This window comes from Neopelma chrysocephalum, unplaced genomic scaffold (assembly GCF_003984885.1).
Source record: "Neopelma chrysocephalum unplaced genomic scaffold, ASM398488v2 Primary Assembly neopelma1_24, whole genome shotgun sequence".
Classification (NCBI taxonomy): Eukaryota; Metazoa; Chordata; class Aves; order Passeriformes; family Pipridae; genus Neopelma; species Neopelma chrysocephalum.
Genome location: NW_020897693.1, coordinates 4,834,465 through 4,895,582, shown reverse-complemented (window position 1 = coordinate 4,895,582; position 61,118 = coordinate 4,834,465). Strand labels below are relative to the sequence as shown.

The window sequence follows — 61,118 nt, the reverse complement described above, 5'->3', positions numbered from 1 at the left end:
AAGGGACGGCTGGGGAAGCGATGAAGGGGGAGGAACGCTGAGCTGGCGCGACTTTGTGTTTTATCTTGTCCTTTTGCTTTGAGATGCCGAGGAAAAGTTGCTCGTACGGACTGTAAAGCACACGCAGAGTATCGAAGTGTTTCCCCTCTGAGGACCATCCCTTTTTCCTTTTTTTTTTTTTTTTTTTTAAGCACGCGAGAAGTAAGTATGGATTAGAGTAATTGTCTGCACTCTTTTTTTTTCAGTCTTTGTTAGTTATGTTGCAGATTAGACCGCGTTGCGCGACCAGGTTTATTTGCCCAGCTAATCCCTTTGGAATGGATCAAAATAATCATTTTGGAACAGACTGTTTGGAAGTGTTTAGACTGCTGTAAGGGCAAATACTAATGGCATTTTTGAGTAACGCCCTTGCTCATTCATTCTGTTTGTTTCTGAAAAACGATTTAGCACTTTGAAAATTTATTATAACTGTGCATCTTTACCTTGTTACTTGAAACAAACGTCTTTTGAGCCATGTTTCCACATAATAATGTGCTGCTTCACTGAAATTGGTTCAGAAATCAGTTCAGGTAGATCAGTGACTGCACTTTTTGCTTGTTTATTGAAACAAGGAACTCTTGAAATGATTTGGTGTCGTGCTTGTGATTCGCTTCTTTTGGACAGCCTCCGAGTAGCAGCTAGTTTGGGGAAGCTGTGGGGCGGCAGGAAGTGCTGCTGCAGGACACGGGCCTGAAAGTCGAGTATGATTGCTGGTAGAAAATGCAATATGCAGTGGTAAACGAAGTAACTTGTGTACCTAAGATGGAAATAAGTAATGATTTGTTTTTCGAAAGGCAAATCAAACTGATGGAATTTGAGTACTGCAGTACACCTTCTTCTGTTGGAAATACTCCTAGACTCCTAAAAAAGAATACAGTTTTGTCCCGACTTGGTACAATTAACACAGATTCTGTACCATTCTACTGGTACGAAGAAGTTTTTGAAAAGGGGAAAATGTGAAGTTCCTTTGGGGATTATATCCGTACATTTACTTGTATTCATGCGTTAATGATCTCGACTGGACCACAATCAAGTGTATATGTAAATGCTTTCATGGCTGAGATGTATCTTCTGTTATGCATATCCTTTATTTTTCAGTTCCTTTGAATTTAGCTATAAATAAATGCATTCCAGAAATAATTAGCTGGTGCAGTCTTCATTGAACTATATTTGAGGATATCTGATTGTAGCAGTGGGCACTAGAAAGTGCCTAAGGAAGACGACAGAGATAGGATGTCATATGATCCCGTATAGCACGAATGCAACCATCTGTGGCTTTAGCACTTTCTGAATCAGAAGTGGTGTTTTATTCTTAACAGTTCTCAGTAGGTTTTTATTCCACAAATTTGCCCCGTCTTTTTTCTTTTGAGTCCACCTAGGTTTTTAACATCTGCAGAGTAGTGCAAGAAAAAAATCTTTACTCAATTCCTATCTGTCTTAATTTATATTCTTCTCATTTTGACAGAAACAATGAACAGTTTCTGTTTAGTCACTTTCTCTCTTCATTATTTTATATCTTTCCTCAGTCTTGTGTTTATTTCCTAAGCTGAAGAATTTTGGTATACTTGATTTTTTTTATGTTAGTACTATTTTCTTTTTTTGAGCACTACTATATGCTTTTGGAGAAGAGGAGATCAGGAGTTACACCCAGTATTCAAGACACAAGCGCAGTTGAAATAATAATTTTCATGTCATTATCTAGTTCTTTGCTTATAATTCCTGTCACTCATTTGTTTTGCTTTGCTAGGGAAGTGAGAAAGCAGATAAACTAAGCATTGTCGAAAGTTGTTCTGTTGAACATTGAACATTGTTTTCACAACATTAACTATGTATATCCCAGGCTCTATTTTCTGATTGTTAATACCTACATCCAGTAGATAATTTTGTAGGTAAGATTAGGATTTTTTCTGTGTTTACATTACAGTTACCTGCAGTAAATTTCACCTGCCTTTGAACTCAGGATTGTGAAAATTTAGGCAGACTCCTTTAGCCAGCTCTAGCTTTACTACCCTCAGTAACTTTGCATTAACAGCATGTTTCACCGCCTTACTATTTGTTTTCAGATCATTTGTCATGAATTAATTAGCTTTTATTTAGCGGTATGTGTGTGCAAAAACACCCTGAAGAAACTAATACACCAAACAACAAACGAGAAATATTATGCCTCCAGAAAACCCTTACAAGTGTGGTCCACTTAGGGGAATCAAAAGTCTTAACCAAATTTGAGTGAATGTTTGGAGAAACACCAGCACTGTGCCTTCTCTTTCTAAGCTTGTATTGTGGCAAACACCATGTCTGCTCTGTAGAAACACGTGCTGCAGCCAGCAGCTGGAGCTGCTTGGATGGTCCTATGCTTGTCTGTGTGCAATGTGCTCTCCTTTAAATGCAGGCTACGATATCAACTGCTAAGGTGTTTGTCTGCAGGACTGAAGGCCTAGAGAAACCTGTGTTGGTTTATAGGCAACCAGATGTAACGGGAACAAGTGACTGAAGGATATACCAAAGTGCAGTTAGTAAGGGAATTACAAATGCTCAGGTGAAAGAGGCTTCCTGTGCGAGTGTATTCACTATGCACGATGTCAGTATACTTGCAATGAGGTGTCGTTAATCCATTTGTCACGTCTAAGGCTGGGAAAGAGAGATCCAGTTGCCTTCCACATAAAGCAATGTTAAGTCACAACATTTTGATCGTTGTTTGGCAGCAAAGACCAAGTTGCTACGAATTACATCTTTTACTTTAATTGGTCAAAAACAGGCCGGCCCATGGCAAAGAAAACTGGAAAGGAGTAACGAAAAGTAACTTGTTTCTTGTATGGTAAGGTGTTTCTAGTGGATGCAACGCTTGTCAGTTTAAAAAGCATGGGCGATAGCACTGGAAAGATGGAGCTGCTGTGATAGGCCACAGTTAGATGAGATTTCCCATTTCTGGTGCAGAAAGATACCACTGCAATGATCTTTGAAAAACTATAAGTGAATGGCAGAAATATCGTATCAAGCTAATGAAACACTAACTGTTTAGAAAAGACAAGGACACAAAGGTTTTCCGCTGCCCATAATTTTGTTTTTATGGAGAGAAGCAGCAGCTTGCTGGCTTCTGGTATTGTATCTAGATGCTTCTACTATTGTATTTTTTAAATCTAGGAGATCAGCCTCCTTATTTGGACAAGCTTGGACTCTTCAGCAATGGACTAACACCTGCATCTCCAGATAAGCACATAATGATGTGGACTTTTACAGCTGAAAAGTGTTTTGATCATACCCAGGCTTACTTTAGAGGTGAAATTGTCAATGATTTTTAATGATTTACAAACAGAATTTAATGATGTGGATGTGATTTCAGTAGTCAGGCCACGTATAATTTGCATATTCCTTCATGTAAAATTAATGGTCTAATGCTTCTTATTGGCTTTATGGAAAGTTTTAATGGAATTGCATAACTTTTTAAAACACATTTTAATGTAATATATGATGTATAAATTTTAAAAATGTTTGAGAAGTTGATCAGAAATTACACATTTAAATAAATTAGGATGTCTTTGGCTATTTTTTCCCCTGAGTTTGAATGTTTATTTCCTAATAAAAATAAAGATGATGGGCTATCAAGTTCAACAAATAAGTGTCAAAGTTCTGGCTTTAAGATATTTGAGAATTGTGTAATTATATATGATACGTATTTTTTTACATGAGCTTATTTGGAGAATAGTGGTATAGTTTGGGGGAGGGGGAGAAAATAAAACTGCAGTAATTCATCAAATGTCAGATTTCATTTTTTCACAGCTAATTATTCAAGTACAATTTGTCATCCTATATTATAAGCAAAACTGGTGGTTAATAATAAAACAGAAGATAAGAGACTTTCTTCATATGTAGCATCTCTATAAAACGTTTATTTTATGCTGAATCATGTTTTATCATAAAAGCTACACCTTCAGTGAAATAGCATTAAACTTCAGAATACATACTAATATTTCAATGGCAATTCAGTCCTTAACTTGCTAATTGAAATTTCTGTCTTGAATTGAAATAGAGGCATTTTATGGACTCTGCTTATTAATAGAGCTAAAGATTAAAATCTAACTAGGTTAAATCTAACCATGGTTTGGTTTTTCAGAGAAGTCTGACTTAATGCATGAGCGTTAGATGCTTAAATATATTCTGAAAAAAAAAGACCAAAATTAGTCCAAGTCAAGTCATTTGTTGGGAAGGAGAGGGGAGAGAAAAATGAGCTGAATCATTTAGTCAGCTTCTCTCATTTCCAGGTCTTTCAGATACCCATTTTACTGACCCTAAATCATTAAGACAGGTCCTTGTTAATAAACATTCATTTAAATTCTGTTAAATTGCTAAAATTACATTATATTGTCAGCAGGCATAAAATAACCCAGTAAAGAAATTGTGCTGAGTTATACCTCTTCAGTGTCTGGCCTGTTTCAGCACATGCTTGAGTATAATCTCAACAGTTGTGTTTGGCTGTATTATTCCATTCAGTTTTGTGTATGAAGCTCTTATAGGCCTTAATGCATTCAGAAATTCATCATACTTAATTCTTTCTTATGTTAAGTGTTGGAAAAACTTGGACCTTGAAGAAAATAGTATAAACATAGTCACTAATTGTTCTGTTGATTGTTAAATAAAACTGAAAACTTTGACTTGAAATATCAGGCTGCAGATATCTGAATAATAGTGGAAATACGTAAAATATCTTACCTCCTAAATAAAAAAAGAAATCTGGACTCTTAAGCCTTCTTGTCTTCTGTGATGTTTGGATATGAATTTTGTTTTATCATTCAAAGTAATAGTCTCATAAGACAGTCTGTGTAAGCAAATCTCCAGACCAAAACATCTAATTCCCTCACTACAAAGAAGGAGAAATGTAACATAATCTTGTAACTGGTGATTTAGTAACTATTTCTGCTGGACATTCAGCATGAGATTAAAAAAACAGCAAAATTATGCAATTAAGCTGATTAGCTCATTAATGTGGAAGTGTTTTGTCATTCTAACCACAGAAGGAATTCATCCGAGTGGAAAAGTAGACAGGAATAAATTTTGGTGGGAGCCAGAAATTGTCTGGGTTTTATATGATAAATTAATGTGGTTTATGTCTGTCCTCTAAAACCTAAGCACAGCACCAGCATTTCTCAGGTTAATTTTATTTTTATTGCTTATTAAGACCAAGTTCATCATGCCTTACTTGAGCTGTTCATGTTTCTCAGGAAGACATGACATGCAGTGAAAGTGTTCCAGTTTCAAACAACTTACCTCAATAATCTTTCCTTTTTAAGTCTACTTTTGTGGCTAAAAATTACTTTTATTCCTCATATAGTGCAATGGGACTGTTTACCATCTGTAATCAATACTGTGTACAATTGCAGTAATTTATCAGCCTGTCTTTAACATGTTAGCTGAAGATCCTGTTTGCCATTCATTCACAAAGTTGTGTTGGGCAAGGATTAGGTTGGATATTAGAAAAAAGTCCTCCACCCTGAGCGTGGTTGGGCACTGGAACAGGCTCCCCAGGGAAATGATCACAGCATCAAGCCTGACAGAATTCAAGAAGCATTTGGACCGTGTTCTCAGGCACATGGTGTGATTCTTGGGGCTGTCCTGTGCAGGGCCAGGAGTTGGACTTTGATAATCCTTGTAGGTCTCTTCTAACTCAAGGTATTCTATGATTCTGTGAATCACAGTTTATTGAAAGCAGTACCCATTAAGACAAACCAGAGCCTGAATTTACCATGTGAGAAACTGCACACCAACTGAAGCGAAATGTGTTTGTAATTCTGATGGGTTTGCTGCTTTTGTCTCCTCTGTATGGTACAATGACGCATCAGGATTATTTACAAACGTTGAGGGATAGTATTTAGTTGTCAAAGGCAAACAAATGCAGGTAAAGCAGACAGCAGTGTCACAAGGTCAGGTAACGTGACTTGATCATTTACCTCAGCTATTTTTGTGCTCAAAACTAGCACTTGTTACCCTGAGGCATGATGTTACAGTAAGAGGAGGAACAGTTGGATGTGAAAATGCGTTTAAATATTTCCAAGATGTGTATTTTTGTCAGGTGATATTCTTTACAAGTAAGAATAAACAGGATATTTTAGAAAATATTGCTAACCTCTTTGGTGTTGCCCAAGTAGCAAACATCATAAAAAAACCCTGTCTCCATATTGTTAACAACATGTCTGAATTGACTACCTAAGCCAAAATAAGGGTACGCTATGGAAATTTTACAAATTCTGAATCTAGATAATTTGAGCTTATTTAATTTCAGTTGATTAGATTTTATGTGCTTATTTATAGCTGAAATGCACCCAGCATAGAGGTGTGCAAAGTAAGGATGCAGAAACAATCAGCCATGCGCACCTGTTGGATCTTTCTTGCAATGAAAGAATAATAATTGACCCACAATAGCAAAAGCAACACATTTAAAAGGGTTCTTCCATTGCTTTGGAGTTTTTGTGTTTGAATCAACAAAAGCCTTAGAGGAAAGGACCTTGAAAGGGAGCAAACTGGACACAGCAACAGGTTTTAACAAAGCTGATTAGGGAAACCCAGAAGCTGACATTATGATATCTTTGCGTTTATGCTCAATTAGTAATAACTAGCTGGCAATGACTGATGCTTAATATAACAAACTCAAACACTGTATCAGCAGAGAACTGTGTTTCGGTCATTAACGGAGTTATTATTTATCATGTATTTGCAATGTCATTTATACCATTCTGTAATGTTTCCTGTTGTGATTGTTTAAACTATGGGTGACCTAATTACCCTCTACAACTACTTGAAAGGAGGTTGTACTAGGTTTGGGTTGGCCTAGTCTCCCAGGCAACTAGTGACAGGATGAGAGGACGTAGCCTCAAGCTGTGCCAGGGGAGGTTCAGAAGGGACATCAGGAAGAATTTCTTCACAGAAAAGGTGATTATACATTGGAAGGGGCTGCCCAGGGAGGTGGTGGAGTCACCATCCCCAAAGGTGTTCAGGAAATGACTGGACTTGGCACTTAGTGCCATGGTCTAGTTGACAAGCTGGTGATCAGTCAAAGGTTAGACTTGGTGGTCTCAGAGGTCTTTTCCAACCTAAATGATTCTGTGCTTATGCAAGAATTTATGAAAGCATGGGAAAAATCTCAAGGGTTTTTTGTGACCTGAAATCTATCTAGTTCAACCTTGATGGAATTTTGATTACATTTGGAAAAAAATTTATATCAATTGCAAGTTATATGAAACACGTGTATCTTATTTTCTTATAACTAGTAGCATAACATGGACTACGAACTGACTTACAGAGGTTTTTATTTAGTTTACATTCAAATATTTTTTCCAGAGCAATAGACATTGCATAATAAATTTCACTGATACGGTATTCACTAGCACTGACCTACAACAAACTGCAGTGCTACGTTTACTTGATTATTTTTTATTACTATATTAAAAATGTCATCTTTACTGGAATTGGCATGTTTATTAAATGTGAATATTATATTATGCCAATATATTGCTAGAGAAAAAGCAGAGTGAACAAACAGTACAATTAGTAAATGAAGTGAACACGTACCTGTATTACCCTTTATTATTGTTTAATTACGTACTGATTTGTAAAAGCTGCTGGTTTGTAATCCATTTCTCTGTGACTGCTGTTAGTTACAAGGACCCTAAAATTCATAATAATTACTGTTTAGTACCAACATGTGCTTGGTAATGGTTTGAAAGTTTGTGATTCCTGGCCACTTTAGTTTTTAGTACTTAATTATTGTAAGGCTTATTGTAATGTAGTAGTTTCCTAAATGTTGGTCTCCTAGATGCATGCAACCTTTGGGATTTAAAACACTGCACACTGTTTTCATTAACTGATGTATTAAAATTGCAAAAAAGCTACGTACCAGGAGGTTATGCAGATACCAAAGAAGCTGAGTGACACACTTCAGCTGAAGTTATTTACATCATGTACTCAAACTGTTAATTCTGAGGCACTTCTATATTAAAAAGTGAACATCAGATGTCAGTTGGTATTGTTAAAGTTGGATTTATACAAGATTTTATGACATTCCGTTTTGGCCTTGATTTCTTACTGTGAAGTTACTTAAATAGCTCTGATCATTAAAATATTACAAACTTGGCATGTTTGCTTCCATTAATGTTGAAAGTGAAGAATATATCTTTTACATATAAATTTAGTTTTGCTTTTATTTATTGTTGTCTCCCCTTCTCATGAGTGATGAGTTTTTCATGCAAGTTCTGAAAGGACTGGAGGGAAGAAGGAAAACAGCATTCCAGTTTTAAGGAAAAGTTTACTTAAATGATCGGTGCCTTCTGATATATTAGGGTCAAAAAAGATCACAATTTTCTAGGCTCAATTTATATATGTCATACTTGAGGAATTGTTAAAAGGTACATGGGGCAGTTGTAGTATTAATTGAAATCCTGGAATGTATCCTGTCTAGTTACCTGCCCAGCCATGTCTCCTACACAAATAGGTTTGTACTAAATCTAATTATGTACTAAATGCCAGGAATTAACATATTTCTGAACAGAAAAATGTTGAATTGCTGTAAAATATGTTAATCTGGCATGTAAATGAAAATAACAAAGTAATTTTCAGGTTTTGAGTTGAGAGGCCTGGTTCTGTCCCTTGCCTGGCAAAGTAAAAAGGCGTTAGAGAGGATAGGCAGGAGTGCTGCTTTAGTACATATATTTTTTAATACCAAGGCTTTAGACAATAATGATCTATAAACATGCTTCTGAGATGTCTAGCTAAAACCCTTTGGTTTTATAGTAGATACAGGAACATATTGAATTGGGACATAAGTGGAATGAGTATATAATAGATTATTTTACATATGCAAGTTAATAAGGCTGCCAGAGCAGTATGCACATGTACACTTTTTTTCTGTTTGCATTAACCTGAAACACAGATAATTATTTTTATAAATGGACATGATGTTTTAGAAGACGTTTGTGAAGTCATGCCAAAATTTTCAAGTTACTTGAAAAGTTTGTATTAAGTGACAAAATGACCTGCAGAAGTTTAACTTATGTGAACCATAACCAATAGAACGGGGTACTTTCCATGTGTTGTTAATTGCTTAATCACCTAACATAGTTCACAAATGAAAGTGTAAAATTTTTAGATATGGAATGCAAACAATATGTTCCAAGAATCAAAAGTTGTTTCTTCTGATAAGAAATCTATCATCTGTTTTTCTTCCTTCTCTACAATTTTCCCCTTTTTCACCTTGTTTTCCCATAGAGACAGACTATGGGAACTCTAAGAACTCACTTCTTAGAAAGCTTCCTTGATGATTAATAGTAAGCCAAGCACGCTTTGTTTGAATTAGGCAAGGAATCTGTATTCTCTTTTCAGCTGATCTATACTTCCTTTCTCCCTTAGGGCATTACCTGTACCTAGTGCCAGATAATCTCATTGATGGCAGCAGAGTGTGCAAAAGTATCAGCCCCCTGCATAAGGACAGTGGGACAATAAGCACAGACCTCTTTCTGCTCAATTGTTCTTAAATGTTGACTGAAAATGATTCCTTGTTTCATACAGCACCTGTGGGTTGTGGAATTCTGACTCCCAATCTTGAAACTTTTTCATTTTTTTTACAGCTAAGAGGGGTTTAGCTACTGCTGGCATTTTAATCTACTTTGTTTGGGTTCTCCTTTGGGGCTCTGAAAGGTGTATTGATCTTGGCAACTGTTTCATCATCTCAGACAATCATTCCCATTGCACTGGTAGCCAGTATTCCTGAGCAACTTTCTCTTTATACCCACTGAGATCATTAGCACCAGCTTCAGGAGCATTTGTTAACTAGGCTTTTGGGTTCTTAAGGATGAAGTATGATCAAAATAGCTTACTATCCCACTAAAGAATTGCTTTTGAGCATTCCGTTTCAGTCAGAATGGGAAAGAACAGTATTCCAGACAAAGACAAAACCCCGTTCCTGGGACCCTCTGATTCCCGAATAAGACCTTAGTAGTGGGTGAGCTCCATGACTATTGTGGCAACTGGAGAACCTTGTCAGACCTGCAGCATCATGTTACCTGTTTTCCAGAGCCATAACACAAACTATCGCCGTATTACCATGTACTTTAGGAAAAGATCTCCCTGTGGTCAACATATTCACCTCCACTCACTGCATCATAAGTACTTTCCAAGGCTACTTTTCTAAGAACTCATGACTTACTTGTGCTCCATAAAAGACCAGACTTTTCAGTCTCATTTCAATTCCACATTAGGAACTACCTTGTGTGCTTCTCAAACTGTATCCAGAAGGTCTTTGGCCATCTGGTGACCTTTATCAGATTACTGTCTAAAGATTTTTGCCAGAAGTTTGACACTCCAATTATTGAGGGTCATATATCATCTAGAACAATCCTGCAAGCCTCACTTGACACAGCAGGGACAGCAGTCTGTGGTTTCACCCCCTTCTTATTTCTTAGGCAATTTTCTTGGCTTTTGTGTTTCCAGGGAGAATAAAGCAATTATAAAGAAAGAGATTCCTTAGCATCCTTTCCAAAGAAGCTTTATGGCCCACAAAGGGGTGCGACCTGGGACATCATACCAGAAAAAAGCAGAAGTGATAGGAAATAACTTACACCTCTACTAGTTGTTTAGTGAAGTTTTGCCCTTCTTTTAAAGTATGGACTTTTTCATGGATGAGCCTGAGCAACATTATTATTAAAATGTTCTTCTAACTACCCATTCTCCCAGGTCTTTGTAACAGGCATTTGCTTTCTTGGCTAGGAGTTGTGTCTGGGTGACTCGAGATCGGAAGAAGGTATGCTGTCTACTCCAGAAGTAAATATATCAGGTATCAGACACTTCTGAAATCTGCCTGGTTCTTGAATGAGCTGGAAAACAGATTAGGTCATTGAAGCATCCATATCACATGCAGAAAGCCCATGTCAATGTACTTGAGACTTTTCTACAGGAATGTGGTTAACCAAGTCTTATTCTTCCCATGGATGTGAATAGGAAATGTCAGTCTTTTTACTACTGAATGGATTCCAAACTCTTTTGTGATCAATCATTAAAGGAGACAAATGCATTCATGTCCTTTTTTTTTTTACTGCCCAGAGAGTTTTTTCCCCCTTCAGAGAAATACCCTAATTAAAAGAAGAACAAATAGTAGACTTAATTTTCCATGTGACACACGGCAAAGTCTGTTTTCTTTTCCTTGTCTTCACTGTCTGGACTTCTGCTCTATTTCCTGGATGGCACTGGGTTCCTCTCACAGCTCAAACTATTTGACTGCTTTTTCAGCACTGCACTTCCAGGTTAGTACCTTCTTTGGGTTTTTTTGATACTATAGTAATTGTATCTTGAAGGGTTTGATAATATTTTTTCACCTTTATCTACCAGTTTTCAAGTAGGTTTTGAATATTATAGTTGTTTTCTCTGTTTCTGAACACTTTTAGTGGTCAGAAATTGTAATTGAAGTGCTTGTGAATGTTCATCACAGGTCCTTCATAACTTAGGCTAATCTTGGAAAGAGTATACATTAAGACAGAAAAAGCATGGAAGAACACATGCAAAGCCAGATATACATTAAAACTGAGATGCATTTTATGAAATTCACATTCGCTTCACTTTGCAGAAGTGATTGTATAATGAGTTCATCCATGGCTAGAAACCAGAGAAAGTTGGGCAATTTGATACCAGTGCTCAAAAGTCTCTTAAAGGAGAGGTAAATCCCTCCTCTGCCATGAAGTACTGCTGTCATTTTACTTGTAAACTACTGTTGCAAAATGTTGTATTATTAAAAAACTTTGTAAAAATACAAAAGTGCATAATGACGTTGTTACACTGCCAATTCCTGTTATAGTTTTAAATTTCTTTTCTTCTTTGTGGCTAATCAAATTTGGGCCAAAACCCAGAAGACCATTCACAAATACGTTGCTGGAGGGGGGTACTCAGTATCTAGAGTAATCCTTAAAATTCATGAGGCAAATGCTATGGTATGAAATTTGGAGATATAATCACATAACCACCAGCTTTCAATAAAAGCAGAAATCAAATACAATTTATATACCTTCGTAATTTGATTTAAATTTGACAATACCTACTACATGTTCAAGATCTAAGTAAAACTGAAATCAGTCAAAAAAAATCATTGATAATGTTGTAAAGATTATTACTCAGAAACTGGATTTTAAAACTCAGGTTGAATATATTCTGAAGAAATGTTTAATGAATCTGATTTGCATTAGAAATATATAGTGATGTCACTTTAGTAAAAGCTATGCTATGAAAGGGAAAGCCATATACTGAGGTGAGGCTTGGTAATTATTGATAGGCAAGCAGCATCAGGAAATACTTCAAATTGCACTGTATAAGTGATTTTTTGGATAAGATCCTAAACAAATTAACTTAATGTTTTGCTTTAGTGGTAAGAAGAGTATTTTTGTCTGAAGCTAATCTAAATAACATTTGCTAAGTGTTGTGTAAAGTTAATAGTGAGAATACAGAATTTGATAAAAGGAACATTCTGTTTGAGAGTTACTTATTTTGTAACTTTCAGCCACATGATTTTACACAATATTAAAAGAAATACAAATCCATCCATATTCGCTGCTCACTGGGAGACAAGAAGGTACCCAGGGCTTTCTGGTAATTATATTGCCTTAATGCATTTCAAATTGCACAATAAAAATGGACAGTCTCTGCCACTGGTCACTTCAAAATCCTAAGGTACATATTCAGTTTCCAACCTGGAAAATGTCGTCCTGTGTTTATCAAGTGTTAGAACACAGTTGAAAGGGTCTATACAAATGCAGAAATAATCTTCTGATTTCACAGTCTGTTCTTTTTTTTTTTTTCTTTTAAATTTCCCTATTCCAAGTATGAAATCTTCCATTTGATAATAACTTTTGTCTGAAGAATTATTATTCCCATTCATTTAACGATGTGATAAACACGTCTTTAAAATATTTTGGTACTACAGAATCTCTTGTGAACGAGACATCTGCAGTCACAAATCTATTTGATACATACTTCTTAAAATCAAAACCAGATGTGCAGATGTGTGACCACATATTGATATGCTAATTACTAAGGCAAAGGTTTTTAGATGCTCACTAGCCGGATTCAAGGCAGGGTTATATCGAGGTGGTCTGGAATTAATTTAGAGCCCTTCAGGCCCGTCTTTTCCTAGACCGGGCGTAGGAGCCAAGGGTTGCGCCGAATACTCTGGATTTAGAATTATCCCTAGATCAATGGAATTTGTTCATAATTTAAGCATGTATGATGCAGTGTCTGAGCTCCGTGATCCGTCAGAACGATCGCAGACAATGGACACTGCAGTGCCAGAAGCTCTCTCACATTTGTCAGGACAGGCTTAGATTTCTGCTTGCATTGTTGTTAGTTTAGGAATACATGCAATAAATATGGCAGTGCCAAATAAAATTTGTACTGTGAAAACAAGGATGTGCATGACAGCAAAGCTGTTAAAATCCATGTAGCAAAATTAGAAGCTTGGCAAACAGGAAAAAAAAACAACTGGCTGACGACAGCAAGACTTTTTAAGACTAAAGCCTACTCAAACATCTATTTTTCCTGCTTATTAATTCTGTGTTGTAGTCTTTCCAAATCAAAAACTGAATCCTTGTTAAGAATAGGCTGAGGCACTTTTTGAAAAGTGTGGTCTACGAATACCAGAACTGTTGCCTAAACAGTAACTGACTATTACAATAAGTTTAACTCTCCCATAGAACTTGAAAATGCCTATAAAGAGAAGTGTCACGTAAATCCTTAATGTTTTGCCATGAATAGTAAGTAATTTCCAGGGCCTTTTCTCTCCTTTTTTTTTCCCTTTTAGTTTAATATCCTCTGGCAAATCTGTTTCTCTGTATGAATGTATTTCCATTTTTCAAGCAGAAACTTTTGGCAAAAACATTGAGAACATTTTACTGTGTAATCTTCATATAAGTAGTCATTGTAAAATATTTATGGAACATAAATACATTATAAGAAGGTAATACTTTGTCTAGCCATTAATTTAATATGACAATAATATCTGTCACAAGGAAATGGCATCCATTAATGGTCTCACGGCTTACAAAGGCTTTATTTCTGTACCACTCCGTTATTTCCTATCTGTGCTGACAACTACACTTAATTGCTTCATGGGTAGAAATTTTGAAAAATTTCATTACTAACATAGCTGATATAGTATTTATTCATGAATCTGTGCATTGTTCATGGTTGTCTGTCTCAAAATGTTACATATCCACTGCTGAAGTTTGATGACACTTTGGTTTTAATTCAGTTATACTCAGTCAAAAATAATTACAATATGAACCAACAGAGCAATTAATATATTTGAAAGAGCTTATGCAGCTATATGTACACTGAAATGAATCTTTTGTCCTCAGAAACTTAATAACTGCCATTCTTTTTCATTGAAATAAAAAGCTTAACAGATTTTCCTATAACTGCAATAATGTATTTCATAATTCTCCATAAATTATTATAATAGTTCTTCAGTTATATTTTGGTGACTCAGACAATACTATGTACACTGTTTAAACCATAACTTCTAGGCTAGCAAGCAATTTACAGCTCAAAATATATTTTTCTTGTGCAGTGAAATTATTTTTTACAGAAACCCTTCCTCAGAATGAAGAAATAAATTTCAGGTCCAAGAAATAACTAGCAATAACATCCATGTACATTTATCTATAAATATATTTTTGTTTTATTCAGACAAGAACTTAAAAACTATTTCCATGACCAGGATATGCTACAACAGCTCTACTGTGTTGAACTTTGTGCCCCTTGTTTGTTCCAGGGCTGGACAGAAAGAGCCAGACCCTTTTCTTCAGTTCTCTTTCCACAGGGATTATTTTAGCCTGCTTTCAGCATTGCCTGATCTTTGCCAGCCAGCTCTGACGATCAAGCAAGGTTAGTTGCCCTATAGGCCTGTCCTGAAAAGGTCAAATGATGTCAGTTCACAAAAGCTATGGATTAAAAAAAAATTAGGAATAGACTTTAAAATGTATTTAGTTAACATTTTTCCGGACAAAATATTCCAGTGGTTTTAATTGGTCAGTAGTTTAAAAATGGTAAAAAATGCCTTTGACAACCTGAATACAAGGCTTTCATGGAGAAAAAATATCTTCACCTCCACTGAAGTAAAAGAACCAGCAAAAGAATAGGAAAGAAATCTGGCATAATTTATAGAGAGAGGTTATTTTTTCCTATTTACAGTACTAAATATAAAATGATAGATTTTTTTACTTTGTGAGAACTTCTGAGATTGTCTTTAAATAATTCTAACGACAAGTAAGTACATTTATAGCAGCTGTCAAATTTTTATTCTTAGCCTTAATGTCGTCAATGAGAATGTCATCAAATATGACCAGTGCCATACGCAAAGGCTTACAATTAAGTAGTCTTTTTATTAATGAAGTAAACTTATTACCTGTATTAAATCCAAATATGGACTGTTCACATTGACGAGGGAGGAAGACAATTTTTAGAATAACTCAATCAAAATGTTCAGTGCTGAATGTATTATGACAGCAGTGCTATTTGTGGGTAACCACTTGTCCATCTGACAGGAGTGGCTCCCTGATCTCTCTGGGATCTGTCCTTTCCCTTATCCAAGGGGATGCAGCCACTGCTTTCATTTAGTCTGTCTCTTACTCTAGCACAAAAGGTTTCTTTCTTCATCTTTTGCAGTCTGCTGTGCCCAAGTAGCACAACATGCAGCCCCTGGGAGTGCTACCAATGACCTCAGTGTGGCCAATCTTTTACCGAAAGCTCCACGTAACTGCAGGAGTGTAGCACACAGCAGTTAATGCAGGCTGACGGTGAGTGGCATCCCAAAAGGGGACTTGATGGAATGTTGTTTCCTCTAGTGAATCAGCAGGAGAGGAGGCATAATGGCCTTGCCTTTCAGTTGCTGTACATCAATCTCTGCAGAGCAATGCCTGTCATCACTCAGATGTCAGATGCTGTTTATAACTTTGCTGGAAACATAACATGGAACAAAATAGTATCATTAGTTTCTCTTGAGATTGTATATGCATGTTTTAGGTTAACTGCTTTCACCGCTGCACGCCATTCAAACATTGTTTTAGCAGTATTAGTGGCTTGGAAAGTTGTTTTATCTGTGAATTTGGCCAGTTGCTCTTTTAGTACATGAACAAAAGACCATGATGTGTTCAGGTGCACAGGTTTCCACAGCACAGGTATGATATGCCTCAGAAGTACCCCCTTGTCTTTGCTTGAACCTGCTGTTTTTAATGACACCAGTGCTGCAGGACAGAGAAGCATCACATCTATTCAGCACCCCTGTGCCAGTTGTGATTTCACAAATGTCATTTAGACTGAAGACTTCTGCTCTTTACTGTCATTCTTAATATGAAGCTATTCCATAATTCGAATCCTTCTTTCTGCTTTTCCCAGTGCCTTCATTCCTGCCACATTGTTTCAAGGTGGGAAATGAGTCACAGCCAGTGTTCAAGTCGGAATGGTGTCAGATCCAGTGTGGATTTATAGCACTTTTTTTCTCCTTCCTAATCATTCCTAACATTTAAACTGGCCATTACTGAACACTGAAGATGTTTTCCTACATCTGTCAATTGTGTATTCATTGCTCTGAAGTGATCCTGATTATCAGGTTGCCAACTGTGAAACTAAAAGTAAGAAAATACTGTTTTCTCCTAACATAGATGTTTTATAAGTAGTTTATTTAAATGTGAGGGTAGTTTTAGTCTTACTTTTCACTCCTGTAGACTTTTATATTGTGATTTCCTGTTGAAATATGTTGATTGCTGTTCACCATTCACTTTTTTTCTCTATGATTAAATTTGTATTTTTTAAATCTTCTTTTTCTATTAATTCAAACCCGCTATAGAACATATTAAGATTGGTGTTAGGACTATTACCAAAGAAAACATCTGATGCTTTTAGTATTATAAAATTAATACCTGTGATATGGATAATGGGGATATCTTTGCAGTTGTTTAGTAATGGATCAGGTAACAGCAGTGACAAAATCATTGTGAAGTTGTGATTCACATTGCCTCATCAATGTGTCTCATAACATGGCTTGGAGAAAAGGGCATTTTAACCATCTTGGTTACTCAGCACTGCTTCTTCTGCCGTGTCTACCAACTGCATCCCTGTAGCCTTTTGTCATGTGGATTTTTTTATCTCCTATGAAGCTGTCCAAACCTGTCAGATCATTTCATTCTGGCCATTGTACCACCATTAAATATAGCAAGGGTGACATTTTCTCAGGTGCAGAGGTCAACACAGTGCTTATGCATCACTTAAATTTTAGTGAGCTTCTCGTTTAAGGCCTTCATTGAAATTTTCTTACAACTTTGGGTGATTGACAAACCACTAACATCACTAACTTCAGTAACTGCCACATTAGGGTAAAATGCCTTTTTTATCTGAAAAAGAGCTACTTGATTTTGCCTTGTTGATTTTGCCTTTCTGTCATTTTGTATTTAAATATTGGTTCAAATACATCAATGGGGAATAGGCTGGGTGCTCTTTAACACCAGCAAACAGAGACGTGATCAGAAATACATTTCAAACCCTCTGGCTTTAGCCCTGCCTTTAGAGGTCTCATACTGAGACTAAAGGGCAAGCAGGAGCATCCAGAAGGAAGTGAATTACTTCCTTCCACGATAAGCATTTCCCCTTTCTAGAGATTATTCCTGCCTCTGACATCCTCTTGTGCTGCTGCCTTGGGAATACAGTAACAGTTGTGCTGCCTGCAGCACTGGAGAGCAGCTGGGGCTCCATCCCATGCCACCCTTCCTGCTGCCACGTGACCTGAATCCGTTTGCTTTAGAATAAATTTTTAATAGGTGGACATCTGGTTAGTTTGGTTTTGAATATGTTTGGGTTTTTTCTATGCATGTACTAAAGGGAAAAAGATTACTCTGGAAAATACTTCAGTTTTCATTTAATAAACCATTTAATAGTTCATATAGCTTCCACAAGTTCTTCAGTTATGCAGCTATTACCAATATTCTCTGTGAAATTTTACAAATCCTGCCTTTTTATCACTAAAATCATGGCTCCTAACATTACTTAGTGTATAAATACAGCACAATACCGAGACTTGGCGTGGTTTAGTGCTCTATCAAAATTAACACGGTTTTGCCAAAATAAGAGGAAATGTCTGTCTATTGTTCTGTGGCTGTGGGTGGAGTAAAGGGATCTTTAGGGAGTCTCTTATTGCTGTAGGAAGTTATTCCAGAATGGCATTGAGCACAGACTGCAGGAATATTTACTGAGGGCTCGGTGAAACTTGAAAGCTCTTCAGCTCACTTAAAATGTTTATATATCCTGTTTCAGCGCCCACCAAACAATGCCAAAGACAGGAAGTTATTTCAGATCAAATGAACTTTTATTATTAATCAGAAAGCTTAAAATTAATAAGCTAGATAACTTAAGTCAGTCTGTTTAGTTTGGGGGGTTTTTTTGTTTGTTTTTGTTTTGTTTGTTTTTTTGTTTGTTTTTGGTTTTGTTTTTGTTTTGTTTTGGTTTTGGTTTGTTGTTTGGTTTTTTTAAATTTTTATTTCCTAGACAACACTGTAGCCCTTTCCAGGGAAAAGAAAGGAGAAAATTCTCCACTGGCAGGAAAATTTTGCCTGCAGTAATCAAAAGGTTATATATACTGGTTATATACCAGTTATATATATATATATAGTGTATATATTGTATATGTGTATATATATGTGTATATATATAAAACCACTGTATTACTAGTTATATATATATATGTAATTAGTATATATATATAAAACTAGAATATAAATAGTTTTACATATATATACTAGTTATATTAGTTATATTAGTTAGGCTTCCAATCGGGAGGCCTGGAGACACACCATCTATATTAGTTATACACTTTTTATATATATATATATACACTATATATATATATATATATAAAACTACCATAGAACTAGTTATATATACATAAAACTAGTATAGAACTAGTTATATATATATACTAGTTATACCAGGGATATACTAGTTCGACTTTACTGTGACTTCACCAGCTGGACACTTGTTTTAAAGAAATAAAAACACACGAGTACAGTATTAAATTGATTCTCTTTTATGTCAATGCTTGGCTCACTTGATCGCGTGGAGGAGTTCCCGTAGCACTTTTTAACTCACTTGTCAGTTACAACTACACAAAAACACTTCACATCGTCCAAAGCAAGAGCTCCAGTACATAACTAATTTTCACCGAGCACTTGTAGCACTTCATCCTTGACAGCAAAAAGACCCATTTAGAAATTTAATTAAGAAACACCCGGCAGTACTTTCATAATGTACCGTGGGGGCGCCACTGCGCATGCGCTCGCCATCGATGACTCGGAGGAGCGGCTGGTGCTGCCTGCGCGCTCCCGCCCCGCTGCCCCGTCGCTTCCAGGAGCCGCCGGTGCCGGGAGAAGCGGGAGGATGGTGAGGGACGGCGCGGTGGGGCGGGATAGCGGGAGAGCGAGATAGCGGGGTGGGGAGAGGGGTAGGGAACCCCCCGGCCGGGCTGCGGGATCGGCGCGGGGGAGGCGGGAGAGCGGGCGGGAGGAGTAGTGAGTAAGCAGTTCCCGGGCCACGCGGGGCCGCGGGCGCGACCGGGCCTGGAAACGAGTGTGGCTGGAGAGCGGGGCCTGCTGCGGTCCGGGGACAGATACAGCAAGGACCCTGTGGGGATGCGTGCAGATATCTCTGCAGCGGGCTGGAGCACCTCTCCTACGAGGAGGGACTGCGGGAGCTGGGCCTGTTCAGTCTGGAGAAGGCTGAGAGGGGATGTCAACAATACACACAAGTATCTCAAAGACCGGTGCCAAGAGGATGGTGCCACACTCCTCGGTGGTACCCAGAGGCAGGGCGAGGAGCATTAACCGTAAACTAAAACACAAGAAGCTGCATGTCAACACAAGGAAAAACTCTGCACTGAGGGTGGCAGAGCTCTGGAATAGGCTGCCCAGGGAGGTCATGGAGTCTCCCTCTTTGGAGGCGTTCAGAACCCACCAGGACATGTTCCTGTATCACCTGCTCTAAGTGAGCCTGCCTTGGCAGGGAGGTTGGTCTGGATGATCTCCAGAGGTCCCTTCCAACCGTAACAATTTGACGAAAGGAATTGAACAGAATGAAGAATTTTTTTTGCCGAAAGGGTGATTAGATGTTGCAATGGGCTGCCCAGGGAGTTGGTAGACTCACTGATCCTGGAGGTGCTTAAGGGAAGACTAGATGTGGTGCTTTGTTGACACAGTGGTGTTTGGTCATGGATTAGACTCAATGATATCAGAGGTCTTATCCAAACTAACTAATACTGTGATTCTGTGAAAACAAACAGGACTCCCCTCAGGAACACTCCTCCTGGCCGCTCATTAGTGGCACTAATGAGTTTTGTTTTCTCCATTCCAGTTTCGCAACCAGTATGACAATGATGTCACCGTGTGGAGCCCGCAGGTAAAGCCTTTATGTGCTTTGTCACTGGGTTTTTAACTTGCTTCTTGGGTTTTCGCCACCTCACAGCAGCGGTATCACGGCTGTGTAGGTTGTTGCCAGGTGCCTGAAGTTCCTGCAGGCTGTTCCCGTCTCCCTTTGTAGGCTGTGGGTGTCCGGAAAGCCACTGGCACATCTCAGGACTTCTGGTGTATGAACCTGAGTGGTGCTGAGGTGGGCCCCTTCACCTCAAAGTGCTTAAGGCAGTTGCTTTGTGTGAGGTACAAGATAGATGCTGTCACCTTGGGAGTTGGACTAGATGATCCTTAAAGGTCCCTTCCAACCCAAACCATTCCATGGTTCTATGATCCGTTTACAGATCTGTAATAAGAAGTTGGTAAGTGAGGTACAAAAAGCATGAAAGTAAGCTTAAATCTTCCCACTGTTAGGCCACTGCTAGGTCATTCTCTCTTTTGTCCACTAGATAATATTGGAAAGGAACTATTTAGTCTATAATTGGGAATATTTTTTTCCATCAATCACTTTTTCAAGTTGTTTGGAAAAAAAAAGCAAATTGTTAAGAATTAGTATTTTGTGCTTGAGTAAGAATATGCCACTTCTTCAAATGGAATATAACAGCAGCTATTTCTCTTTCTGTGCACAATTTTAACTGCCTTGTAAGCCCCTGGTTGGATGCCTGTGTCCACAGGGTAATCTGGAGCATGGAATTTGAGGTACTGACTTCTGTGGTACGAATTCACAGATCTTCATGTTCTGTATTGAAGTGGTCACAAACATTCATGTTGAACAAATTCCATGTATAAAGCTTATAACCTTGAGAGCTAGAACTTGAAAGTGGTTAAATGCCATATCACTTTGTGCTGCAGTTTGTGCTTCAATTCTGAAGTCTGTGCAGATGTGTGTCCCTAGTTTCCCATGTTGTGGACTGTCAGGGAGGCTTCCTACTGTCTCTGTAGTTAAGATTATATTGAGCTTTGCACTTGAATTTGAAATTTTCTTACCTCTGAGTGAGTTCCCCACTGTGTATTGTTACTAGAAACATACACTGGGTGTTCTGAAACTTACGCAGGTTGTGTTGACTTGAAAATAAACATTCTGGAATTCTAGAAGCAAGTGTCAGCTCAGGTGTTTAATGTTGCCTCTTCTCTCAGTATGGACATTTTAAGAAGGGATACTTTTGGAAAATCAGAGCCTTGGAAAATGACTCATTTCTATATTTAGCAAAACCAGAGATTTTAAATCCAAATAACAGATTTTGTTCCTATAAAGCTAGTGTATCGTTAGTTTGTGGGTTTGTATTGCTACTGAAAATCTTCATCATGTACTACTATTGCATCTGATACTTATTTTCCCTACATTGCAATGGAGAGTGTTTCATGTTTTCAGTCCTACATGAGGACAACCTTGAATATTTGCCTGGTTTTTTTAGTCAATACCATGATAGGTGTAGATGCCTTTGAACTGTTTTCATCCTTAATGATTGTGTTTCTCTGGCAGGTTCTGTATCAGAAACTTTAGTTTTAATTTTTTTCATCTTATCTGTTACTTAAAAAGTTACTTTTAAAACTATAACATTCTCTTGAGACTTTTAATAGATATAGCAAAATCATCCAGCTGTGGGCTGTGCTTGCAGGGCAGCTCTGCCCTGTCTGTCATGGGCTGGAGGGCAGAAAATGGGACACTTTGCCCTCAGTGGTGCCATTAAATGGACATTGTTACATTTTCCTACAAAGCTTCTGGACACCTCTACAGAACTTGTGGGGACTTGATTTCCTTTGAGACCTCTACTCCTCTTTCAGACTTCACTGCAGTTGGCCAATAACTTGTTCAGAAGTTATTGGGGAATGGATGGTGAGACACAACAATTGCATAAGACTCGTTTCTTCAGGAAACTCGATTAAAAGTTAAGTGTCCAACTTCAGCTGGAAGTTCTGTCTTTGAATCACATTGGGTCAAATACTGATTCTTCTAAAGACAGTGACAAAAGTCTCGTGATTCTTATGTCAAAATTAGTGTCAAGATTCTAGTGTCAAGATTATTCACCCTTTCTTTTTAGTTTTCCCATTCCTTTGTGTGCAGTAGTGAGTGACTTAGAGATGGCCCAGTTTCTGTGGGTTAGTGGTGAGGCGTTGCAGAAGATAATGGTGGAGATCTGTTGGTTGTAGGTTTAAACTGTGACGCAGAAAGTGCCCCAGTTGGGGTGGGGAATCAAAGGTCTGAGAGTCCAAACCCATTGAAAGTTGATTCAGAGGATTAACTTGAGAATGATCACCTTTGATTTGTTTTTGTAGGGCCGAATTCATCAAATAGAATATGCCATGGAAGCCGTGAAACAAGGCTCAGCTACGGTGGGGCTGAAGTCCAAAACACACGCTGTTCTGGTTGCTCTCAAGGTAACTTCAAAACTGTGTTCTTGGGACAGTAATGTTCGTAGAAAAGTTTTGGGTTGGCAGATTAGCTTTGTGCAGTCAGAACTTCTATGTGTAATGTAAATACAATCCCAGTTTCCTTTTGCTTGAGTACCAGTATAGAACTGAAATATTTTCAGTACTCCTGCAAAGCAGATTTTCACAAATTGGTGAAGGAAATGAATGGAAGATTTTTTTTCCCTTTAAAAGATGGTGTCCTCGTTTTCTTTTCATTAGTTATTAAGTAGTAAATATATTCCTTTCTTTTCCCAAAGCTTGAGTGAGTGTCTGTTTTTTCTTCCATTCTGACAGGTTCCTACCAAAGTGAAATTAGGTTTTTCTTGTCTTCTGTTGCAAGTTTATAAATTTAATTTTTTTTCATTGTTTCATGATCACATTTAGTTCTTGCTATAAATGTTAGCAGATTTCTCCACAGTGCTTGGCAGACTGTTCAGTTTGCCACAAAGCTTTCTCCTTTTATGCATAGAGAGCACAGTCTGAGCTGGCAGCTCATCAGAAAAAAATCCTGTACGTTGACAACCATATTGGTATCTCAATTGCGGGACTTACTGCCGATGCAAGACTCTTGTGGTGAGTATCCTGGTTGTTGACATAACACAGTTCTGCAATAACAAGTGAAAGTTCATTCAAACTATTGCAAATGAGATTTTCTGCTTGGCTAAGGATTAGTCTTGAGCTGCTGCTTTGTTGCACTATGCCAAAGACCTCAGCGTGAAATTCTGGCAGATTTTTAACTGGTTGGCAGAAATCTCATTTGTTTGGCCCAAAATTTTGCTCCTTGGTTTTGTTGCTAGTGAGACAGTCCTGTCTGGTTTCCTCAGCGTGATGGGGTTTCCAAGCAGTCTGAGAAAGTGCATCACTTCTTTCCCTCTGGCAGCTGCTTCTGTGTACACACACTTTAAAAAGTTACTGAACACACAGAGTGCTGTATGTGTGGGCTTCAGAGGGCCTTGCTTTTACCTGCTGACCACAGAGTTTGATCAGGTGAGGTAGATGTACACGGAAGGAGGAGTGTTCGTCAGTTTGAAAGGACAAAGAAGGGATAGGAAGACTTTCTAAAATAAATTTTAATTGCCGTAATGTTACCATTTGACTGTGGCTTTTTTCCATCTGTTGCCTGCGTGAACTTCTACCTTCTTTGCATTTGTATGGCTGAAATATTTTTACGCTTTTTTCAAACCTGTGGTCAACTTTCTAAATAACAATTATAGGTCATGGTGAAATGAAATTATGTAAAGCCTTTGACCCTTTTTCTCAACAAGCAGAGCTGAAACAAAAATGTTTACCTTAACAGACAAGTATTAAGACAAAACTTCATTGTGTCTTTGATCTATGCATTGGTTTAATTTTTTTGTTTTTTTATTTTTTGCTTTCTAGCAATTTCATGCGTCAGGAGTGTTTGGATTCTAGGTTTGTGTTTGATAGACCTCTTCCAGTTTCTCGCCTAGTGTCACTAATTGGAAGCAGTATCCTTTTTTTTTACACTTGTAATACTTTCGTAGCTTTTTACTTGTTCATAAAATGATTTTCATATGTCACAGCTTAAAACTCAAGTTGGAAAATCTGATTGGAAAATTTTTCTTCATTCACACTGCTCATGGATTCATTCAGAGAATACCCCATAAGGATGCACTTTGGTGCATCTCTGTTTGGCTTAGGAAAATGTTTTGGGTAATGAACATGTAATTTTGACATGGTTTCCTTAGCTTACTTCAGAAACCCAGATCCCGACGCAGCGTTACGGCAGGAGGCCGTATGGGGTGGGACTGCTCATCGCAGGCTATGATGTGAGTAAGCTGCTCTGGTCCCTTGTGATCTGCAAGAAAATGTGATTAGTGAAACTTTATACAACAAGTAGATGTTAAGAGGGAAAGACAGAAGATGCAAACTCATCAAAATGCTCGGAATAAGGAAATAATTGTCTGTATCTTAGCCTAAAACGTAGCTTCTAGAAGTGTTAATTAATAGCTAATCCTACCTACACTTATTAGGTATTTTAAGGTGCAATATGAGATACTGCAAAAATCGGGGTTTTTTTCTGTAAATGTTTTGCTATTGATTTTGGATGTTTACGAACTATTCTGAACACTTTCTATTAAAAAATGGATGTGGAAATCATCACTGGCCTCTCTCTTACTTGTTTAGCAGCAAGAGTTTGCATATGCAGGATCTCTGCTCTCAGGATTCTTGAAATTTTGAATGGCATGGTTTAGTCTACAGCCAGTTTTTACTTTTGTGCAGATAAGACAGAATGTGTTTAAAAAACCTGCTGCAAGTCATGAAGCAGGGAGCTTATATACATAAGCACAGTGTAGAAGAGAGAAAGAAATGTTTTTTGTGCCAGCCATCCTGTCTGCCTAAAAGCTGCATCTTAATGAACAAAGTATGGAGAAAGAGTTGGTTTTGGTTTTTTTTATTTATTGGTGGGGTATTTTTTTAGAATAAGTTTTGAAGGAATTATATAAGAACAGTGATATGATCAGCAATATGAAATATGTTTCTGTGCATACATGCAGGCCATGCGATATACCATGAAGCAAAATATTTCAGAAAATCTCGTGTTCAAGCAACAGACTTGGTATGAATTTATACATTTGTTTCACATTCTGTTGTTTTTTTCCTCTCTCTTTGTAGGATATGGGCCCTCACATCTTCCAGACTTGTCCCTCTGCAAACTATTTTGACTGCAAAGCAATGTCCATTGGTGCTCGTTCACAATCGGCACGGACTTACTTGGAGAGGCACATGACTGAGTTCACTGACTGTGAGTAGTGGAACCCTCTAGCTAATGGCATTCATCAGCTCTGCAGTTTATTTTCTGCTACTGCTCTGCTCTTTTGCATTTAGTGAGATGAAGATAAATTTTGGGAGACAAGTCCGGCATAACTGTAAATCTGCGTGAGAATGTTACAGATTTTCATGTCTTAACACATAGATGCTTTTATTGCATCTAGTGAAAAGAGAAGCTATGCTCAGGAAAGCAGGGAAAAAAGTGAAAGGCCTCTGCCCTGTTTAGCTCAGGGGAAATGTAATTCTTTCCATAGCAGTGTATGTCAGTGCAAGTATTTAGGTGGTGCATTTAAAGTGTTGAGTTTATTTTTGTATGGAATGATGAGGAGGAGCCTACTGAATAGCTTCTTGGGGGAAAAAAAATCAAAGCTGGAATATCAGTGCAGTGGAGGCACTGGAGGCAAGGCAAGTGTCAAAACCAGATGCACTTGACCTCAAATGTAGGGGAGGGATGATTTCTCAAGGAATGCTATTATAACCAACCCTGTGCTCAGTACCACAAGGGAGAGGAGGTCTAGAAGACAAGTTGGCCAAGCTGATTTTGTAGTTCTCAAATAGGAATAGGAAGAAGGTGAAATGAATGTCCAGAGATAATACCATATAGTCCATAACTGTCTTTCTGATTCCATTTTAAGGCAATCTAAATGAGCTAGTTAAACATGGACTGCGTGCCCTGAGAGAGACTCTTCCTGCTGAACAGGATCTGACCACCAAGGTAAGTACTAGGTTTTAGGTTTTCTTAAGGAATTTTACTGCCATTGTTTCTAGAAATTACTGTGACACAATTCTTGTGAAGTTTGTCTGACAAAGCACTGAAACTTGAAAGCTGAATACTGGTAGATAATATCATCTCCGTTTAATGTCACTAGTTTATCTACCATTTCTTGATTATCTCAGATTTAAGTTTCTTAACAAAAATTATGCTTCCACTAAATAAGACATTATTTCTCTGGTTGCTTCATTCTATTTTAAGCTTTGATCAATGTTAATAAACATTACATGGAACTAGAATCACAGCTTTGCTTTGTGAACACAGTCATTCACTGGGAGGTGAGGGAAGGTAGTGCACCAACAGTTGATTGAGTATCTGGCATCAGAAAAGTGTACAAACTTCTGACAGTGAATTGAGGAACTGTTGACCGAGACAATTCTAAGGATATCCATTAGTTGGTGTTCTGTTTGTGGCCCTTTTCCATCACCTTGTTTTTTAGAACTCTTAAATTATTGAAAATGCAAAATGAGATTAAAATAAGGGATTTTGAGAAATTGTGTGTATTCAGAGGCAAACAAAATGAAAAAAGTTGAAACCCTTGAATGATTTTTACTTGCACGATTTTGAAACATGATAGCTTTTGTAAGTGAAAGCTTACAAAAAAGTTTAATTGCAGAAAAACACTTCTCCATGCTTTCAAAACTTTGTTTGACAGAATGTTTCCATTGGAATTGTGGGCAAAGACATGGAGTTTACCATCTATGATGATGACGACGTAGCACCATTCCTGGAAGGTCTTGAGGAGAGACCACAGAGAAAGGTGTGTGGCTTGGATACAAATGAATAGGCTTTGTTGAAAGATGACATTTAGATATGATCTATTATGTTTAAAATAAATTTACTACTCTAGTGGAGTTTTAGAAAGGCAGTTTTTAAAATTTGAAGTTACCGTATGAACACTGTATAATCTCAGCTGGAAACTCGGAGGCTTTTTAAATCAGTTTATGCTGAATTTATGCCAGGCTGTTCCAATGTCATCTTCTTTCCTCAACTTTGATCAAGTACAAGTTTTCCCTGTTTTGCAGCAGAAGTGGCTGTTTATGTTTCTCATGCCCTTCACACGATACCTCCATAGTCTCTTAATTACCAGCTCTGTCCTGCTCATGCTTAATTTGGGTAACACTGCTTTTTAAGCTGTTTGCTGACATGAGCAGCATTTGCCACTTGTGATGCTCAAATCAGGATAAAGCTGGTTTGTCAAGTGTTGTCTTCTGCCTTCCTAAAATATTTGTTTTTTCTCTCTTTTAGCCGGTTCCGCCTGTAGAAGAAACTGTGGAAAAGGCTGAGGAGCCAATGGAGCACTAGTTGGTGGATGAGTTCCTTTGTGTTAATGTATAATAATACAGGAACATTTATCCATTTGCTGGTAACTTTATCCTCACCTATATACATTTTCTGATGCTACATTCTGAGGATTGCTCTTAAAGACACCAACCCACCTATCCTTAAAAGGTAGACAGGAGGTCATACTTGGGTGTAACTGCTTGGACAAGAAAGGTGTAATCATTTTCTAAATAGTACATGATACTGTTTTTTAAAGAAGAGATACTGTCTTTAACTCGTAAGGACAAGTGGAAATAAATCACTTTCTTGGACTCTGCTGTGGGTTTGTTTTTATTTTAATCTGAACAAACAGCAATTAAAATACTTGTGTCATATCAAGGTGCCATCATGTGTCTGACCGTTTGTCAGAGTGAGTGTTTACTTGCTGTACAGAGATGTGGTGCTCTTGGAAACTGTTGAACTGAGAGGACCTTAAAATGCCTAAAAAACTGTAAAATAGTTGTGGAACAAACAGGAGACTGCGTGTTTCCCTGTGTCAGCTTGTCTCAAACTGAACATGAAAAGACATTTGTGACTGTGAGTGTTAACCAAGAACGTTGCAGGCTGAAGAAGTGTGAAGCTGCCAACCAGGTTTTGTTTGAGTTTTCGGGGGGAGGTGACTTAGTCAACCCCAGCTCATTTGGAACTGTTTCTTTAGATCCATGAGCCAGCCAAGGGCAGCAAAGGGCTTTTAGCTCACTAAAGGCTGAAATTGAAGTAAAAAGAAAGCACAAAAAATTCCCATTTCAGGTCCCCTGGGCTGTGGAGTCTCTGCATTCCTCCTGAATGAATAGGTTCTCCAGGGTTTTGTCCCTTCACCTTGTTCTGCACCTGGTGCTGTTTGGATTTAAGCTGAGTGCCACAATATTTGGGTCTAACAGTGTCTTCCTCAGAGAATCCCAGAGAGTTAGTGCTTCCTAGGTACAAAATAGGTGCAATGCCATATTTTAAGCAAAATGAGCTCACTGTTATTTTTTTCATTTTCCATGTCAGAAATATAATTATTCTCGCTAATGATTGCATTGAAAATTACAAGAAACAGCATTTTGGAGTGGACCCACATAGGGACCTGATAGCCTGCTCACTGTACTTTAAACAAGATGCAACTTTTTTTTTTAATTAATAAATATAAATTAATAAAAATTAATAAAGCATGGTGCTGTTTTGAATAGGCTTTAAATACTATCTTGAATCTATGTAAATAGTTCAGTCATGAAAACAGCTAAATAATAATGTCGGGGCTATGTGTTTGGTTTTTAAGCAGTGGACAAAGCTACTTTTATTTTTTGTAAATTTAGTTTTATTCTAGTTTTCCCCTATTATTCTTCTATTTTTTCCCATTATTTTTCTATTTATTTCCCCCTTTATTAATTTTTCTCCCCCTTACTCATTTTTTCCCCTCCCTTATTCATTTTTTCCCTCCCTTATTCATTTTTCCCCCCCTTAATTACTTTTTTCACCATTATTTATTTTTTCCCCTTAATATTTACTTTTTTTTCCCCTTGGGTTTTTTTCCCCCTTGGATTTTCCCCCCCCCGTTTTTTTTCCCCTTATTTATTTCCCCTATCTATTTTTCCAATTACTTAGTTACTTTCCCTAATTATTTGCTTTCCTCAATTATTTGTTTTCCTAATTATTTATTTCCCCTATATATTTTCCCCAATTATTTATTTATTTCCCCTATATATTTCCCCGATTCTTTATATTCCCCGATTATTTATTTTCCCCAATTATGTTTTCCTCGATTATTTGTTTTCCCAATTATTTCCCCTATATATTTTCCCAAATCATTTATTTTGCCCAATTATGTATTTTCCCCGATTATTTATTTTCCCCGATTGTTTCCCGCAATTATTTATCGTCCCAATTACTTACTTAGTTTCCACCTTATTTTATTTTTTCCCCTTACTATTTCCCACCCTCCTTTTTTTTTTCCCCTCCCTTATTATTTAATCGCTTTCCCCTTATTTATATAACTATTTCCCCCTTATTTGTTTATCCGCGCGGGGGTTTTAACCTTAATTTTAGCTGCTGTTTTCGGGTGTCCCGGGAGACCCTCACGCCGCGCGGGGGGAAATCCCGCGGCCGTGACGTCAGGGGGGAAGCCCCTCCTCGCGCGGGCAGGGCGGCACCGCCCCTTTCGCGCGTGTGCGCGGGGCGTGTCCCTGCGCGGCCGCCGTAGGCTCGATGTGGCGGGGCGGGCGCGGCTCCACGTCACCATCGGCGGAGCGGCCGCGCCGGGCTCGGCTCAGCTCCGCTCCGGCACTGCCCGGCGCCGCGCTCGGTACGGGCCGCAGGACCCGCCGCAAAGGCCGCCCGGGCACCGAGGGAGCGCCGGGCGCCGCGGGTGCGGTGCGCCCCGCAGGCCCCGAGGCCTCAGGGACCCGCCGGCAGGGCCGCGGGGCGGGTGTGGGGGGGTCTGTGGCGCGGGGGGCTCGCGGTTTGCTCGGGGGAAGGGCGGGCGGTGGCATCGAAGGGAGTTTTGCCTCATAGGTAAAAACCCCCCGCGTTTGAGCTGGGAGTGGGTGCCTGGGACGTGGAGGGAGAAATATCCCCAGGGCGGCTGTGGATGTGTCGGGATTTTTTAGTAAACGTGTTTTTTGCGCTGTGTATTACGGATGTGCATCAGTAAAGCGATGCGTCCGCAGGGTTTTGGTTCACGAGGTGCCCCCATTCCTGAGGCTCCCCAGGGATGTAGGTGGCGAGCAGGTGTGGCTATTTCCTTCTCTTGATAAACTGTAGCTTTCGATTTCCGCTGTAAATTTCGATTTCCCCTCCTTGCCCAGAGAAGCTGTAGATGCCCCATCCCTGGAAGTGTTCATGGCCAGGTTGAATGGGGCTCTGAGCAACCTGGTCTAGTGGGAGGTGTCCCTGCTTGTGGCAGGGGGGTTGGAACGAGTTGATCTTTAAGGTACCCCCCAAACCAAACCATTCTGTGAGTAGTACAGGTGGTCAGAAATTTTGTTGCTGGAGCAGTAGAGCAGCGCCTACATATGTGTCCGTGGGGCCTATCTCTAAGATCAAACTGATTTCAGGTCAAGGAGGAAAACTGGGTGCTGGTTCTCCTTGCCCAGTCTCCCAGTTCTGCATTTTCGGAGAGTTGTTTTTGCTGCTACTTCTCAGAGCCTAAAGTACACTCACTTATCATGCTTCAGAGACATGTTTGACTGTGATTTTTGAAATTTCTGCAGTTGAGATCTTGGCATGAGTAAAAATACCTGGTCTGCTTTCGCAAGGATGTGCTTTGTGGTTTGTATGAGTCGTTCTTGTAGGTAAAGGTGCTGCAGGGCTTTGAGGCAGAAGTTCTGGCTAACAGCATGGAAAAGTAAGCAAAAAAGTTGCTGCTAAGGCAAGAAAACAGTTGCATTTCTACAAATGAGCAGTAGTCACAGAATCAATAAGGTTGGAAAACACCTTCAAGATCAAGTCCAACCTTTCACTAATCACCACCTTGCCAACTACACCATGGCACTAAGTGCCACATCTAGTTTTTTCTTGAATTAGTTGTTTGTGTAGATATTTTTAAACAATAGCCTTGAAGGATCTAATCCTTAAAATAAAGAATTACTAAGAGAAAGAGGCGGGTTTCTTTTAAAAATTTGTATTGCAATTGTTTTCTGGGGTTGTTGCTGTGGTACTGTTTTAGTTTGTTGTTTTGTTGTGTACAAAGAAGCAGCAGCCCAAGTTAGCACAATTTCCTGCTCACTGTTCAGTTTGAGGTTCCCTAGGTGCCCATTTGATGAGAAAAGAGACTTTGGACCTGGCACCAGCTTGTGTAGTGCCTCAAGTGCTCATTCAAACACTGCAGCTCCATGTCCCAACTTCCCTCTCTCCTCAGGGCTATTTGTAGGGAGGTACTTTTAGCCATACCAGGAATGGGTGTTTGTTAATCTGCTGGATTTTGTTTGTTCCTGCTTCAGTAATAACATAGGAGTGGAGAGTTTACAGAGTTTGCACCTCAGAAGTTGTCTGCACAGGTAAAAGAGGTGATGTGGGGTGTGAGCTGATGTCCCCAGACAACAGCTTCTTAAACTGGCCTGTTATTGAAAGCTTTATGTCGTGGAGGTTTGGCCCTGCCATCATGGAACCTCGAGGAAGAGCAATCTGCAGAGAAAGCACAGCCTTGAGTTGAAGAGTTGGGTGCTTCCATCCTTATGTAAATCACAGCCTTTGGTGGGGATCATTTTGTTCAGTTCTGTTGGCGCTGTTATTAGTAATAAAAATTGTATAAAACAAATATGCCTTTACACATTATTTGACTAATGTGTAGTATCGTAATTTAGAGTAAAAAGGCATCTTCCTTGTTTTAATCATTTGTTAAACTCAGTCGGAGACTTCCAGAAAATTAATAAAAGCTAATTTATTTTGACACAATTTCTGAAGAAAGTACAAAATTGCTTATGTAATAAAAAGTAACAGTTTTCTCTGCTGTGCCTGTCGGTGTGGTATCATAGCATTAAACAAGCAAGCTGAAACTTGAGCGTTTTTTAGGTTGATTTGATCCTAGATGTCTGTTATATAAGGAATAAACAAACATGAGAATGAGGATTGATAGAAGAAAAAGGTTGATTTGATCCTAGGTATCTATTATATATGGAAAAAACAAACATGAGGCTGAGGATAAGCTTAATTGGTAATTTTATTACCTGAACTGTCAGCCACACATCAGCTCTGATAGATCTGTAACCTTCTTGTACTTCTTCACCATAAAAATACTTACTTTCCTCATTAATGTCTAGCAGAGACAGTAGAGTTGAGATGCTCTGATGATCCTTGGCAGGCAAAATGCAATCCTGTTCCCTCTCCACCATGCTTTCTTTTTGCCCATCCTTGGTTTCTGCTCTGTTGGATCTTGTGCTCATCTTCAGAGCTTCTTCCATAGGCTGATTCAACTTGCTAATCAAGTCAAGAGAACTGTGTGACTGTATCTTTTTTTTTTTTTTTAATGTTTTAAAGTCTTTTAGCTTGTGTCAGTTCACGTAGAGGGGCACAGGACTGCAGTGAAGGTAGTGGGGATATATAGCCAGGATCAGGGAGTGAGTATATGAGGGAGAAGCTGCTGCGTCCATTGGGCTACAGTCAGGTGCTCGTTCACTTCTGTTACCCCTGACTCTACTTGAAGTATTGGGAGGATTTCTTTCTTTTACTTTTTTATTGTCTTTGGAAAATCTCGTGCTCTTCATCTTTGAGGTGCTAACAGGAATATTTTAGTGTAACAGAAAAGTGAATGTGGCTTTTGAATGTGGCTTCTCAAGAAACCCAGCAGCTCCTTCAAACCATTAAGTCAGTTGTGATAATGTTTTCGTGTTTTTTAATAAAATCTGTTAACTCTGAGATGGCTTTGTTTGCTTGTTTTTAGGTTGTCTGATATTTGTGTCAAAATAATTCTTCCCTTGAGAAAACTCCTGTAACCAACAACCATGACTGCTGCAGAGAACGTGTGTTACACGTTAATCAACGTTCCCATGGATTCAGAACCACCGTCTGAAATCAGCTTAAAAAATGACCTAGGCAAGTATGGACAATGATTGAAGGATACTCCATCTCACCTTAATTATTCTCTCATTGTGCCTTTCCTAGAGTATTGTTTACATTTTATAAACTCAAGTCAATTTGATGTTTATTTTCTGTTGCTTTTTGAAAGGTGTACATTCCTCTGTTTGCTGTGGTTTGAGAAATTTCATGATATTATCTTATGTATGTTGTGTGTGTCCCCCAGTCTGTGCAAAATTTGAATTTTTTTTTTTTTTTTAAATTTTAAGTAATACCAGTTTGGGCAAGGGCAGATTTAAGCACTGTAATAAGCAACAGGTTGTGTTGTCACTTGTTCAGTGCACTGCAGAATGTGCTGGCAGAAACAGCAGTGATAGTGTCTATTATATATATGTATGACAACAGAGCACATTGTAGTGTCCTGGTATAAAAGGCTATTTAAATTTAAGTATTAAAACAGCTTTGGAATTTGTACTCTTTCAATTTCAATATATTGATCCTAGAATTAAGTCCGAACTCCATGCTGATTTTTAAATGTCTCTTGCTTCCTCTTTATCCTATCATAAGAGGGCATGAATTTTATTAGTGTGCTCTGCTGCACTCCTTCAGAGGGGTTTGTGTCTTCTGTTGCTGAAGATTGGTGTTCTTGTTAAACTAACTGTGACATGTCAGCCTTCCTGACTTCATTTCCTCCTCCTCTAGAAAAAGGAGATGTCAAGTTGAAGACTGAGGCCTTGAAGAAAGTAATCATTATGATTCTGAATGGTGAAAAACTGCCTGGGCTTCTGATGACCATCATACGTTTTGTGCTGCCTCTCCAAGATCATACCATCAAAAAACTGCTGCTTGTCTTTTGGGAGATCGTGCCAAAGACCACTCCAGATGGCAGGCTCTTGCAGGAAATGATCCTCGTGTGTGATGCATACAGAAAGGTAGCCCATTGTTTATTTCATTGCTTGTCTGGATCTTTACAGAAAGTGGATCACTTTGTGTTATTTTATCAATATAAAATTGGTTTATACTCAGCATTTCCTTCCTAGAAGTGATGTCTCAGTGCTTCATGGCTGGATAACTGTAGATAAGCAGCATGGCTACTGACAAGGAAATTTTGTGTTCTTTTACTGTTATAACTTAGCAAAAATGTAGTTTCTCTGTCAGTGAATGTCAGAGGTGAGGGTAACGTAATTACTGTCTTCGTAGTATCTTGGGACAAGCTCATGAAGGACACTATTTTTGGAATGTGGTATACCACTTCAATGTGGTATATTTGGGACACTTCTTCATAAAGATAGTAAAGGCCTTCAACTTTGGGAATGGGTTGGAAGCAGATGAGCTAATGCACACTAAAGGTTAGTATCCAGTGTGTTGGAATGCCCACAGGCTGAGCTTTCACACCCATGGTAATTGGGGAAAACACATATAATGCAAAAAAACATACTACGGGCTTTGTAAGTGTTACTGCACAGAAACACCTGTTTTTAAATATTGGTACGTATTTAAAAACACTGGGGCAGCAGTGTTTTAAGAATGTATTTAGTGAGAAGACTGAGGTGTCACTGTGGATGTTGGGAACTTGCACCTTTAGAAAGCTGCGTGGGAGAAGGCTAGCAAGCTAGCAAGTGCATTCATCTGGAGAGTCTGGCATTTCAAATATGTTTCCTGTTGGTTTTAGGATCTTCAGCACCCAAATGAGTTTATCCGAGGCTCCACTCTCCGCTTTCTTTGCAAGCTGAAGGAAGCAGAGCTGCTGGAGCCTCTGATGCCGGCCATCCGTGCCTGCCTGGAGCATCGGCACAGCTACGTGCGCAGGAACGCAGTCCTGGCCATTTACACCATCTACAGGTAAAGGCCAGAAACAGCTGGAAACTGTGGGTGCAGAAGACCAAGGCCAGCTGTAGTGATCTGCATGGTTTTTGAGATCTCAAACATTTATTTATCAATCACTGCTGTGGTCTTTGGGCTTTTTTTGGTTTGTTTGCTTTTTCTCCTCTACCTAATGGACTTCTTTGGAGAAGCAAAAGGTACTGCTGCTGCTTTCTCAAGTACGATAGGGGTCCTTATATTGCAGGTTAATTTGTGTGGGCAAATGCCTTTCTTGATGATCTAAATGTTATTATTTGTAACCATTGTCCACAACCATGAATATGGAAGAATCCTTGTAGGAATATGCGTATATAAATTTATTTGAGCAGGACATTTTTTATGTGCTGCAGTTACATACTAAACATTATTGCAGTTTTTACCTGAACCATGTGGCTGAGTGTTGCTAGCAATGTAATCGTTGATGAGATAATATCTTAGCTGTCATCACAACGAACAATTTTTAAAGCTCCTTGAGTCTGTTTGCTGTTTAAATAGCTGCACAAAAGCTCTGTATCACTGTTTTACTCCTGAGTTTTTGTAAATGTTTGTCTTCAGGATATGCACTTAAGCCTTGGGTTCTACTCCTTACCAGTAGCTCTTTTAATTAGGATTTTTTTTTTTTAAGAAACTTTGAACATCTTATACCTGATGCTCCTGAATTGATCCATGATTTCTTGGTGAATGAGAAAGATGCAAGCTGCAAAAGAAATGCATTTATGATGCTGATTCATGCAGATCAGGTAAGGATACTTGCCCTCAGACTCATTTGGTTTAATAACTTGAAGATGTGCTGGGTAACTAGTCAGGAGTTTGTTGGTAGTATGAACTATTTGTATTCATAAAAAAACCCATGTTTGACAATGTTAATGCTTTTGTGGGATATTTGGTACTGAAAAAGTTAAAGTAGGTCTTCAGTGCTGTCTTCATTTTAAAGGAGAATTACTGTGTTTGGTGAATTACTGGTGCTAAAATCTGTAATTAGTTTTGGCAAGGGAGTATAACCAGACTCAGAAGTGCTCTCTTATCTACTGTTTTATAGCTTTTGTAGCTGCATGAGAAGGAAACGGCGGTTTCTGTTTAGCATTTTGGATTATTTGCTCTACAGGCAATTGCCTCTTGTGCCTGATTACCATTAGTTTTGTCTCTCTTTTGCAATCTACAGACAGAACAGATTAATTTGCTCTTCAGGTTTACAGTGTTTTCCTAAATTGTTTTAATTTCAAGTTGAAGGGTCACATAAATGCTGTTTTGTATTTTGATTTTTAGAATGTGTTTTGATTTAAAATTCAACGGAGTGAGCAAACTCAGTCTAATTTAAAATAATTTATCTTTTATTTCTGTAGGATCGAGCTTTGGATTATTTGAGTACCTGTATTGACCAAGTCCAGACATTTGGTGACATACTGCAGTTGGTTATAGTTGAACTAATTTACAAGGTAAAATGGAAATGTTGTGGCACGTTAGATTATATCAGACTGCTTTTTAGAAGGGATAGAACGCTGCTGGAAAAGGTTTTATAGCTACCTTCTAGTCCATGTCAGGAATATGTCATTGTTTAATACAGCTGAGTAAGATTTGTCTCTTGAAATGATAAAGGCTCAAGTATGCACAGTGTAGAGCAATATGTCTCACCTGATTTGCTGTGATGGGGACTGTGTATTATCAGACTGGTTTCATGGGCATGAGCAGGGCATCTCTTACAGAAGCTGGTAGACGCTGTGCCCTTCCTTTTGATCTGAGATTTTTTTAAGATCTGGTGACAACTGCACTGAGTTGTCAAGAACAGCTTTTGAATAGCTGTAATTAGATTTTACAGCTGTGAATGCCCCAGAAAAGGTTGTCACCTTTTGCTCAATTCTCTCCTTGTTGTAAGATAATGGAGCAGGTAAACTGTAGGATTGCTGTTTCCTTTTTTCTTTATGTGCCAACTGTGCATCCTTCTTCTTGTTGAGGTCTGTCATGCGAATCCATCGGAGAGAGCTCGGTTTATTCGCTGCATCTACAACTTGCTGCAGTCATCGAGCCCTGCAGTGAAGTATGAAGCTGCAGGTACTCTAGTTACACTCTCCAGTGCACCAACAGCAATCAAGGTATGGAAGTGATGTTTTCAGATGTTCCCTAGCTTTTAATGCACTGAAATGGGTGCTGTGTGCTGCATGTAGCTTGAAAAAGCAAAGGCTTTAGTAACACTTCACACGTGAAAGTCTCTCTTATAATATCTCTTAGAATTGGTCACAGAAAGACTGCTTTGCAGACCTGGAGCTAGGAGACTTCGTGTCACTTTGGTAGGGGACAAGCATGAATACAGTGCAGACTTGTACAAGGGTTGGTACCAACCTGCAACCCTCTTGGCATAGTTAGCAAAGCAAACTAAAGCTGAAGATTTTCAGAGATTGAATTACTTTCTTTAGTCTTTATTCCTGTTTTCAGACCGGGGGGAAGCATGAAACAGTGAAGATTGGTGTTGATTTCTAATTGATCTGGGGTTCCTAGATTCATATTTGTACGGCTCATTATTTAAGAGCACTCAGAAGTTTTGAACTTGTATGGAAATTTCAAAAACAGAATATGCAAGTCTAGATTCAGAGTAAAAGCATTGTAAATAGTAGTTTCAAAAGGTCAGGGGGAGTATGAATTCCAACATTATTGCTCTGGTATACTCATTTTTGTTGAGTAGACATACTGTATGTAGAAGCTGTCATTAAAACCAAATCTAGATAGGTTAACACTGCCAACTGTTTTAAGTTAGTTTTCATGCCCTGTTGTGTACTTCACAGCTGACCCAAAGTATGTCAGGTAATCTATCTTGTTATGTCTTTCTTTGAAATTGAAATCAAGTCTGTGTGTTGTAAGCTGATGCAGTTGTGAGCCTTCCAGTGTGATTTTTGTAATGTAGTGAAATCCATTTATAATGGACCAGAAAATTTTGAAGTCTGTTCTCAGGTTCATTTCTGTGCCAAATCAGAGTAGCTACTTTAAAAGTAATATAAAAGGACTATTTTCCGGAATTTCTCTCAGAAATTTGCTGGTTTCTTCTCTTCATTAATTAAAAAATTATTTTGATCCTTTTAATTTTAGGCAGCTGCCCAGTGCTACATAGATTTGATTATTAAAGAAAGTGATAATAATGTGAAACTGATTGTCTTGGATCGGTTGATTGAATTAAAGGAGCATCCCTCCCATGAACGAGTATTACAGGTATGTGAGCTGTCTTTTCCTGCAAGCTTTAGGAAAGAAAAGCCTTCAATAACAAAGCTTTCAGGTTTTGTGATGTATGGAGAAATGTAAACTTCTGAAGTTTACATTTTCTGTTGGAATGTTTTTGGTAAAAACATATTGGATGGACTTGTATGTTTATGATTTCCTGCTTTTATTGTCTGTATAAGAATTATCAATAGCAAATGCTGTCCTGATCTTAAGGTTTAATGATGTAGCTTGCACGGTAGACTTCTATGAAAATGTAGAATGTATTAAATAAACACTGTGAAGGTCCTAATGCCTGCGATATGTTGCTTGCTTGTCAGCAGATTATATATTATGCGTCCAGAAAGGCTTTGAAAATCATTGAGGACTGAAAATTAGAATTGCACGAAAAGGAAGTAAATTAAAACAGCAAATTACTTACAATTTTGTTATTGTTTCAGGATCTAGTTATGGACATCCTCAGAGTGCTGAGTACCCCAGATCTAGAAGTACGCAAAAAAACCCTCCAACTGGCTCTGGATCTTGTGTCTTCAAGAAATGTGGAGGAGGTAAAATATATGTATTTTTGATTCATTACACTTTTTTTTTCTTTTGAAAAGTATGTCACTTTTTTCAATTTTATTTGATCTTTTCTGCAGCTTGTGATTGTTCTGAAGAAGGAAGTGATTAAAACTAATAATGTGACAGAGCACGAAGATACAGACAAGTACAGACAGCTACTTGTTCGGACACTGCATTCCTGTAGCGTTCGGTTCCCAGACATGGCTGCAAATGTTATCCCAGTGGTATGCAAATGTTTAATTATATTGTCATTAAATAGGTTCTAGCTGTACCCAAAACCTAGAGAATAGCTGAAGTGTTCCTCATAGTGGCCTCACAGGAAGCAATATTATTTTTAATCCCTAAAGAAATACAGGACTTTTGATGCTGTTAACATTTGTCTTCTGAGACTTTACTTTTAAATGCTTTTGCAGAACATGAGCTGAAGAGGACCTTTACTTAAAATGCAATAGTTTGTATCATTAGAAAGCCAATTTGGGATTATGATGATTGGTAATTGTTTGGAATGTCTTTAAGGTTGTTTGACTTCAATTTTGTTTAATGGAAGATACATATGCAGTTTTATTTTTCTGAATACAGAAGGAAAATATTATTGTACAAACTTATCTGTGCTGCTGTTTGTGCTCATGTTCACTCTTCTGTGCTAGCTGATGGAGTTCCTCAGTGATAATAATGAAGCAGCAGCTGCTGATGTCTTGGAGTTTGTGCGGGAAGCAATCCAGAGATTTGATAACCTCAGACCTCTTATTGTTGAGAAGATGCTTGAAGTCTTTCATTCAATTAAATCTGTCAAGTGAGTCCAAAATACAGTATCAAACCAACATTGGAGCACCTTGTGTCTCACTCTCATTGAATGTATATTGCCTTTAAATATGTAACAAAATTCTTGCAAACCCCACACTGAAGCTGAGATATTTTGGGAGTAGATGATTTCTAGGTACAGCCTACCTGTACAAAAGAAATTAAGTGCTTTTTGCATTGAATGAAGAAAATAAATTCTGTATGCAACTGGTAGTTGTATTTCCACTTGCTAGGAGATAGTGTTGTTGATGAAGGCCAACCATTAAGTGATATATTTGTTAAAACAGAGTTAGTAAGGCATTCGCTCTTGTAGGCAACTGGAAACGCTTAGGCTAGATTTATTAGAAAACCCAATCTAACATAGACCAGGCTTTACAGCTACAAAGCTTCTTTAGCACCTTTCAGGGCTCTAAAAACTTTCTTTTCTGGTGGATCTGTAATGCTTAGGTCAAATGAGAACTTCTCTGTATGAAGACAGCACTCTGTCATTCTTGTAATACATAGAAAACTCTGAATCTTATCTCCATCGTCATCTCATTAGTGGGGAAAAAAAAATCTCTGAAGCTTTGCTATTCTTTTCTTAATCTTCATTCATCTTGTTGTTTTTGTTTTTCTCCTTTAAAATGGAGAAATTAGTTTGTCTTAGTTAAGTGGAGAATTTACAGCTTACTTTAGTCACATACAGTAGAGTTATTTCACCATGATCACAATGAAATTTAATTTTGTGTATGTCAGGATTAACACAGATAGAAATAAATTTGTACCAGAGAATATATCTATTTTGATGTACCTGTTCATAAGCTTACTAAAACTGAAAGGGTAATTGTTTTTGATCAAACCTGCTTTTTGTCACTTGTGTCCTTTTGGATTTGTCAAGACTGACCTTTACCACCGAACATAAATCACTTCTCTTGATGCTAGTTTGAATTTATGATGAAAACATGGCTTAAGTTACTGTTCTTGTCTTAGGATTTATCGAGGAGCGTTATGGATCCTTGGAGAATATTGCAGCACAAAGGAAGACATACAAAGTGTAATGACAGAAGTGCGCAGATCACTTGGAGAGGTGTGTGTGCTTTGGGGTTTTTTTGTGTTTACTAGCTCTTTGTGGTTTTTCTTGACGTTATGCTGTGGGTTTTCTAGGAAAAAGATATTTTTAACAGTGTTCTGAGGACTTGAGGTGTGTTGATGGCACTGCACAGGAAATCTTAAGTAAAAAGAAGTTAGGGTTTTGCATTCATGATCAGTTTTCTTTCAAGTCTCATAGTTCAGCTGAGAATAAGGGATATCTTTTAAGAGGGGAGATGAGAAATTCCTTATTTCAGAAAATTAAGATTGCTTTAAGGTATAATTTAATTATATTCAGTGACAAAGAAAGAGTGCTTTAAGTGGGTTGTTCTGAGAGGGATTTAAGACAATCTGTGCAATTTGAGCTTTATTGCATGAGTAGGAAGCTTCTGTATGTATTTCAACATCGGCTTATCTCCTCAAATTCTCACAAAACTGTTGCATTTTAGCTGACTTTTTGCTTATAAGAACTTCAATAATGCAGATAATCTTTATTAAAACCTTCTGCAGAACAAAAATACATCTTTTATTTTAATTCTAACAATTGTTTCCTGCTCATTTCTAGATCCCAATAGTAGAATCTGAAATCAAGAAAGAAGCTGGGGAGCTAAAACCTGAAGAAGAGGTGTCTGTAGGTCCAGCCCAAAAGTTGGTCACAGAGATGGGCACTTATGCAACACAGAGTGCTCTCAGTAGTTCACGACCTGCCAAAAAGGAAGAAGACAGGTATTTAAGACTTCATACTAGGCCAGGAGTGACTTGGTTGGTTTTGTGGGGTTTTTTTTCTATTTCAGTGGTATTTTCTCTCAGACAAAGTTCAGTGGTTGAGGGAATTTCCTGTATTAAGGTGTTATCCCAGGTAGATGGTAGCTGATAGGATGTTGCCTGATTGTTTAGGATTTGTAGTCAAAGCTTACTGTATCGAAAAGCACTATTAATTATGATATCTGAAATTCTAATTATTTTTTTATGTGTGAAGTTCTTTCACAGTTTTAGTTGGATACAGAGATGTTGTCTTTAGATTAAAACATTTTCTTCTGTTGATATCACCATGCAGTACTTAATATTTGCTATAGTTTATTTTGTTGGTAGGTAGAACAATTGTTATATTTCCTTAGTTACTGCAGATGGGCTACTTCATCTTGACTAGTCATTATCATCTCAGTGCTACAATAAAATTATTATACATTACACCTCTCACTCCTTAGTCAGTGTGGAAATGACTATGTGACTTGTGAATGTATCTGGAAAAAAGTACTTTGAGAGGGAAAAAACCCAACCTTCTGGGATGTTTCAAGCTTGTTTAGCTTGTACGGTGTAAATGTTAAGGTATCAAGAGAAGTATGCTGAAGGGTGTCATCCAAAACTAGTTTTCTGATGATGATTTGTCTTTGCAGACCTCCATTACGAGGATTCCTGCTCGATGGTGATTTCTTTGTTGCAGCTTCCCTTGCTACAACTTTAACCAAGATCGCTTTAAGATATGTGTCACTAGTTCAGGAAAAGAAGAAACAAAATGTAAGTCATCTCTTGTGTTTTCGCTGTACATGCAAGGAAGAGCTGGTTGTTGCCTCTTTTCTTTTAAACAGATGCAAAATGGGTTAAGTCCAAAGTGAAGTGCCAGTTATGTGATTGGATAATAATGATAATTTAGGTCACAAACAGGACATACTGTTCTCCAGTCACTCTATCTAGACAGTCTCTAAATCATGCTGCTTGGTTTCTAGATAACAAGTACTAAAAAAATAAGTAATTCTGCTCAGAGTTTTTATGATTTGATTAATGTGCACCTTTTTGTAAATAAATCAGAAATAAACATTTCTGTAAAGCTATGGAAAATGCAATAACCTTCTTCCATTCTCTTTACTTTGTCCTCCTTCTCAGTCCTTTAATGCTGAAGCTATGCTGCTGATGGCCACTATTCTCCATTTGGGAAAGTCTTCTCTTCCCAAGAAGCCAATTACAGATGATGATGTGGATCGTATTTCCTTGTGTCTGAAAGTTTTGTCAGAATGTTCTCCTCTCATGAATGACATTTTCAACAAAGAATGCAGACAGTCCCTCTCTCATATGCTGTCAGCCAAGCTAGAAGAGGAGAAACTTTCCCAGAAGGTGAGCTATTATAAGTGTGTAACCAGAAACACTTGTAGTCTTTGATGGATGTTCACATCCAAGCTGGTCCAAGAAATGTCACCATTTGACTCTGTGTAAGTCAGCCATTATTCAACTGTGTTTCTGTGCTAAGGGGTGGAATTCACTGGGAATTCTTGAATTATTCTCTTCCTGCAGAAAGAATCGGAGAAGAGGAATGTGACGGTTCAGCCAGATGATCCCATTTCCTTCATGCAGCTCACTGCTAAAAATGAAATGAGCTCGAAAGAAGACCAGTTTCAGCTCAGCCTTCTTGCAGCAATGGGAAACACACAGAGGAAAGAGGCTGCTGATCCTCTTGCTTCCAAACTTAATAAGGTAATGTGAAATTAGTGTTTTAATTATATACAGGTTGCGCTGCTTATGCACAGGATCAGCTTTGGGAATCTTAGGCTTGAACTAAAGAACTGACAGTGCTGGCTGATTGGAAAGACACAGGTATTTCCTGGTTGGGATTAAGACACGGAGTAAAGTACTTGTGCTTGTAGCTGTTACCTTCTTCACGTGGGGAGGGGAAGAATAAGGAGGAAACTTGGAGAGTGCTGAGCTGGTGGAATGTGGAGAAGAAATTGAAATAGTTTGCTGGTTTGAAGAGCCCAGTAAGGTTCACAGGGAAGAGATAAGGACATCAGTAGAGATTAAGAACCCCTTTCTTTCTTTCTTTGGCTGCTATATCCTATTGCCAAGTGCAGTGCATCCTTATCTTTATACCTTTTTTTTGCTCCTGATTGCTAGGACCTACAGAGAAGGTCCAAAGAGAAGAAATCTCTTCATTCTTTCATCAGTTAAAAAATCAAGCTTTTAAAGACTGGTTGAATTGTTTTTAAATTTAAAGCTACCTTTTAATTTTAAGTCAGCATTTCTTTGTCCTGCTGATCTTCTTAAGAATAAATGGCCTTACAGTTCATATTTTAGCAACCTAGCAATTCAGAATACATTTCATCTAGAAAGGTTTTACAGTTGTCATCTCTATACAAAAGGATATGTGAAGGAAGGATGCAGTTAGTATTCATTTTTATTAAAAATATGGACAATCACTGTGTATTTAGCTGTAAATTAATGAAATCTGTTTGTTTTGGAAGACTTATGCAGGAACTCTAGATTTCCTAAACATCACAACTTCTTTAAATACTGCTTTCTAGGCAAAATTTGTGGTGATTTTTTGAGGTGTTTTTCCCATTTTTCTTTTGCTTTCCTGTTTTTCTTACTACTGAGTAAATTCTGTAAAATTAAAAGCCCTTTGCACACCTGCTTGTTTTGAAGGCTCATATTAAAGAATAATGGATTTAACTGTACTTCATTCTTATTTTTTTGTGATTGCTTGACACGATTCTGTGTTTAAAACTGTTCCATGACATTAAACACCCTAACCTCTGTCACAGGTTACTCAGCTGACAGGTTTCTCGGACCCTGTGTATGCAGAAGCGTATGTCCACGTCAACCAGTATGACATTGTGCTGGATGTGCTCGTTGTCAACCAGACCAGTGACACTCTGCAGAACTGCACCCTGGAGCTGGCCACGCTGGGTAAGGAGAACTGGTGGAAACAAAGCAACCGTGAGGTGCTGGGCGTTGGCATCCGGTTGTGAGGAGTTTCTGAGACATTTCGAAATACTTACACATTTATGCCAGTTTCCATTTTGGAAGGATGTTTTTGAATGACTTTCAAATGTATTTTTTTTATATATTTGGTGGAAGACTTTTATGTACTGGCACTGACAATACCATCTGATGATACAAACTGTAGTCAGATTTTTTTAATCTTTTCATGGCTTTTTCACTAAGGAAATAGCATTACATTTTCACTTCTCCTTTTTTCCTGAAATATGGACAGGTTTTTTGATATACTTATTCCCCATTGTGCTGTTCTTATAGACATCAAAAATAAATTTCCAAAAAAGGACAAAATCTCAAGTTGTATGGGGCATGTGTCAGGCAGAGAAAGCCATCTGCCCTAGGGGGTTTTTACACTCAGCCTCAGGTACTTAAATACTGCGTTTACTCAGCTGAAACCATTCCCTGCACCAGCAGCTGTACCAGAGTCTTCCTTTAACAAGACTGAAGCTTCATTGACTTCTTTTAGAGGAGCGACTAGAGCTCCTCTAAAGAACAGTGACCCTTTTATTATTAGTTGTCCTCTACTTTGGCAGTCAGGAGTTGAAATATGTTTACAATACACCAGGAGAACACATTACATACTTTAAATTATTGTAAATATGACTGGAGGGGCATAACCTTTCTCCTGAACTTCTAAATCATTTCATCAGACTAATGATGGAAATTATTAAAATGAATGTATCACTTAATATTTTTCTATTTGTCAGCTCAGTTAAGTGGAATTCTGTATTTCCCAGGTGATGTCTTCAGATGTGGTGCAAGAGCTGACTTGGTACATCACTCCTGTGTGTAGAGCTCGTGCTGTTCATGCTGTGTTCTCAAGTGGCAGTTTAGTGGAGCTAAGGAGTCTTTCACAATTGCTTGCTAGAGGATTAGTAAAAATACAACCCTTAGTGCTTCCTTGGAGCACTTATATTCAGAGTCAAGGTGATACTTTGACCTGTTTATAAATAGCTTGGTGCATGTAATACTGGACATTGAACTTTGGTTTTGAGGCACTTGACTATAGGATTAGGTCTTATGATGATGTCAGTGATTAAAACACAAGGTAGAATTAACCATTTCCTTGTTAAAAAATAATACTATACTCAATCCAAAGCCTACTTAAGCCAGTATTTGCATTTGTTTTCAGTGGGGTTTGGGTGAACACAATAATATTTTAACCAAAATTTTGTATGTAATGTAAATTACTTTGTCTTACAGTTAGCAAACTGTAAAAAATCCACATGAATTCCAAATTAACTAATATCTTTATGGTGGTGTTTGGTGCAGCTCTGTAGATACAAAAATTGATTGACAAGAAAATAAGATGTTATTCCAAAATCTAAGGTCGTTGTGTACTGCTAATGTTCCCTGATGCCCGTCTCCCAATTTCTTTACACAGGTGACTTGAAACTTGTGGAAAAACCATCTCCTCTGACACTGGCTCCACATGATTTTGCCAACATTAAAGCTAACGTCAAAGTCGCTTCAACAGAAAATGGAATCATTTTTGGTAATGTTGGTAAGTAAAAGTTCAGTATGCAAAATTAACATTAATATGAAACATTTCTTAACTACTTAATGAGCCCAAAAATAATTAAAGCTTTATATACTGGGAGAGGAAATTAAATGGTCTACAATGCATGAATATTTTGTGGTGATTTAAAAAAAAATCCATATTGGTTTTACTTAAAATCATGGTAGAACATGCTGCCTTTAGAATGATTGTCAGCGTGATACTTGAACCCAAGCCTCTGAGTTTGGAACGAGCTGGGCAGCCCTGCCTGAAAGACAACACATTTAACTCAGAGTTCTGTGGCAACTGGGTAAAGCTCTTGAAGAGGACAGAGGTCAGCCATGAGAATGAGCAAGGGTTGAGTGTTGTTAATTGACAGGTGGTAACTCACCACCTTTATTAAGTGCAAATTTACTTTTTTAAACATTAAGGTGGTTTGTGTTTTATATTGCAGTGTATGATGTCTCTGGAGCAGCCAGCGACAGAAACTGTGTGGTTCTCAGTGATATCCACATTGACATCATGGATTACATCCAGCCTGCCTCTTGCACGGATGCAGAGTTCAGACAGATGTGGGCAGAGTTTGAGTGGGAAAACAAAGTTAGTTTTATTTTTTGTATGTTATTCGGGGTTTGTTTGTTGATGTGGTATAATTCTGTTCTACACCAACTCATTAAATCAGCACTATCTATTGTCGTATAAACCTTATTCAACATCCACATTGGATGTTTGCCTCAAGTAGCTCTTTCTCTTACTGTTATCTTATCAGTTTCACAAGCTTAGCAATGCAATAACTAGGGTTTTTTTCTTGCAAAAGTGGTATTTGCATTGAGCTTTATCTCCTGTATGGAAGGTGTCCAAACTGATTGGGGATAGCTGTGTATTTTGGCTCAAAGGTGAGATGGCAGCAAGTATAAGTTTATGCTGAGGCTGCAGAATGACTCATACTGCTCAGCCTCTCCAGTTCTGAATTGCATTGTGTTTTGGGTCACAGGGGACCTTTTAAAGGTCATTTAGTGCAGCCTCCCTGCCATGGATAGGGGCATCTTCCTTTCACTCTATCACTTTGCAGTACAACTGTAGCATAGAGTTATGGATGCTGTGCAAGACCAACAAGATGGTGGGTACACTTTATATTAACTGAGGGTGCCCAAACAGCTAACTACAGACCTCTTAAAAAAGGGTTTGAGGGACATAATCTCATACAACAGAGCAATATGATTTAAGAATAGAGTAGAAACATTAAAACAGAATGGAAGATGTTTTACGTGAACTGTACCTTGTTTGGTACATATATTGATGTGTGTTCCCTTCAGACTAGATTTAAATGTCTCAGGGGGAACTTGTGCACAATAAATTTTAAGACATGGAATGTGAAATTTATAAACTACTGTTAAGAGTTGTGTTAAAAAGAAGTTTATCCCAGACCAGACCAACAATAATCAATATGAGGAAGCCAAGGCAGCTTTGTTGCTAGGAGGGAAAGATAAAAGTAGTTTTTATCATTAGTTAAAAGCAACCTTTGGACTAGATACCTCTTTTTTTGTGTTTTGGCAATGTGCACACTGTATTCAGCCAAGAAGTCCACTATTTGCTCTGGAGAGTCTACATGTTTGGCACAATATCATATTCACCCAATATATTTTGGAAACCATGGTAATAGCGTGAAATTCTCCATCTCTAACAACTGGATGGCAGGAGGGGAAGACTTCTTATGATACCACCACATAATGGGGAGTGCAGCCAGCTTACTGAGTGTGCAGTTCCTCAAGGGAAAATGCAGTGGTAATCTCATTTATACAGCCCCAAAGGAGAGATGGTTTCAGAAATGCCTGAGGTGCTAATTAAAGTAATTGCCTTTTTTTTTTCCTTCTTCAAGGTAACAGTGAATACAAATATTGTTGACCTAAATGAGTACTTACAGCACATACTGAAGTCAACCAATATGAAATGCCTGACTCCAGAGAAGGTGAGCTATTTCTTGGAGACTTCTAGACACTCTTTTTAGTTTGTGTGCTTTACCATTTAATTTGTTCAGCATTTGTTATTAATATTATTAGAAATGCTTGCTTACAAAATGAAATGGAACGTATACTGCAAAGTTTTTAAATGAGTGATCTGAAATTACTAAAACCAAATTAAGTTACCAGAATTCTGTGTTGCTTAATCACTTTAGCGGTTAGAAAGTCAGAATGTCCGTTTTAATTCGTGGTAGCCAAGCTGTAGTATAGACTTAATGGCACCATCTGTTTTTATAAAGGTTTTTTTTCAGTAGCTCCAAGTTTCTTCCTCCTCTGCCAAAATTTACCTTTCTTTTGCAAGTTTAGCCTTTTTGTTGTAAAGCAAAATAAATATATACAATATTTGCTATTAAGGTATAACGTGTATAATAGCTATTAGCTAATACATGTATAGCAACCAGACAAGATCCATTGTTACTATTTAGCTTCTTCACCACGTTGCTGTTAGTTAAATCCAACCATTAAATGCCATCTTACCTTGTTTTCAGGAATACTGTAGGTTGCATGTTTTCCAATATTAATTCTAGAAAAAGGCCACCACTCTTTCCCAGTGCACGATTCCCACATTTTACAAAATCTTGCGCATGAAAAAAGAAATTTAAACGTTACATACTGATGTGTTAGCCTAGCTAACCTAGGGCGAACCAAAATGTGTTTAAAGGATTTTGGTCTTTCTAAAGAGTTCAAATGTGCTTCCCACAGGCACTTTCTGGTTATTGTGGCTTTATGGCGGCCAATCTTTACGCCCGTTCCATCTTTGGAGAAGACGCCCTTGCGAACGTCAGCATTGAGAAGCCGATTCATCTCGGGCCAGAGGCGCCTGTCACTGGTCACATACGAATCCGGGCAAAGAGTCAGGTAAAATGGCTTATGTCTCCTTGTGACTTCTATGAAAATGTATCAAGCACTCTGAAAAATTGTTGTACATTAGTTTTTAGTGCTAGATAAATGGGATTTTTTTGGGGAGAAAGGTGAATATAGGAACTTCATACTTAGTTTTAAAACTCTCTTTTACAGATTTTGCGAGGAAATAAAATGTAATTAGTTGTCCTCATACCCTAAACCCATGTTGTAGATCTTTTCTCCTAGTGTGTTACCATAAAATAGGCCTTTGGGCCAAGATTTCCTTATTTTAGCTATAGCACTGCGAATAGGATGTTATATTTTATTTGATTTTAAATAAAGAGCAAATATTCCCCAGGGTTCCATGACCTTTTTCCTACTAAATTGCACATTTTAGTGTCACACAACAAGGAAATTTTATGCATATAATTGCTGGTCACTGGAGTTTTTTTAAAAAAACAGCAAAACAAAACCCAGAGTCTTGTAGTAGGAGTATTTTCTGTAGGTATATCTATGAGTCTGCTTTAGATTTTAGAACTTTTGCCTCCTTACTAAAAATAAAGTATGGGTTTTGGAATAAATACAGTAAAAAACAGTGTAAAATAGAAGTATTTTAAACAGGGTACAATAAAAGATTACCAGTGAGTTTTCACATTTAGAGAAATCATTTACTTTGTGTGATGTCAGTGTAAAGATTTTGAACTGTTTTAAATTCATGTTTCTAATATGCTTACAGTGCCATTGTTACATAAGACTGCATTCAGTTACATATACCGGCATGGTTTCACCTGGAAATCATTCTGCTATTGAATACGTGGATTTATTCATGCAGTTTCTTATGAGATTTCTTTAGTTTCTATGCAATATTAATGTGGTTCTGTGATTAAATTATTTCTCATAGCTTTAGTGCATTGAGTGCTAGTACCAGGTCTGAGACTTTCAACAGCTGAATTTCAGGAACTGGACTGGCAGTTGTAATTTCTCCCCTGGCAGTCTACTTTCAACTGGTGGGAGGTCAAAAGGCTTCAATTTTTAATTCTTCTGATAACACATGTAACATTTGCCAACTCATTTAGGTTTCGTTGTTTCAATAATACATGTAGATCTAACCTTTACCTGGTGTTAAGGAAATGTGCAGTATGATGTGTACAAATAAGTGAACAGCTAGAAATTTCCATGACTTCACAGATTTCTATATATGGAACTTCCATTTTAATATAGATAAGATAAAGTCATTTGGAAGTGAAGTATCTGTGCCATAATTGTCTTCTTTCTTTTCCTTACAGGGAATGGCCCTGAGTCTTGGAGATAAGATCAATCTGTCTCAGAAGAAAACAAGTTTATAAATTTTACCTAACGCCTTTTCAGGTCTTTTACAATTTAACCTTAGGTATGTGGCTTTTGGGATCCAGAACATCTTGTATTCTTCAGTGTTCTGTAATTGTAGAAGCCAAGCTTTTGAGCTAAAAGCATTCCAGCAGATAATTTATAGGTTCTCCATGATTGATATTGAGCAAAACTTTAAATCTCCAGGGTTTTTTTCTTTGTCCTGGAAGTCATGTTTTCTTTGTCTCTAATATATACTGATGCTCACAGTACAATAAACAAATTATGCCAGTTACTGTTTTGTCTGTAAATTATAAGCTCTATATTATCTAATCAGTACTGAATATTTGGCTAGGACTATTTTGCTAAGAAAGTGGGAGTCTGTAATAGCTTAAGTGTTTGCAATAATGACTTAGGCCTGAATTGTGTGAATGTGTGATCATGGCTCTTAAAATACTCTGGTATACCTAGGAGAATATATATTTGCCATTTAAGTCAAAGTCTGTGTGTTCTAGAAGGTTGGTTTAGTAATGTAATAGCTTGGCACAGACAAGTTTGTAGTATCAGAAAGGAGGTTGTCAAAATTTAGCTCTTTCTGGCAACTTTCTGAACTGCTTTTCTAACAGTGTTATCACAAGTAACATAACATTGCTGGTGGTGTTCTTATTTTTCAGTTAATGTGGAAAAGACAGCGAAGTGCGGTGTTAAAGCTGTTGCAGCATAAGCAGTATTTCAGTGAATGCAGCCATTAACCACATATGTGAGCTCAGGAAGGAAGGATTCAGACTGATTATGGTCTTGCAGTGAATTGAACTAAATTGAAAAATTGCAGAAAAGGAGGAATTGTAAGTGAAGGTCAGGTCAGGATGTGGAAGTTGGTTAACACCATTTGGTTCTAAATATTATGCAAATTAGCAGTAGATTAAAACATATAACCATTAGATTGAAAATATTGTTAGCTGAATCTCTTAAGCATCAATTCTGAATTTGTTAAATTGCTGGAAGCAATTACTTCTACAGAAGAATCTCCAGAGCCAGCAGTATTCTTCCAGTTGGCACAAAGTCTGCTGCTAAAGTTCAGCAGCTGTGACCTGCTCCATTAGGACAGAAGAGAATCGAATTAGTATCCTAAAACATTTAAGGCCTTGGTGATGAAAATACCTATTTTTCACTCTGAATAAGCACAGGAAGGAGCACACATATTAATTCTGAAATGAAAGAGTCTGGGCTGCTGTATTTTATGTGGCTAAAGGATGGCCCTAGAAGTGCAATGCAAAACCTGAGACATTCATCTAAAAATTTAATTACTTGTTCTTCCTGTGACTACTTTTTGCTGGCTACCTTAGGTCTGTTTTTATAAGCATTAGGTTCACTTTTCATTCCAATTCTGTTCTGAAGCTTAGGTGTTAGAAAAAAGTAGTTTGCCCACAGTAAAAAATGGGGCAGATCTGTCAACAACTAAAACTTTATACTGATGCAGCTGTACAAAGCTGAATATTTAGTACATAAAAATCATAAAAGCAACAAAAGTCTGCTGGCAGTAGTTATTTTTTAAGCCATTTGCCATCAAATGAAGTCTGTGTTACTGTACTCCAGTGTGCACCCCTCTGTTACAGACCAACCTGTACACCTGCTAAGGCCATGTTGTTTCTTAAATATTCTAGGTTTGAAATATGTGACTTCCAAAGCTATGGTGTGTTTATTTCACTATTTTCTCATAGGCACACACACCTCACACTTACTACATACAATAAGAAAAAAGAAAGCATCTGTGAGAAGCAAGGCTGTTGCCCTGAGTTTGTGTGAGCAGAGAAAATAATTGAAAGTAGCTTCTGAGGGCTCTGATTACCTATTGCACTTCTGAGAGCATCGAATGTGGCAATGAAATGCACAGGTTGCCATAATACTTGTTTTGTTTATAAACAATAGATACTGTTGACACTAAGTATCATGACAGTGCGGTTTTAAAAGCCTTTACCTGCTATTGTGGGGGTATCCAGCTCTTGTACTCCAGCAGATGTTAGAGACAGTAAATCACTAAGATAGTGCATTGTGGTTTTGCTGAATGACCTGTTTGTTTTGCATGTTTTGAAATCCCTTTTTGGCTCTGCCAATATTTGTTTTTTAATGAAAGCTCCATCTCATGCTCAACATGATACCAGCAAGAGCTGAAGCTCTGGGTAGGCAGATCTGCCTTGGCAATGTAGTTATGTGTCTGCATGATCCCACAGCAGTTGTATTCCATTCTGGGAAGTTATGCCAGATTCACAAGGATGTAGTAGACGTAATCAGATTGTGATCTTAACTGCTTCGTACCTCATAATTTGGGGGTGGTGATGGGAGTGGTGATGGGAGAAAATCACTAGAGGTATGTTGTGTGTGAGCTCCTGTGAAATTCTGTGGATATTGGTATGCTGCTTGGGGGGGTGCATGTGAGGGATCTCATTCTGCAATCACTTTAAGCCAAACCAAGAGAAGAGAAAATCCTGTAAAAACTCCAGTGAGTGGTTTCATCTCTCCGTGAAGATGCTGTGAGTAGTAAGACTCTGACAGAGACTGAGTCATAGCTGTGTGTGTACTGACTGGTTTGAATGAGATGGATTTGCTGACCACAGCCAAGGAAAGGATGTTTTTGGAGAAGGAGAATGACTTACAGTATTTGTTATCCAAGCCTTGTTTCAGTCACAATCTGCTGTCCTCATTGGAGAGTAGAAAAACATCCGAATTTCAAGTGACTCTTAGTCAGCTGGGAGGGGCACATAATTTTGTTTAGGATATCTTTTGCTATCTGGATTTTATGGAATGACATGAAAACACCTGTTTGGCAGAAGCTACCATGACTTTAGGATTCATTTTCCACCTGCCGTGTGTTTCAGTAGCTCTCCTACAGAATTGGTTTTATACAGACGTTTTCATTGAGGGTGTACATTTTTGCAGTAGCCTGAACACTAAAAAAAATTAGATATGTGTTTCATGTCTATACTTCAGAGGTGAAATTCCCTTCTTTTATATATCTTTCCTATTACATTTTGGCTAAGCTTTTGCTCAGTAGCAAACTGATTCTGGTTCTGTGCATACAAAGGAATATCTTGCACAGACTTTCCTACTTGAGGATCCACTTGCAGCTTTTTCATTGCAGTAAAAGCTCTTGTACAGCTGTGGATCTGCTGAATTGTTCAGAACTTTTACAAGAAGGTTACTATAACCTGTGTTCTGCACACCAGTGTGTATTGCATACACTGTGCTTGGGTTAAGGTAGCGTTATTCCACAGCTCTGATTTCAGAGACTTTGATAAGAACAGGAATAAATTACCAAGAGGAGTAAATTGAGCAAGAAAGCTTGCTGGTTTTCCATTAAGAGTTTTATAAAGTCATTGTAGGATGCAGTGCTGGCATAGCAGGAGGCCAGTTCTCTCCTATGCCCCTGCTCCTGATGTTCCTGCTGCTGTGAGTCAAGGCCAGGTTTCTTTATTCAGGACCTCATGAGAATTTATATTTGTCTTATTTAGTGATAACATGAAAAGCAGGAAGGTCCATCTGACGACAGGCATGATGTAGGCAACTCTCAATTATCTTGAAGAGGAGGGACTCGTCCTAAGAAAGCATGATTAGGAAGACTGGATTCATAGAAATTTTATAGGTAATGTAAAAAAAAAAAATCAGGCCATAGAGAAACTTAATTTGTACACTGATGTTCAGAAAAATTTGTAAGTGGTTCTGTAGAGGCAGCTTTATGCACCTCTGAGAAATATGAAGCCTTGTGTGAGAAGTGTTTGCTCTGTATCGTGCACTTCTCAGCACAGAACTACAGTTGGAGTGTCAAGGAAAGACCCAGTCAGTTAATCCTATTAGTTAGCTGCACCCCATCACAAAGTTAAGGTATTTTATAAACTCATTCAGGTTTTCATGTGTTGCTACACCAGGGGGTGCTATCTCGCAACGGATAAATTTTGGTAGGGTGTTTTTTCGGTTTGGATTTTTTTAACTGTTAGGGAAGAAAGTAAAGGATCTGCTACAGGGATCTGCTGCAAGTTTCATCATATAAGCAATACAGAGTAATTTTGGCCCACTTCTGGGGTCACTTTCAGTTGTTTTTTTGTGTATTTTTAGGTTGCCTAGCTAAGTGTAAGCAGTGCACAGCAATTCACAGCTCGGATTACTAATACAGTACATCTGTTCGAACACCGCCTTCTCTCTGGAGATTTTACTGTTCTGAAGCACAGTGAGATAGATTTGGCTGTAAACAGCTGGCCTAGGGAGGATCTCCTGCTTGAAAGACATGATAACAAGTTCATTAAGAAAGGGATATAGGTGTAATATAAGAAATTCTAGCTGTAACTTTGCCTGTACATTTGTAATACTAATCTAGGCCATTTCCTGTTTGAGCAAAGCAGTAAATATCCCTTGTATTTCACTAGATATTTCTCCTAATTTTTTTTGTGTGTATTCTATAGCTTGTAATTTTTAACCTTTTCCATACTCTATCATTTTTTGATTTCATCAGTGCAGTGTATTTCATCAGAGGAATCCACAATTGTCAAGAATAGAATGGAGTTTCTACCAAAATGTGACTTCTTTTGTTTTGAAAGATTGACATAATTCTTATAGCTATAGATTGCAGACATTTCATAATTTGGTTATAAAATATAAATATTTTTTATATATATATATAATGTAGACATTTTATAATTGAGTTATTGGAGGCATTAAAAACCAGTTACTTTAGATAGGTGTAAAATCTGCAGTTTCTGTAGCTTGCAAGTGCCTATTTTGCTCTCTCTTTCACTGGAATTTCATTTAGGGGAAGCAGAACATACTAAGCCTATTGTTATCCTGGCCCCAACACAAAAGTAGTGTTAGTGGGTCTCACTGTTCCTACATCTTATTCACAGTGTTCTTCAGGTTTGGTGTTTCATGTTTTTTCTCTAATACCTGATCAAAGGTCTAGTCTTCTACAAGAGGTGTTCACACGAGCATCTTTTCATTTAAAATGTGGTCTCTTCTTTTTCTAAGGTTTTACTGTACCAGAAAGAGTTGTAAGAATTTTATCATGCTTCTAATTTCAGTTACTTCAAAAGTTTGGTGATGACAACTAACATCCGTATTTGAAAAGGTTAGAAAACCATTTTCTTTTACAGAAATGACCATTTGAATTTCAAAATGCAGTAACAAGTTTTTAACATGATCTTTCTGAATAATTTCTGTCACTCATATTCAGATACAAGAATAAAGAATTACTTCCACTGGGTTGTTCTTAAGCTATATGTAAATATTTTATTACTTTGTAGACATTTCACTCAGATGTGATTTCCCATGTACTTTCATTTTTTTCCTTCCTTGATTTTAAATACTTGTCACTGACAATGGTAGATCTCTACATGACCTGTCCAGAACTACCATGATGTGTTGTGTAGGTGTCCCTGCTTTTAATTGTTTTTCAAATGAAATTCTGTGATTTTTCCAATCTCCCCTGAATTCATTGGTGCAAATGGGCCAGTTTCCTCTTTGAGCTATGACTAAAACATGTGGGAGGGTCGTTTATGTGCAGAATCATACACCACTTAGCAGAAATTCTTTTTTGGGGCCAGGTGGTATAAGACTGCATAAGCCCCTTCAAACTCTGGAGAGTAGCACTGTCACTTCAGAGGTGTCCCAGCTTGTTGCAGGGTTCTCCCTTTTTTACCTGTAAAACTAAAGGATGTGGGACCTGTGGGCACTGTGAAAACCCCTGGGTTCATTTGTTTTAGTGCATGGTTTTAGGTGTGAATCTGATTGGTACCTATAATAGTCTTGTGGTATGCACTTGACCTTAATGCAGTTTCCTCCTGGTGGGACTGGGCTGAAATTGCGCACCAGGGCACTGTCTTGGTGCCTCACTTGCAACGTGGCTGCCAGGACCTCCAGCAGTTAGGTCTGTATGTGTGATGTGCACGTGGGACCAGGACCCGGCAACAGCTTCATTCCTAGGTAAGACTGAGCCTGGACAAATGGTACCAGAAAGGCAACAGGTCAGACCCAATCAAAGCTGATCTCCAAGTTGGTGTCTGAGCTTCACTTCAAGCATTAACTAATCTCTGTCTTTCCTACCTCAAGCAGTGGCTGCTGGTGGAGAAGTAGCTGCATTATCTCATGCACAGAGATCATTCAGACTGTTCCTGTGCCTGTCAGTAAGATGCTACTCAGTGTCATGAAGCATCTTGTCAAGAGACCAAAGGTACAGTTCCTTGTACCAGGTGGGAGTTATGCTCTGGGCTTTGATCTATTAGGGCTTAAGCAACATCTCTGCTTGTTTACAATATTATAATATCTGAAAATTGCAGCTTGAAATGGTCCACTTAATTTATTATGTGTTATGCACAGATCTGATACCAACCTGTAAGGCAAGTGTCCCAGTTTATGTGGTTAGTACAGCTCAGGTTGTCACCACGTAGAAAGTGATGGTGTTCACTGGCTTCTTACAATTAGATCCATATGTATTATTTTCCTAAGGAGAAGGAGTGAATTCTTATTCTGCAGTAGCTATGGTTCTTTGAAATGTTGTCATCTTCAAGGATCCTGTATCCCTTCATCCGTGCTTGAGCTTGAGGGAGAAGAAGAGAAGGCAGCTTGAATCTATAACTTGTGGCACATGCAGCAAAGCAGGTATTACTGTCTGCAGGGTCCCACACCTGTGCCCAGGGAGAGTCCTGCTGACTGCACCCACTCCTAAACCCCCTATTTCTATAAATCCAGTCTTCCCCAGTTTACTAGGCTGCATTCAGGCAAGTATTTACTTACCTGCTCAGATAGCACCTACCTGCCAGTAAAAACCCACTGCAGGAGCATTCTGCTTTTCTGGTTCATCCAACATGGACTCAGTAGAGATTGTCTCAGAAGAGCAATTTCATCCTAAACACGGTAGCTGACTCCCTGTGCCATCCTGTACGGCCCAATGAAACGAATGTCTGTCTCTTGCCTAAATTTCTGGCATGTGGAAATGAACAAGGTGATTGACAAAGGTGACATTTTCTTTCTTATGGTTTACTTACGTGATGTAAATGTTTCCATCATGGAAAACGGATTCCCCTTTCACTCAGATTATGAGGAACTGCCTTGGATTCCTATATGAGATATTTTTTTTAATGCCATATAACACTTTCTTTTACAAAGGTGCAAGAAAATAACCTATTCAGACCTTAAGGTCTTTGACCTGTCCATACTCCAGTGCTTGTATTTTAAAGCAGGTAAGACTATGTTAGTGCATCCTTAACATGAGATACAATTATTCCAGGGCTTGTGTGCCTACTCCATAAGTAAGAACAGGTGTTTTTTCCTACGCCTGTTCTCACTCACACTTTCAGACATGCAAGTTCAACAGTGCTACTATATGCAGCCTTAATAAATGGGAACGTTGCCGTAGAAACAGTGTCACTTCGGGAGAGGTATGGAACGCCAAAGAAACCTGTTCTTGCAACATGCAGATGCTAAAAGCAGATGAAGACATTTATCAGTTAATCAGTCAAGCTTAATATTTGTGGAAAATACGGATCATGTGAGGCTATGGAATGCATTTGTTAATTAAGTGAAAAACCGGGAATTGCGTGAGTTCCAACCAGTTCCTCATGTGTTACTGTAGAGCACGAAGAAACAAGCCCTAACAAATACATGCTTTCATTTCTGGAAGCAAAGTAGTCCCTAACTTCCCAAGTTATATATATTGAAGCGCATAAATAACAAAGATGCAAATCTTGTTCAACCTTTGCTCTTTTTTTTTACCAACATATTTTTGCATTACCAGTTTTCTTGTAAATTAGTGGAGTTTGTAATTGAGGCAACAATGTTTTCTAAAGCTTGTAACTAATTTTTGTAGCAGTATTTAATGGAAGCTATATGGGAGTAGGTCTTGAATGAAACTGAGTTCTGCAATTTTTTTTTTAATATAGCCAGGAAATCACCTTAGGGCCTCAATTTCACAGCTGAGGAGATATGTTGCCTCTGTTGTGATGAGTTCTGAGATCTGTTGGTGAAAAGTTCTGTATGAAAGCTCGGTTGCTGTTGTGCTTCTGCAACAGTATCCACTTTCTTCCTCATCAACAAATGGGAAGTAGGTGAGCATAAGCAGGTTTCAGAGAAAGCTCTGGGTGGGTGCAACAAGACAGAACTGGGAACTGGATGGCTGTGCTCATCTTGCAATGATGTTCTGGTAAGCAGCTGGCTGTCAGAAGAACAGAGACTCTGCCAACTCTGTGCTGTGATGACATTTTACTGTAGTTTAATATGAAGACAGTAAGCTCTCAGCACAGCAAGACTAGTTTTTGACACATGAAAAAGCTACTAGACAGTTGGGTGTGTGAAGGTGTTGTTTAGCAGTAGCAGGACCAATTTGCAAGAGTGTCAGCCTAGTGTGTTTCTGGTGACCTTTCCCATGAGGTGAGGAAAGGAAATGGATAGATAATTGAAAGCTGGGCTTGACATGTTTGTCCTGCTGCTTTCATGCCGCCTGAAGCAAAAAGACTTGTGCAACACCTTGTTTGTTACAGTGAAAGTGTATTTCCTAGCTCTGTTTTCCAATTTGTCTTGAACAGAAACAGGCACAACCACTTTTGGAGGGCAGATGCAATAGTCCTGTTGACATCTGTAGGTCCTTCTCTTCTAAGACTGCTGATGTTAAATCATGGCCCTGGATGCAGAGGGCCAAATGCACTTTTAGAGGGCTGTATCAAGTGTCTATTTTAATGCCTTTGAGGGGATCTCTGACCCTCCTGCAACACCCTTGCCACCATCTTGTCCAGGGGAACCTAGGCACAGGATGAGGAAGGGGCTGGAGCCCAGGCACAAGAAGGGGCAGTGGAAGGGCACGGGAGAGCAATCTTCACCCCCCTAACTCTTCCCCTTCTTTCAGGCCACAGTCCCCAGATAGCCATATTTCACCACATGCATCCCCATAACAGTGGTCTCCTGATGTCACAAGCCATCTTGCTGCCATTTGTTCTGGGCCTTAAAAGTACAGGGAGCGAGGCAGTTGGCTGAGTTTAGGCCCTCAGGTTCCAAGGATGCCTGAAACCAAGAGGTCCAAGACCAAAACAGATGGCTGCCCATCTTTATGCGGCTGCAGGAACCGCAGAGGAAGAGGAGGAGGTTTCAGATGGGGCGCAATCAGCCCCATGTACCGTTTGGCTCACAGTGTGGAGCCCACAGAGGTGGGTCCATCTACGCATGGATCAAGAACAGATGGAAGTGGGTCCACATCCAACACAGCTCTCCTGACACTACTCACCATACCAGGGCTCCCTTCCATATCACCATGGCACTGACATCACAGGAGTACCAGTCCCAGCCTCTGCACCTGCCATCAACTGGGACTTCCATGCTCCCCTCCTGGCCATCCTGCCAGCTCACCCATTCCATCTCCCGGCAGCAGCAATCATTGTGTTCACTGCCAGTGGTGGTGTGAGCCATGAGTTGGACTAGATGGGTTTTAAAGGTTCCTTCCAACCCCAACCATTCCATGATTCTGTGCTTCAGTTTACTGCGTCAATCTTTGGTTCCTTCAGGTTGTAAGAAACCAAGCTGATCAAGGGAAGCCTCGAGGGCCAGATCTTGCTGTTCTAAGGAGAATCTGCAAATTGATGTATACTTCACCCAAGGAAAGGCAGAAGGGCTCTATTCATTGAAAAAGGGAAGAGCAGTGGAGTGGATCTTCCTCCAAAGAACACTTAAATGCCCCTTGAAAGGTTTAACTGACACTTCTTGATTAGGCTTTTGGGAGGAGTTAATTTCTTCAGCTTTCTGTGATACTATCCGATAATTACCTTTGTGAAAAAGGTTAGTGTCCCTGAACTGTTCAGTTTTGCACTTTATGATATATTTTTAAAGTAAGCTAAAATTGCATTTTATTAATTAGGAGCTTGGAAATGCAATGACATCTAAAGAAGTGATGCTGTCCATTAAACTCCTGGCAATGCTCGTTCACAAAGGTTTCTGCTCTAAAATATTACTACACAGAAAGTGTGAATGACAGTGGGAACAGAGTTATGTTGTGGCGCTGGTCTGTATCATGTGATGAGAGTTTTCCTTACATCATGTGATGTAAGTGATGCAGGTATTACAATCACTTGTCTCTTCTTGTTTTTTGATGGCACCCTTAATTGTGATATAGCTCTAACATTATAGGTTATCACATAAAGTTCTTTCATCTGAGAAGTATGTTGAATTGGTGCCAGTCACATAGAGGGCTTTCATGTAACCATTTCAAAGTCCATCTGAATGGCGTAGATTTCCCAATGGCAATCCAATGCGTTTCTGTTTGGCCGCCTGTATATATGTTATGTCCCTGTGTCCGAAATTAATTCTTGTGCTTATGACTGAGCAAAAGATACCTGTCTCTCTGAAGTTCCACCAAGTCTCAGCTTTCATAACTTGAACTTTCTCTGCTTGGAGAAATGGGTCTTTTCTTAGTTCTTTCCATGCAGAATTTGAGTTATGTAATGAAAACAGGATCTAAGCTTGGGGATAACTGATAATCATCTCTGTCCTGCAGTTTGGATCCAAGGAAATATCACCTCATGCACAGCCACACTGCAATGTCAGCAGTGCAGTAACTGAGTGTTAATTCAAGTTTCCTCAGTGCTAGGTTTGGGACTAGTACATCAGATCACACAAGGAAGGTTGTCATTCCCTAGAGGGTGGTCCTGAAGTGGTGAGGAAGCTTCCTGGTGTCCCAGTTGGAGCCAGGGTAGAGCTTCTTGGAAGCATAAGCAAGATGGAATCTTGAAACCTGGAGCACGAGAGGTTTGGAGCTGGCTGAGGCTGGACTGTTGCTCCCTGAGGGAAAAGGACAAGGAGGAATGGACCTGAGGGCCATGGGAGAGTGGTATTCATTA

The 61,118-nt window shown here is 38.5% G+C and overlaps 2 protein-coding genes across 2 annotated transcripts; both read left to right on the top strand.

Moving 5' to 3' along the window:
• Positions 1–19,385: 19,385 nt before the first annotated feature.
• Positions 19,386–28,088, top strand: PSMA1 (proteasome subunit alpha 1). The gene is made up of 10 exons (XM_027700875.1): positions 19,386–19,488; positions 20,455–20,499; positions 22,788–22,889; positions 23,392–23,495; positions 24,303–24,391; positions 24,642–24,712; positions 25,560–25,689; positions 26,351–26,430; positions 27,143–27,247; positions 27,736–28,088. Exons 1-10 carry the CDS (start codon positions 19,486–19,488, stop codon positions 27,790–27,792), a joined length of 786 nt encoding a protein of 261 aa, XP_027556676.1. The 5' UTR covers positions 19,386–19,485; the 3' UTR covers positions 27,793–28,088.
• A 1,897-nt stretch (positions 28,089–29,985) lies between these two features.
• COPB1 (coatomer protein complex subunit beta 1) lies at positions 29,986–50,551 on the top strand. The gene is made up of 22 exons (XM_027700864.1): positions 29,986–30,094; positions 33,170–33,321; positions 34,006–34,235; positions 34,976–35,145; positions 35,792–35,906; positions 36,510–36,602; positions 37,119–37,256; positions 38,245–38,364; positions 38,811–38,918; positions 39,009–39,155; positions 39,579–39,724; positions 40,702–40,798; positions 41,366–41,526; positions 42,198–42,318; positions 42,685–42,912; positions 43,090–43,269; positions 44,334–44,478; positions 45,953–46,072; positions 46,521–46,666; positions 47,946–48,035; positions 48,790–48,945; positions 50,217–50,551. The coding sequence occupies exons 2-22, from the start codon at positions 33,231–33,233 to the stop codon at positions 50,274–50,276; spliced, it is 2,862 nt and encodes a 953-aa protein (XP_027556665.1). The 5' UTR covers positions 29,986–30,094; positions 33,170–33,230; the 3' UTR covers positions 50,277–50,551.
• The last annotated feature ends 10,567 nt before the right edge of the window (positions 50,552–61,118 follow it).

Bases quoted from the DNA above. Each gene is read 5' to 3' on its own strand.
- COPB1 (XM_027700864.1), top strand. From the start codon at position 33,231: ATGACTGCTGCAGAGAACGTGTGTTACACGTTAATCAACGTTCCCATG. The intron at 41,527-42,197 runs GTATTTAAGACT...TTGTCTTTGCAG, and splicing joins GCCAAAAAGGAAGAAGACAG to ACCTCCATTACGAGGATTCC. The intron at 48,036-48,789 runs GTGAGCTATTTC...TGCTTCCCACAG, and splicing joins AATGCCTGACTCCAGAGAAG to GCACTTTCTGGTTATTGTGG.
- PSMA1 (XM_027700875.1), top strand. The intron at 20,500-22,787 runs GTAAAGCCTTTA...TTGTTTTTGTAG, and splicing joins TCACCGTGTGGAGCCCGCAG to GGCCGAATTCATCAAATAGA. The intron at 26,431-27,142 runs GTAAGTACTAGG...TTTGTTTGACAG, and splicing joins AACAGGATCTGACCACCAAG to AATGTTTCCATTGGAATTGT.